Source organism: Plectrocnemia conspersa, unplaced genomic scaffold (genome assembly GCF_051122295.1).
Source record: "Plectrocnemia conspersa isolate PC_06_02 unplaced genomic scaffold, ASM5112229v1 ptg000005l, whole genome shotgun sequence".
In the NCBI taxonomy this organism is placed as follows: Eukaryota; Metazoa; Arthropoda; class Insecta; order Trichoptera; family Polycentropodidae; genus Plectrocnemia; species Plectrocnemia conspersa.
In genome coordinates, this window is record NW_028277169.1 from 9,633,103 (window position 1) to 9,705,191 (window position 72,089).

The window sequence follows — 72,089 nt, forward strand, 5'->3', positions numbered from 1 at the left end:
TAAATTGTTTACTCTCAACCCATTATCATTTATTACACTTTATCGGCACTATTAAACGATTATTTTATTATACGAAGCCAGGCAATAGGGTCGAATGTCTCAATTACATAATGCTCATAGTTATTACGCGAAATGTATGCCCATAATCCTACGAAAGTTGCACACAAATGGGTCACATTCACCTCTCAACCGAACGTTTGTATTTGCTGAATAATATATAAGATACCGAACCCTAACCGGAACAATAAATTACTGTAAACCGCTCAAACAACGGCGAGACTCTTTTTTTTTAACTGAGAGACAATATTGTTATGACACTTTTCACAATAGGTGCCATATCAGGTTCGATACAATGACCTACATACTGAATAACACTTTCGAAATGTTCAAATAGAGATACGGCTCTTTGGACATATGCATTTTTTTAATTTTATGATATTGATAATAAAATTAAGAAGAAGAATAAATATTGATTTTCAGTTAAAAAAAATTACTTTTATAAATAAAAAAATAATAATATTCATTAAAATCATACTAAGCGCTTTAAAGAAATAAAAAAATAATTTAGCGCAATTAAACATGAAATTTAAATTTTTGCCTTTTTTTCAAAATGTGAAAGGAGGAAAATATATTGGGAAATTTCATGGCAGTTAGTCGAATGTATTGTTTTTTATTAATTGCTAATACTATGTTAATTTTTAATGATATATAGCAAATATAAGTTTATTTTTAATAGCCGAATCAAGCACAGTATCAATTATTCTAATTTTGACTTTTATCTTTGAAAATTGCCTTTTGTGGTAATAAATATAAATTTAAATAATTTTATTCTAAATATTTATAAATTGGTATATTATTTAAAGCAATAAAGTATGTTATTATAGATGTAGTATTAAAAGCTTAGCTATTATTTTAATTGTATATATGGTGGTTAAGGCCACGAAAACAGAGCTAACGGGCCAAAAGCGCGCGGTCCGAAACAACAATATCATTTTCCAACCGCCTTATAATTATAAACAACGCTTTCAACTTATATTTTGCTACCCTCAGTAAATAATACTATTAACATTATTTAAATTTATTTTACAATATTTAAATATGTATATTAAAATTTATGAATACAAAAATAATAAAAAATTAAGCTCTCATCAAGTAAATAAAATATTATTTTATTATCTGTTAGTATTTTTGAGCATAAAAATAATCAAATATTATGCTTTAAAATTGCTTATAAATATAAAAAATAAATTTCACAAAGTGCATATATTTTATATTAAATTATTTTTATTTTTGATATATTATTAGTGAATCCATTGTTAAATTTAAAAAAAATTATTAAGAATATTTATTAAATTTATGGTAAAAACAAAAATGAATAATAATTAATATTGTTGTAGTATTAATAACAATACGTTATGTTTTTTTAGTATACTACTAAAAATATAAAATTTATTTATTTTATTTTGCGCGAACATAACCGTCTAGCCATTTATTAATACAAAATTATTAAAATATTAAGATTTAAGAGCATTCATGATATAAATAATATTTTAAATATAAATCGAAACAAAATTCCTAAATACATATTTTTCTATTCCTTGATTTTTTGCTATGGTAAATATTTTTTATTGATTTATTTTTATTCAATGCATTAGTATTAATGTATTACTATTGTATTAGTGAAACCACTGGAAAACTTTGCATATTTTAAGAAATCAGATATATTTATCAATATAAAATAATTGATTTATATTAGAATTTAAAAGAACTCATAAGATAAATAATTTATTAAATTGGTGCACATATTTTTTATAAATTTATTTCCACTATTTTAAAATTATTTTCATTTACAGCTCATATTATAGGAAAAGTCATTGTCAAACTTTAGTTAGTTTAATAAGGCAAAAATATTTTTCAGAATTATTAAAAGAAAATAAAAATTAATATTTTTTTTGTTAATTGAGAATCATAATGTTGTATTTTAAACAACAGTATGTTTTTAAATGTACATTTGTGCTACGCACATACAATGTCTCACTTTTATATAAGAAAAATATTACACAAAATAAATTCCTTTTTAATAGCTTTAATAGTATAACTCAAGATCATTATTAAATCAAATAATGAAAAAAACTTATTATTTTATTTGTGACTAACTTCTTACGATCATGTAATCCTTTCACCTCAGAGTAGTAAAACATTGAGTTTTGGAACACGTTATTTCATACCAAAAGAGACTTTCTATATAACATCAGATCAGTTTTTGTTTTGTCTTCGTTTATGCATAAGCCCCAAATTAAAAATATCAGTGTTAATAATTATATTAGGAAGTAGTGCAACTATAGCTGCTAAAATATGAGAAATATAAAGCTGTATAATATGTTTCTTTTTATTTTAAAAGAGACACTCTTAACCTAACATCAGATCAGTTTCGTATTATTTTTGGTCGTGTAACAATACCAAATTAAAAATTATCTATAGAAGTAGTGCAAATACAGCTAATAATGCGGCGAATATAAGCAATGTCACGTATGTGTGCTCTGATATTAAAGTATAAACTTTTAGTCTGACATGTGTTTTTTTACCTACCAGTAAATCTAGATTTAATGTTGATTTAATCCCTTTGTTTTTTATCATTGATAAGGATTTATTATTTATTAGCGCATCTTTAATTAACCAACACTAGAGAGATTTCAGTGTTTCTGTTAGTTAAAGAGAAGTTTTTTCATTTATCTATTTTTCTCTAAACGCACATATTATTTATATTTTTTAAAGAACTATAAAAGCAAGAATTTAATTAGTAGTAGTCTGATTTTCACAATACATTTTTAGAAGTGTATTTTATTGTACCATTGCCATAAATATATGTTTTTTAATGTGTTAATATATCGTTATTATGCCACAATATACAGTTCATTATTGTACATTTGTTAATCATTTTTGCAGCGTTTTAAATGTTTTTTCTTTCTGTATGAATATATGAATGAGCGTCAAATAAAATAGATAAAAATTCGAACAGTGTCTTTAGCACCAATCAGTATCTACCTGCACTGAATAAATTTAACTAATTCCCCGTTTGACTTGCAATCGCTACGTTGCGACACTAGTTTTACTTTCTTTCCAATTCTGAAAAGAAATCCATCGGATCTTGCCATTTGCGAAACGTTTCCGAGGGAAATTGAGTTCGATACGGATCGAGAATATTAAACGCGACGAATCTTGTACGAATTCGATTGCAAACGTCACGATCATCGATCTGTTAAATAATAGCTTAGGTTTAACTCACTTATTTATAGCATTTACATAATAATAAGATATTAAAATAATTGTATTACCAATCGCATACAAAACAATAAACTGATTAGGCCGGTTCAATCATCATCGCCATTCGAAGCTTTGAGCTTTTATGTGTACTCGTTTAATATTAGTGCTCGTTCAATGTGTTAACGTTGCAAAATGACGGTCTATAGTTAATGAGTAGGCGTTGAACTTATTTAGTTAACACATATATGTATACTAATGTCCATTAAGTCGTTCATAGTTCAATTGAAAAGAGCAAATTATCGCCTGTATTGGCTTAATTGTATTATAATGTATTTTTTGCTTGAAATAATTATTGTCCACATTGTTGGGGCATTAATTATATTTTTTATGCATGTCCAAAACGCTTTGTCCGACCGCTCGTTGAATGGGCCATTTGCGAAACCGTTGCAAATGGTATTTTGACAATTCGAAACAGCGCAATTATCGCTGTGCTTCCCAATTTACGGTTTCGTCAGTCGTTCAATATTCTAGAAAAAAATCACAATCGTGTTTAGGATCAAATCGGATTTCTCACCGACTCATTGTTTAAGGCGTATGCTAATTTTTCAGTTGAGAAACGGATCTGTCTATCAGGTGGAGTGATTTTTTGCATTTAATTTGTGTAATTTATGGCTGTGTGTAATTCTGTTCGAAGCTTAAATTTACGTGTACGCTTCGATGCTATCATAGCATTAAGTAAATGGACGTGATTCACGAAATACGATGAAAATCAAACTCATAACTCTTGAACTCATTTTGAAACATAAGATACAAAGTATGATTCACTTCTCTGTTAAAATGCTTTTTACCGCATTCTCTATAAGTAATTACTTATATTTTTAGAAATTGTGTGAAATGAGTTTTTTCTGACATTCTTAGTATCCATTGTATACCGCATTACTTGAAATAAAAATATTTAATCTTGCGAATTGAGCAGTAATATTATTTCCTTTATGATATGTGGTTATCTGAGAATATATTCTAAAATTCCAAGTTTTTATCTTATATTGCAAAAAAATTATGCAATCAAAAATGAAAAATTTATATATGTATTTAATATATTTATTTAATTTATATATAAAATTACTGTATGGATAATATTTGATTAGCAAATAGTAAGATATAATATGTGTATTTACAATATTTATTCAATATATAAATTGAGAAAATTACAATAAAACAAAATTATCCTATGTGATTCATAGATGAAACCACATTATAAGCCATAAAAAGAACTTTGCCTTAACCTTTTGCGTATTGAGTTAATTTATACACATTTGTTTATTTATTATTATACACCTATGAGTAAATTTTAATTATTTTTGTATTATTATTTTATATAGTAAATAAAAGAAAAAAATGTTTTATTGCTTTGATTTATATATTATGTATGTTTTAATAATTTATTTTAAAACTTTTCGATTATTAAATTATGCTATTTATTTTAAATATTTAATATTTGGCTTTTGTGGATTTTTTTTATTCCAATACAGAGGCTTTCAATATTTTTATAAAATTAATATATTTTTTTTGTTATGTTAATATCAGGCGCGTATGGTGAGATACATTCCCTTTCTTTCAGTCGCATGTTAAGAGACGAAAGCGAGTGAGAAGTGGGCGTGCGGAGCGCATGAGACGCACGCCCTTATCTCTCACTCACTTGTCACTCAGCACGCGAGCGAGCGAAAGAGAATGCATCTCACCGTACGCGTCTGGTTAATATATGTGTGTATATCATACTCTTTAATTTATTTACATTTATTAAAATTAAAAAATAATATAAGCATTGTAAACGCAAATTTCACCATAAAAATATAATGTTATGTAGATGGTTTGATGTTAAAGTTGTAGTGTTATCAAGACAGTAATGCAACGATAAGTTAACTTTGGCATTGATTAAAAAACAGCTGTATTTTTTACTTATAAACTAGAAAATAAAATTTATTCTGCTCCCTAAATCTTATTTATAAAAACTGTATTTCTTTGTTAAGTTAAAATGTTCCTAAATGAGCTTTTTCTTCTTATTTTATTTCCAAGTTTATTAATAATTTTAAGACTTAATTTAACTAATCGCTAATGTGTCGTAAAATGGAGATTGCAAAGGTTAATCCGAAGGCGGATTAGAATAGACATCTGCAATGACTCGGGAAAATTGTTCAATAGCAATAAAAACAAAAATCTTGTAAGCTCCTTGGACTCCTTCTTCATAGCACTTTATTGAGTGGAATATATGATCATAAACAGATCATTTGTGTTTAAAAATTTCGACAACTTCTTACAAAAAAGCTCTTGCAATTTAAGATTTTTTACACAACCGAAATAAGCAGTTGGTAAAATGTGTCGTTTATAATGATACTTATTTCAATCAATCAATTTTAATATTGACTAAAAAAGTGTATTTTAATGATATTATATCAGTAGCTTAATGTAATAACTCAATAATAAACAACCATATTTTCAGGAAGTTTGGCAATATTTTAAAAATACTAAAGTTTGTCATAAAATCTGTTGATCCATTATTAGATTTTGGAAACAATTATTTGCGCATTGTTATTTATGGTTTTCAATCTAAAAAGTATGGTTTTCAATATAAATATTTCCAATAGTGAAAGTGATAATACATATGAATTTAAATCGTAAACATTTATTCATCTGAAAAAAATGCTCATGGATTATTTTAATGCAATTGGATAAATGTAAATAGATTCAATGATATTCTAAGACGACTATTTTTCTTAAGCAATGAGTCAGACCAAAAATTTCAGGAGGTTTTCAGGAGTCTATCGACACGCAAATTCTGGTTTTATTGGTGGTAAAAATCGGTGATTAACGTCTTGGAATGTATTATGCTAATAAGTGGTCCATGCAATATTTTTCAATTTTGTTTCACTTTTTTGTAGTAACGAGATCTCGAGATCACGAGTGTGGTTTAACTTTTGAAAGATTTTTCTTTTCGCTGTTCAAGTGTTTGTTATAGTGACATTTAATTGTGACTAGCTTCGTAGGTGGTTGAAACCCCTACATTATCAATTACATAATCATAATTATTTTGCTTAGCTTGGCGACATTTCACAACACTTTTATTTGTATAGACTCTGACTTTCTTTTGTTAAGGTCAATTTGAAAGGTGTATTTGCATGTGGCTCATATCAGTCTAAATCTCCGATCGTCACGTGCGTTTGTTTGTACGGAGTGAATAATAAATGTTTTAAGCAAGTCGCATGTACATACTTATAACAATGTTTTATTACTCTTTTAACAAGTAATTGGGACTAATTTTAGTCTCACTCTAACGAGTTCAACCCGGTCTTTGAGATGACTTGGAAATTACGTGACTATATAATATGGCAAAAACAGACACGTATATATATTCATTATTGTACAAATTGTACGGCTAATTAAAAAACTTTATACTTTGTATGGTTTAATAGTACATAAAGACATGAAAGATAAATATTCCTATCGATATTAGATGTTGTATGTTTTTGATAAAATAAGATTCTATAAAATATTTTGTGTAATTTATTTTATGCAATTACATTTAAAAAATCTTATTACTACAGGAAATATACCAAAATGTTTTTTTTATACAAAATAAAATATATTATTGTGTAATAAAATATAAATAAAATAAATAGTTTTTGAGATGAAACAATAATTATATTTATATAAATATTATAAAGTCATTTTCTCACCGAAACAATAATTTTCTAAAAAAAACCTATCAATTATTTTATCTTCTTAATGTAGATATTATTTACATTAAAATAAATCAATCGTAAAAAGCAACTTACAGCCATTAAATTTTCACTTTTAAAAAATCTCGTAATGCACAAAGAAAATTCATCACTGATTGGTACAATTATAATATATTTTATATGCAAATTTAATATACTTCGATTTTCTCATCAAAATATTAACTAATAATAATAAATTATTAATTACCGTACAATATGACAGATGAAATTGTTAAAAATTTATTACAGAATATAATTGGGGTTAACGATAACTTTGTGTGAAAGAGTTCAATTATATACATTTTCTATGATTCATAGCAAAAAATAGTATTGTCTTACAGTTTTTAATAGCGCTTCAAGTTGAATGGCAGATAAGAAAGGGTAACTAGCGGAATGAGTGTGACTCTAGAAGCACTGTCACTTTCAGTGGGGATAACTTCTTGCAGAACTCTTCCTATGGAGGTTTAAAATCTCGTACGGCCAGTCGCACACCGGTAACCGGCAAAAGCGGACACTCCTATTGCGATTTAATTTTGCCAAAAAAATTACAGTGCTTTCATTCATTAAAATAATCAAAATGTTAACCTACAGACTATTTAAACTCAGTCGTTCGTATTACGCAATGGATGTTTAATTAAAACTATAAACGATATTTCAGTGTGTGCCAAAATAGTGTTTCAGTTTTACAATAACTGTATTATAATTAATTTATATATAAATATATTAAAGTGTAGCAAGATGATTACCAGGTGAGACTCTTATTTATGTGTATGTTGCATTAGGATGAAAGGAAAAGTGAATCGCTTTTTGCTCTTCTGTTGCTCATTGTTGTTAGAGAACGGGTTTACTGACTTCCGATAGTTTTTCTTCAATCTTCCTCTCTGTATCCGGATTGTTAAACATAAATAATATTCAACAAGTTAATAGACTGACTTGCTTGTTCTATATTAATCGGAACATATTTGAGTATTCAAAATGTGAGTCAGTGAAAATGCGGTGTCATTGAATGTTAATATGCCTTATTTTTATTTCTTAACAACCATTTTTTTTATATATATATATATACACATAGCATTTTTGTATATGATAAATAATTTAAGAACATAATTGCGGATCCGGAAAATACTTTTGCACAACTTAATTGAATATTTTATAATAGAATATGACTATATATTTCCCTTCAAAATATTTTTATAATTAATTTTATATTTTTTATTTGCATTTTTTTGCATCGTAAGTTATAATGACTTGATTATGTGTAACAGTGCGGTTTGTTCCGTTTACGAAATTGTGTAATTATTCTAATATAATAGATCAAAATTTATTAAATAGTTTTATCTTTGAACTTGATACATATTTAATTCAATTCACTGAACCATTGATAAAGAAAGTAAACCTTTTAGCTAAAGTTATAGTACTTAAATATTTTTATAACATTCGACTTTTTTATGAAATGGCCAAGAGATGTTTTTTATACTGTGAATTTATTTTAGTCGTTTATCTGTTATTCGTGTTTTAGTACTATTTATAAAACAAATTGTTACGATGCTTATTTATAACTATCCAATTATACGAGAAGTACAGTATTGTTCAAATTAAATTTACCGATAAAACTATTCATATGAAACGCTTGACGAGAAGCAATATAATACATTTTATGTACACAATTATGTCATTCCCTTCAAATGCAGACAGGCGAATAAAACAATGCTATGTCTTCGTACAATTATTTATCAACATTGTAATACAAAAATGATGCTGGTATTGAGTCATGCTTAGGCGATTCATCACATCTTACGACAACCGTTCCAAATACCCATTTTTCGACACGACGTTTTCGGTTGTATACGATGTGGAAATGATTGTTTGTCATGCAGTAAATATAACCATAATATACCATTATAGCAAATTATAAAATTTAATACATCAATAACTCATCGAACACCTTAATTTTTTTAGACAATATTTATAGGAAAAACATGTAAAATATGATCATTAATTTATTTTTATTTTACAGACAGTCACTTTGGATTATTGGATTGTTGGCCGTAGTCAGTGGCCAATATGTGCCTTATTCGAGCGTGGGAGACGAAAATGATTGTGCCCTTTATCTCAGCGGGCCAGGCCGTACTAGTGCTTTCGATTACAACCTCAACCTTCTCCGAGGATCCTTGTAAGTACCTGAAATAAAATACATTGCGAAATTTTATGGTTGATATAATAATTTCAATGGCGACAAATCACTGCGGTTGTTAAATTATAGCCGTCATTAAGTGTTGTAAAAAAATATTTATTTTATAAACTTGTATCATGTATATCTTCAACCATTAGAAAGCCAAACACTGACAGCTTTACGTAACGCTCATTACATTCCGCGAGTTAAGAGCAGAATCTGCCGCAAAGTAATTTATTTTAACGGAAAAATTATCTAGCAAAACTGGCTCCACTTTATGGTGGAAATGTATGTGAAGCGAAGCAAAACTCGTTTGATAATTAAAAACATTTTTTTTCTAAATCTTCTCTTATTTTCAAGGATAGTTGCGCAAAAATAATATTTAAAATATATTTTTTTAAGAATGAATTAAAGTAATATGTTTTTCAGACATGATTATAAAACTACTTAGATATGGTTATACTAATACAATGTTGAAATAAATTAGTATCAAGGTCATTTCCTGGCAAAATGCTTATTAAATAAATTCGCGGTCAGGTTTCGTACTTTTCCGAGCGTTGATATCACTTGAGCTTAATCGTCGATATCACGAATTTTATTATTGAAAATATTATATATAGAAGCTAAATTAAATTGGTATGATATATAAATATTAATAATATTATAAATTTTTATTTATTTAGCATTCAATTTATAATTTATTAATAACTTTATTTATAGATCTTATCATACATATTAATAATTAAATTTAATATATTTTTTTTATTTATCTGTAGATTATCCGTAGAAAACTTAATAGGTTTTTTATTGTTATTGTATTGTTTATATGATATAATACATAGTAAATTTATTTACATGTAATTTCTGAGCCTAAAATTTTCCTTCTATAACTTATATACTTATACTTAATATTAATTATTAAATTTAAATACCAAGTAACACTATTTAATAGTTAATAACCAGCATGATTGACGAGTGGTATAAGTCGCTGAATATTAACTTGAAAGACTTAGATTCAAATCCCATATGGATCTTAGTGTTTTTCAATTTTTATTGTGTCATATCTATCGTATATCATAATTTAGATCGCCCATAACATATTTGGTTTATCTAGATTTTCCTAATCTCACGGAATATTATCGTTATGATTAATTCAAATCGGGCTAGGTCGTATCCAGGGCCACCGAGAGTGAGCCCTGGTATATATATATATATATATATATATATATATATATATATATATATATATATATATATATATATATATATATATATATATATATATATATATATATATATATATATATATATATATATATATATATATATATATATATATATATATATATATATATATATATATATATATATATATATATATATATATATATATATATATATATATATATATATATATATATATTAACATCGTAATATAATTTGTTCAATAAAAAATAATAGGTACGAGTTAATCTATGCTAAAAATAAATATAAAAATTAGCCAAGTTTTTTGAAATCATATTTTATGCGAAATATTTTAATTAGGCATTAAAAAAATGCACTCATTGCTGCTCAGTGTTGCCATTTAGTGAATTTCCAGTCCAGGCCAAAATCAATACGTTTATATTAAGACTTTTTATAACAATATTACGAGTGAGGGTCGAATAAAGCACATCTAAACCGAATTTTGGTCAATAGGAGAGCGCAAAAACAATTATCACTTCTCAGAAGGCAAAAATTCACGTCAAAAGCAATAAAATCGTGCCGTCACCATCGCAGTGGGAACGCTCGGTAACGAGCGTTCCCACTGCGATAAAATTCGTTTTGAATATACTTTGATCAGTCCTTTTATATTAGAAGTCCATAGTAATATCGGCAAGGATATTTATCATATTTTTAAAGCATAGTTTAATATCGAAATTACATAGTTTAATATAGTTTTAGATTTCATTAGGTTAGGTTTGGGTTTGAACAGCAAATGGACGTTTCGCAACTGTCAAATTGAGCTTCATAGACATATTAGAGCTGCATATTAGCACTTATTAATTAAATTTAATTTTCGCTTTTAGAAATATATATCTACTGGTGCAAATATATTTGGATTTTACTGGTAAAAATTTAACTTATAAAAAAATACACATTCAGTGTAAAATTTATACATCGGATGTAAATAAATAATGATAAGTATGAAAATATATATATTGCTAAATATATAAAAGTTGAAATCATATAATTTTACAAGCACCTTCTAGATAATTTATATTTTCACTAGTAAAAATATATATCTACTTGCGAAAATATATGTTAATAAAATGAGATATTTTAAAAAATATTTTAGGGAAATATTCGAGAACGTTTTTACTAGATTTTTCTTAGGAATAACCACATGACAGTGAATGTATTATTTATTTATTTATTTTGCTGCATTAATATCAGTTCTTAAATTATGAAGTAAGTTTTTACTGTTTTTATAAATATATTCTTGTTCAAAAAAGATATTTTTTAGCTTATAAAGAATACTTTATATATATAAAAAATAATAGTTTTACTACAATAAAATATTCATATTCACGTATTTTACTTAATTTTTTTCAATATTTCAGCTAAAGTAGTTTCACAATAGAATCAGATTTATGTCAATAAGATAGAACCTGATTTGTTTGTCAAATGTATTTCTTTGCATAATATTTTATTATCACATTATTATTAATTACAATACATAGTAAATATCATGTTGATTTAATGATAAATTATCAGATATAAATTAAAATATATATGTTTTATAGCAAATAAAATGGTAGCAATTAGTTTAACAATTATTAAACTAAAATTCAGTATTTAAATAATTTGATATTATGAGTATTTTAAAAAGTGTGCAATATTTACCTTTTAAACTAAGCATAAGCAAAAAAATAATAAATTTTATACAGCACTACAATATCAAAATTGATACTAAGTTGTTTTAATACCGTAGATTATTTTGCTTCACTAAAGAAAAACGTAATTAAAACATAATAATACACAATAGATTTCCTTCAACTATGATGATATGGAATACGATTCATAATATAGTATTTTTAATAATCATAAAAGCAACATTTTTTTATTATATTATTATATTATATTAAATCCATAATACAAATCTTAGGTCCACAATATTATTTTAAATTATTATATTGCGTGATATATCATATTATAATGAATAGTCAATGAATAATAAACTCTATATAATTGCTTTTAAAATAAATATAATATACAATTTTTATAATATACCCATTGATTAAAAAGCAATAAACTTTATATATGTAAATGCTTGAAAGTGTTATTATTTCTATCATAGTATTTCAGAATTATAGTATTGCTTTAACTGTATTAAAACTAATGAACTAAAATATGCTCTAATCTACCAATAACCAAATATATCAATATATCAATAACAAAAAAAAATATATTGCAAAATTACTTTTTTATATTTTGAAAATCGACAATTAAACCTAATGTAATAAAATATCATATTTTTTTATAGCAATAAGCAATATTTAATCAATTCTATACATAACTATAATAGCAAAAAATATATGAAATGAATTATAAGCAATTTTTTACTGTAAATTACATTTTTATATTTAGTACACAATTATAACATGAGGCCAAACTTGCTTTAAATTAATATGAATATAATTTTTAATATCTATCACATTATATATTAATCAATAAACAATATAATATCAAAAAATATTTTAAAAGCAATTTATTAACGTAAATTTATAAAAATCTAATTTATAAAAATCTAATTTTATATATTGCTTTAAATTATTATAATATGTATCATAATACATCTTTATCAAAAATAAAAACCTAAAAATAAAAACCTAAAAATAAATTATCCTTTGAAACTATAATAAAACAAAAAAATTATTAACGTTAAAATCAGCATGAAATTTTAAATACTAATATAATTACCCTATATTTGTTGCAAAAACGTGTTTTTACATGTGTGATATTCTCTGAGTTACATTTAGCTATTTTATTAATTTTTACGGTATTTATCCGTGAGATTAAATCTGTGATGATCTGTCCAAATTATGATTATAATAATCATCTAGATCTCCTTGTTCTTTTATAAGTGTATTTCAAGTTTATTTAATATTTATACAAAACTTTTGTGCATAGATTTCTTACATACATTTATTTTTTATAAATAATGTAGATGTTCATCTGACTGTTTCTTGAATTCTAAGATTACTTACAATGTTATGATTTACAAATTTGAGTAATTTAAAAATTTATGAAAAATATATTTAAATTTCATTTCAGTAAAAACAACTTATTTATTTTACTAATAAATTACTTAAGAACCAAGTAGTTTTATCCGATGACTATTTTGCCCCCAAGCATTAATTCAATATTTTTTTAATAGCAATTTCTCCGCAGACTCTCTCGGAATGTATCTTGCGACAAATGCAAGTAAAAACGCTTAAACTTGAAACTTGCGTCCATAATAAATAATCCACTTAACAACCTTGTCTACTTACTACACATACTCACATACTGGTTGGTCAGCATGTCTACAATTTAGTGTTAACACTTGAGATGCCTTAGAATCGCGTCGTTTAACTACGATTCGCACTTCCTCTTTAATGCGAATGCACGATGCCGGCATTTTCTACATGTACTTAGTATATATTACGTAAAAGGAAACAAAAAGCATCTGCGTGCATCTTCATAAGTTATGTAATTACAAATAATCGCCGTTGTTTATGTTTATATTTTGTCACAATATAAGTATCACGTGTATTACCAAAACACGATATTCGTTACGCTTTACGCATGCGAGAGTAAAAGTGACACACGAGACCAATGATAACGAAGAGGCGATTTGTACCAGTTTTTTTTTCGGAGCGGCCTTGAAACGGTTCTTGTACGTTTTTTTCAAGATCTTAGTCGTAACGATTCGTCATTGACAGTTATAATTCGCTTTACGTAATGAGACGGCTTTACCGCTCGAACGTAGCAGAGGTGAAAAACCTTTTGATTGAGAAGAAATTTCGATTTAAGTAAAAAATAATTTATCAAATATATAATACAGAAAATTTCATTGATATTTTAACGCTGTTTTTGCCAACATATTTTAAAATAATTGTTAATTTCTATTTTTATCGTTCATTGTAGATTAAGATGAATACACATAATGTTAAATTTATATATTTTTATGGTATGAAGAATTTTTTTAGTATTAGTAGACAGCAAATCAATAAGAAGCTAAAAAATAAATAAAAAATTAATAGAAACATAATTTTATGTATAATAATTTAGTTTACTATTTTTTAAGTAGAAATATACTTTCTATAACAACAATATTAAAATGATATATAAAACACAGGAGATTTTTTTATATTTAAGAGATTTTTTAAGGCTATAAATATCAGTTTTAATTTATTATATACTTTGTAGCATAATTTATTTTTAGCAAAAATTAAAATTAAAATAAAACTTCTAACTTCTAATATTATATACCTAAATATATTATGTTTAATATTTTATTTGTTGCAAAATTGTGCGTAATACTTTATTTTTTTATTTATAAAATAATTTATTGTTTTAAAAATAATAATGTATTACTGCATAAATTATTTTTTTTAAATTATATTATTTTTTGGTATGAGCTTAAAATTTATTAATAATATTTACAATATATGTAGTGATTAAAAATTATATTATATTTACTTTTACTTTGATTTAAATTTGACAAAAGTATAATAAAATTGTATTTTACAGCCCATATGACGGACAGCACACGTGTATAACATACGATGCTGTAAACCAGGCTTACATCGATGCCAGAAAGAGAATAAGTACGTATAATTATATTAAAATAATAAAGATTAGAATGTTAACCTTTTAAGTGACTGCTAATTAAATGCCAGTTAAAGATCGACTGAAATTCAATTAAATAGACTAATCGACATCTTGGCATTTTGGATATTATATATAATATATGATTAGTTAGTATTATATATATATGATAATTAACATTTTAACTGTATGTTATTTTAAGTAAATAGTTTGTTCAAATTTAAACTATATTTAATATTAAAATATAATTAAGCATATATAGAAGTGATTAAATTTAATTCATCTTATTGCAAAAAAACTAATTAACATCCTTTCATAACATCTCTTTGGTATGTGAATATTTTATCGTTCCATAAATTAAGAAATCGTCTATAGTCACGTACCATCCTGATCAATCACGTCCGAGCAATCCTATTCAATGCTATTATAAACATTGCATAATATGCATATTATAAATATAAAGCCTAGTTTATGCAAATTGCTTTTCAAGTTTATATTTTTATTTTTTATTTCTCAGACGTTGCATCGCCTAAAGGAGATTGGAAAACGGAAGATATTGCTAGTGTCGGAGAGCTAATGCTGGACATATCCATCAACTTGGCGAGAACGTAAGTTTTTCAAATAATTTCTTCCTACACTCACATGTGACAATCATAACTCGTTTATATATGAGGTGTTAGATTGTTATGTGAGGAACGCTTAATAAGTTTAATAACGCTATATTATATGTACTTATAATAAAATAAAAAGCAAATATGTTCCCATATAACGTTCCCAAATATGTTCCCATGTAACGCTATATTATATGTACTTATAATAAAATAAAAAGCAAATATTGGGGTAAAAACATAACAAATGATTTTTTAAATCATTACATTCCTACATATATGTGTTAACCATCTCATATCCTTGACATGAGAGATGATAATATTGGATCAACCTAAGTGTTTTCAACAGCATAATATTGCTTACTTCTAACTGGCCTTGTAATTATATATGAAGAGAACTTTCTTATCGACGAATTTCTAATTATTTCGTAGCTTGACATTCAATCCTTTATTTTTTTTAAATTACTCGATGACTTGATCTTCATAGACTGCTTTTGCTACTGTTCTGATTTAGTGTGCGTACAAACTTTTTTATCATCAGCAAATTCGTTATTTGTACACATACAACTCAAAATAATACTACATATTTTGACCGATCTAAATATAGTTTTAATAGTTTTAGAACTTTGTCTCCCTACCTTCATCCGAGAAATAAATATATAGCGCATTAAAAATAATTTTACAGTGCTGCTAACTCACCGTTCGTAGATACTAAATATTTATTGTCGACCATATAAGATACCGTCTACCTTTTATTTTGAACACACCTTATATTCAATTAATGTACAGTCTTTATATTATATTCTGTAGTAGTCTTGATGTTCATATTGAGCTATTAAGTATGTTCGTTTGGTAAATCATATATAGCATGATAAATAATCAACAAAATACTACTAGGAACACCCTCGATCAATCTTCGTGGGCGTTCAAGTGAAAGAAAGTATCAGATCTGATCTCTCTGTCAGCGACCTTGCACACCTTACTGACTTGCCGTTTAAAGAGGTGTATGTGGTAACAGTTTTACTGTTCACTGACGAAATTATTGTCAATTAATATAATGACACACGTGGACACTGTGCGTATTGATTTCGATCATTTTAGTCGACGATCTAGGACGTTTGCACTTAACCAAGGCCCTTGCGTTCACTTTACAATATATCATCGCACTCTTTGCCCTAGTTTGTGTTAGATAAGGGTAAATAATAAATTACATATGTTTATATAAACGCGAAGAGCATGTTAATTAATTATTCATTGTGAGATGTTCAACCAATTAAATTGAATTTATTGATTCGTGTCGTGTAGCGGTGCATCTCAAGGATGCGATCAGGAAAATTAACATTTTATGCTTTCTTATCGAATTAATTTTTCAATATTATGATGGCAATTTATTACGATTTTAAGTATCATATTTCTCACGGTTTCTTATACATAAAATCAAGTTTAATTATGCTAATGTGTGAAATAGCAAACACATATAATCTACGGCTGTCCATTGTCATCTCACACTCGTGATGTTTTTTTAATATATTGTTTAGCAATAAACATCTCAACAGCCTCGCGCTAAGGACTGGTCATTTCCATTCTCATTTACGTTACATGTTCGTGAGAATTCTTCTTTTGGCACAAATAACTGTCTTATCACATCTCCCAGATGAGTCTCGGTGGACCCGTTCATCAGTTCTTCTCTTGCATCATCTTCAGGCCTTGACATGGTTAACCCGATTGAAAAGCACCACTCGTGTGATCACGTGTGGGTAAGCAAAATCTGTATAAGTGTATTTTCATGCCGAAGAAACAGTATTTATACATAGCTTATAATATGAAACGTGTACTTAAATTTAAAGTGAGTCTTTGAATTGTATTTCCTTATTTGTTCCTATTAAAAATATTTGATTAAAAATATTTTTTTGAGCCACTCTGTATAAAAATCGCCAATGTGCAAATCGATCGTTAGCACAGCGATTTGCGCGTTGGTAAATCGAATCAAATTGTTCAATAATTGGCATTCGATTGAGAAATTTTCATGGACTTTTTTTCAATTCTTTACATTGCCTATGACGCAATTCATAATTATTCACAGATTTTTAATCGATCCTGATGGCATAACCCATCCATCTTAATTAATTACCGATAGTAAACAAATTCACACCATCATGGATAAAAAAAACACCTTACAATATTTTTTCAATAAATATTGGGTCACACTATACATCATTACTAAAATATAACAAAATAATTTCGTAAAAATATAAATATAATTTAGCTACACAAAAAATCATTTTTATTTTAATGATATCTTTTTTAAGATGACACCTTCTCCCACTTCTTTTAAGGTAACACCTTCTCAGTATTTTGGTGGTTTTTAAGCATTAAAAAAAATATATTTTAAAAATTCATTATTGCTATCTTACGAATAAAACTAAACTTTAAATTATTATTATAATTATTAATACAATATAATTAAAAATGATTTTAAAATAATTTGAAAAAACATAAAATTTCATCTAAAAAAATCAATATATTATTATAAATCAATGATGAATCATCGTTTGTATAATTTAAAAAATATATTCAGTAAAATTATAAAAAAATATTTTCATTAAAAAAAATAATACAAAAAAGTTGTTTTTGGAATATATTATTTTTATTGGAAATTATTCGGTTCAAGGTTTAAGATGAAATAGATTACTGTATATGTTTTTATTATCAAGATATTATGCTTGACAGCTTGAAGAATTACCAAATCATTGGGTAATTAAGCTATGCCTTACAAAAAAATGTTAATCTAAAACTTAATAGCTCTAAATGAGTAACATACATTAATAACATTTTTTTACCATTGAATTAATTAAAAATTTAAATAAAAACACTACTACAATAAACCAATTATGAAATTTACTCGATTATCTTCACTTTTTAAGATTAACCGGAAATTATAGAACAATAATAAACACGCACAAAAAACATCCATTATCTTGATTATATTTATTAAAATCTATCCATATTTTAAATATTATGTAATACATATTTTTTGTAGTACACCTATATTTTATGGTATTTTCATAATATGTTTGATTTATATCTTTAGAAAATAATAATTAAAACGTTAAACGTTTTTGGTATAATACAAAGTGAGTTTCATAAATTTCGGTCTGCAAAAATTGATTAGTGTCGATAAATCAGCGAGAAGCAAAGCAAAGTTACAACACTGATCCATCCAGTATTATATTACAGTTGATTTTTTAGACAAGCACGGTCGATTAATATAAGTAAAGCATTTTAGTAACACATAAAATATGACCGAGGTGAGTGAACAGGTGTATAACCACTTGCTCCACAAGTGTGTCAGTTTAATTAATTTCGTGGTAAAAAGGTTAAGGTGAACGGTCAAACCAGAAGAAAACGAAACCAAGTGCAGTCATCTTAAATTATGTAACTTTTTTGTGTTATGTAATTGTATGTATATTTATTTTAAGTGTCTATGAAAAAGATTCACACATTACACAAATGTTTCATAAAAAGGGAAACTACTGTGGGAACACAAATAGTTAAATTTTCACTCTGCTTAAAATGATTTTTACACACTTAATTAATATTATCCGTTCTTATTCGAAACCGTAGCTAATCAATAGATTTTCCGCAACGATGCCATTTATTTACGACTTTCAAACTTTCTTTACAGCATCACTATCGAATTATATAACGGATATAATTGCCCTTTCGCCATATTGATTGATTGTGTATGTATTTAATGATATACCTTGATCATTCATCATTTAAAAATATTTGCATTCTATTCAACTATAAACCAATGAATGGACGTTGAGATCATTATGTCAATTTTAAGATGTATGATCTTTAATAATATTGGAGCATATGTTAGATTACTTATATATTTTCTATAAATGTATCTTAGTCCGTGATTTTTAAAATAAAAAAATACATTTCTTTTAAGCATATACACATTATAAAATCATAAAAAGTCAATTTCTAATATAATATAATTAAAATTATATGAAGTTAGTAGGAAATTGTATAAAACACGTTTATTAAATAAATTATATCAATATATTTAATAAACGTGTTTTATGCATTTTTTATTTAACAAAATACTAAAAAAAGACACTTTGATTGATTTTTATGATTATTTATAATATAATATCATAAATTTATTTATAGATAGTTTCTGAGCTATGCATTAAAATATTATTATTATATTTTCGACTACTCATATATTTTTTAAATAGAAGTTCAAATCAATTTGACTCATGAAAACCTTGAAAAAATTAATTCATGCAGATATTAAAAAGTATAGAGAAAAATTAGTCACTCTTTAATATAATATAAATTAACAATAGTTCAATTCATAAATTTATATAGTTATACAAATTTTAGATTTAATTGCTGAAAATATTTGACAAATCATTACTTTTGCTTTGATAAAATACTAAAGAATAGCTTTGTGAAATAATTAATGCTTTATAAATATTTATTAAAAAATAGGTTACATATCTATTTTTATAGTTAGTTTTTGGGTTATGAATTGAAATTATTGGTTTTGATTTTAATTTGTAATTTTATAATAAGTTTCTTAACGATATATATCTAAATTAAATTTATAAAATTATTTAAAAAATATTTTAACCATATTTAGTTACTTAATATAAATTGTTTATAATTTTAATAAGTTTTATAAGTAATAGGGTCAGATAAATAAATTAAATTATAAATAAATTGCTGTAGCACATTTATATAATATTATTATTTTGCTATCTTAAATTTTTTACTAGCTTTAATTTAGATAGTTTTTGAGATCTAATTTATTAATTTTGTTTCTATATTATTGAAATTATATGTTTATTTACATATTTATGCTTTAAAATTCATACTTATCGTCAATTTTCAATACATATTTTTTAATTTTAATAAATTTAAGCAAAAATACATAAAATACAATTATGTACAAAATAAATTAATGTAGTTGATTTCAGTTATATTAATTATTGCTTTTTTTATTGATTTTATTGCTAAACTATTTTGGAAAAATTCATCGTTTTTCAATACTTTTGCTTCGGCTAAATAATAAAAATAGCCTTCAATAGTCAGTTTTGACGAAATACTAAAAAATTTTTAAATTTATTTTACATGATTATTTGCTACAAAATATATTAAATTTATTTATAGATAGTTTTTGAGCTATACATTAAAATGATTTTTTTATTATATCAGTATTATTTTATTTGACTATTTATTTATTTTGCTGGCAAGCGCTTGAAAATAAATAGCATTGGTTTCGTCTGCGTCGTTTCATGGTCACTAACCCTTTCCCCCTTTTGAAAGCGTTAAATCCCTCGATTTAAAAATCCAGCTCGACTTTAAAAAATCATTCTATGAGCTATGGTGATCACCGCTCTGAAAAATATTTTATTCATTTTGGAGTACCACAGAGATTCAATCAAGTCTCTTTGTTGTTGGAGAGGTTCCAAAGAAAATTTCTATGATATCTCTACAAGAGGGAGTACGGGTCGCATCCGTATTTTTATCCTAGTGCCTTTTTACTAGGAGTGTAGGACACAATTTACTGCATTTTTGGCATAGCATCTACTCAATGAAACACTTTTTTAAATTCCTAAGGGGGTGTCGACAACCTGAAAATGCTCTGCTTTTTTCGGCTTCGAGCTTTAGAGTGCTCTAAAGAGTTGAGATCGCGCTCCTTATTCTTGCTCGTAACGAGCAATATATCAGCACTTAACTTAACGAGCTTGCCAGACACAAAGATGTTTTCAGTGATAGCTATGAGGAGCTGGAAAATTTTATGTGGAATGTTGCTTATCTTTTTAGTTATTTTTAATGTTTATTATTGTTTATATAATGGGCATCATGACGCATTGGGGATAATATTTTATTTATAAAGAATAATTAGTAAAATATTATTTATAATTTAATCCTAATGCGACGAGTTACTTATAATTTTAAAAGTTCTCGTTTTTGATGAATTCAAAATAATTTATATATTTATGTTCTATATTTTAATTAAAATATATATATATAGATATATACTATGTATAATATTAAATAAATATAAAAGTAATATATGTTAGATAGTATGTAAAGTTTTATTCTCGCTTCGTCAAAAGGCCTTGCAATTATTTCACTAGTTTCTCTTAAACTTTGTGACTACAGTACAAGGATAAAAATGTCGTTACAATTTTGTTAAAGAGGCACTTTAAATTCAGTCTGGCATCTTCCTGCTTCATGCCACATATACACTAATGTAATTCATTGAGCTACCGCATTGCTTTGATGTTTCTACTTCGCGAATTTGACTCTATGTTGCAGGAATTACCTTTCAGGTCTTTGACTGCTGCATTTTTATCTCTCTAACATTCTCAGTGCAATACACCTCTTAGGCGAAGCAAAGATGATGGTCAGTAGATCGCCATTCTCCAAGTGAAAGTGGCACAGGTGAAGCGCCGATGACTTTGGCACGATACATAGGCAATAGTAAAGATCTACGTGATCCGAAGCCCAAGTGTCCACTTTATTTATTTATTACACCCGTCACTCCCTTGTTTGTATTGACAAGTGATATTGCATTGGAATTTCACACAGGCGAGTAAAAGGCATGTCCTCGGCAATTATCAATAAATAATGCCCTTAAACAAGTTTATTGATTTTGATCATATTTTATCGAGTTGCTCTTAATCAGCTGTGTGTTATGGTCTAATTTCATGCAATCGATGCAAATATTGCATTGCAAAATCACGCACGCGACATATCTGGGACACGCGCGATTTTTGCCCACATTCAGCAGAAATTCGTTTTTTGCCCATGTGTATAATATGTGTAGCGAGTGAATGTTGAATGACTATAAATATAATGTATAGGGTGAATAAGGTCGGCGATGGACCTTGGGAAGTGGTTCATTATTGCAACTTTCTTATTCGTATTGTATTATTATATACATGTTGATTCACCAGGATTAATTAATTAAAAATATTATTTTTGTGACAAAAACATTTTATGTAATTTTTTTATATTTTTGCTATATTTGATTATTTAATAAATAATTAATGTATGTATATATGTATATAAAATATCAATTAAGCTACTAATTAATAATTAATTCGAATAAAATTTGCATCAAAATTAATTTATAAATAAACATACGCCATTTAGATTGACAATCAATGATATTGATAACATGGTATCGCTGTATGAATTTTGGTAAAAGGGCAAACCGTATAATAACCATATAATAATACACAATTTCCGTCTAAAAGTAAACACGTTCTTGTTAACCTTTCATTGCGTAATTGATTGATGTGATATTTAATGCTTACAATTCCAATAGCTTACTCTTAATGACATATAATAATCGATAATTACATCACAAGTGTTTCGATACACTGCGTTTCTCAAGATCAACTGGTAGAAAAAATCACATGAAAAGCGCAATTTTCAATTAAGTTTAACGAACGTTAATGATCCGAATTCAGTTCTGTTTTTCTCACGTTAATTGTGTCTGACACTTATAATTGCTGCGCTAATGAGTGTCATCGTTAAACGGAGAAAGTGTTTTAAAAATCATAGTTCAATGCAAAATTAAGTTAGAATGCGGAAAGTCTGTTTTGACCCTGGGTCATATTGACCCCAAAAGGCTTTAATTATATATTATACAAGCGAAATGGCGATAGTTGTCCGACCACACGCTCGCTAACAATAATAAACCGTTGTATATTATCTAATAAATAACGACAAGTTTTCATAACGTTATTGTTGGTAAAAATTTGATTACTGGTAAACGTATGTGTATTTATGTTGCATAAACTAAAAACGTTGATAATGACAGGGCAATTTGTCAGATTGTTAAGTTAAATTTACGTAAGTAATAACGCATGACAGTAAATTAGAAAGACTAACTAAAATATCTCTTTATTATAAATACATTATAAATAATAACGCTGTCTGTCTTAATAATTGCTTTATTGTGAATATGTTTTTTTATAGATATGGATTGACTTATGAAGACGTCGAGAAAGGTCTTCCATTGATTGATACATCAAAGACGTTAATCAGAGAAGTATGTCCTCCATTCTTATCAAACGTAGAATGCAGAGCTGGAAAATACAGAAGATTCGACGGACTTTGCACAAATTTGCAACATCCAACATGGGGCGCCACAATGACACCTTTCCAAAGGTAAGCTCTTACTTTATTTATTTTTTATGATCGGAGTGGAAAGCTGCTGCTTTCTCAGTGTCTCAATAGTTCTCAAACATTTATATTTATGATTTAGTTATTAAACAATTATATTTTTCAAAGGTTAATCGCTCCTTTGTATTCGGACGGAATCAACGCTCCAAGAATGTCGGTCACGGGCAATGAACTTCCATTGTCTAGGGTCGTCTCCAGAACCATGCACCCTGACGAAGGCTTCCATGATCACGCCGGCACCGTTATGGTGATCGCTTGGGGACAATTCATGGACCACGACTACACTTTGACGGCTACACCGTTGGGTAAGCAAGCGCATATGTATCAAAAAAATATATATTCCATTCTCTAAATATATTATAATCATTTTTAGATCCATTGAATCGCAACGATCCTGAGGAATGCTGCAATAGACCACCGAATCAAAAACATCCTTACTGTAACGAATTGAGGATACCTGACGATGATTACTTCTTCAGGCTCTTTAACATCAAATGTATAGATTTCGTCAGAGGTTTTCCATCGCCTAGAGAGGGCTGCAGACTCGGTGAGTTAAATCTATAATATAACCACACGACATCCGGAATAAGTTAATTTATGTGACGTGTATGTTTCACGAAATTAAATAGTGAACATATCAAGGTTCAGCGTAATTGAAAGTTTCGGACATTCGAATTGTTTGTTATATAACTTCACAAAGGACGCGAACGTCACGTTTCTCTTAAACGCAAATTATTGTGCGCAAGATGAACCAAGAGAGTTTCAAAACGCGTGGGAATTAATACTTTATTACATTTATTAATCTGATAATTATAATCTACTTAGTGAAAGGGGCTGATTTTAATTTTATTTTTATTGTGGTAGCTAAATGGGCGAAAGTCCATATTAAATTTATAAAGCTTTGTGAACGTACCGCTTTAGTGTAATCGAGTTATAAGGAAAGCGGTCCACGCTATATAATTAAGATCACGATGGTGTGCTACTTCTGAGCTGAATTGTTCTTTGTGATATAATTTGTGTAATCGCTCAAATAGCTGATGATATCACTTGCATCACATGTAAACATTCACATGCAAGTGTATTCTTGGTGGATCTATTATTATAAAAAATAGGAAATATTTAATGAATCGTATTAAATTTTTATATCATTTTAGAAGCTCTACAAATATTTTCGTTCATTAATCCAATATATCGGTCTTTGCTACTTTGGTGAAAATTGCTAAATCCGACAGCATTACATAAAAAAATCGGAATGTATGTATTAGAGCAAGTGAGAGATAAGAGCATGCGATCTGCATGCCCTTATCTCTCATTCACTCTCGTCACTTAACACGCGAGCGATCGAGAGGGAAGGTATTTCACCGCCTGCCTCTGATATATACTATTGTAAAAATCCAAACCATTGATTGTGATAAAGCAGGTAAATGTTTCTACGTTTCATAGCTCTTTATTGTAGTTGCTGTAAACACACAATATTGTTTTGAATAAGTACTATTTTTTAGTACTTTTTCCAATATTTTTTTCTAATTTTGAGTTCATTAGTTATATTTCCCACCACTTTTTAATGTAGATTTTATATACAATATAAAGCTTAGGTCTTTCTCTTTATGATACATGTAAAATTGGCTGCGGATTTTTGCGGTTTTTAACACATTGCATACCATTATTCTTAAAAATGGGACGGGGCTTTATCGCGAAAGTTAGGACCTAAACGTTTTAAACTATTATAACTTTTTAATTAGACAACGTGCTAACGTCAAATTTAAAATACAGTTTTATAATGATTGTTATTTTTTAATAATATGATCATCATGGTAAAATCAGTAAACCTCAAATTGTGGATCGTGGACTAATAAAATAAAATAAAAATTTGTTTAGAATCACCAAATACCGATACCGAGTATGATAAAATACTAGTCAAATACTTTTTCTTATTAAAAGAACAGCAAATATCAAACTTTGTGACATATACAATTTATTTTTTATTTTTAACACTTGACGCTGCGAAATTCGCACGACCGTTCAACACGTAAATCCTCTTCCTCGGGCCTACAAATTAAGAAATACTTGAAATACTTATTAAAATAAAATTGCATGAATTAATTCATGAAAAATAAAAAAAATAAAATTTTCTATAATGTATTTTTTAACACTTATAATATTATATATTTGACTAAGAGCTCTTATGGAATCAACTAAAGTGGAGAAATAATTTTGGCCGCCCAGATATGCCAAATACCCCACAGTGCGACGTGCGAGTAACACTTTTACAATATTTGTATTATTATTTTTTTGTCTAGAAGAACTATACTCTATTTGCGTTAACATAGACAGTTCGAGAGCTATCTATTTCATAATTATTCATAATTGAGAAAGAAATGGCAAGTTTAGGTTTACGCTGTTACTTTTAGCTCTAAATCGCACGATACGGATATACGTTCGATTGATTGATAAATAAAAAATATAGTAATGATTTAAATTTCTATAAATTTGTTTAAAATATAATCAAGATATAATATAATATAATAGGCACGTAAACACAAGCTATGATAAAATGGATTGCTCTCGAACTGACTGGGTTAACGCAAATACCTTATAGTAAAAAATGATTCAAATTGTATTTTTATTAGTGCATAAACATAATATAATTATGTATATTACAATTTATTTCAGGTAAAGTAAGATTTTAGACTGTATTTTAAATTGTGTATTTTCTATTAAAAAATTATCGTTTTGACAAAAATACTCAAAAAACTTAACTTATATTTAATGATAAACATAACATATTAAAGGCATAACATATAGGTTTTAATCTAGATTACAATCAAGTGTAAAAATATATTTTTTTTAATGACAATCTCTAAAAAATTACTTTCTTTTATTTTTTACTAGCTTTTCATTTTTGTTATTGTAATATTAATAGTATAGATATTGTTATAGAAAAAAATAAGACATGCTACACGGTTGCGTGCAATTGAAATATACTTTTCCCCAAAAATTTTCAATAGTTTGATTTAGATATTTAACATTATGCTCTAATTTCAAATACGATTTAAATATATAAAAAAATAAAAGTAAAACTTTAATTAATATTAATAGTATTTTTTAGTATATATTTTAGTTAGAGAAAATATAAAAATTATTAAAATTGCATTTTTATTTATGTGATCCAGCGAATGTGTATTTTTCAGTTAAGTTATACTTCTACTGGTCTTAATATAATCTAACTACAATTCATAGTTTTTAACAACTTTTGGTTTGGCAAAAATACTCAAAAAACTTCAATTATATATGTTATACGTTTGCATGTGATTAAAATAGATTTTTTGACCAAAAAGTTTCGATAGTTTAACGTAGATATTTAACATTATAATCTAATTTAAAATACGATTTATATTAAAAGATATACGTAAAATTCTATTAAATTATTATTAGTATTTTTTTTTAAATATATCTTTTGGTTAGAAAAAATAGTAATACGTTTTAAAAGTTGTATTTACATTAGTTTTATTATAATTTCACTAACTATTTCTGTTAAACCATATTCGAATGTATTTTAACAGGTAGATATATATTTCTGCTAGCAAAAAACAATGTAACTGATATATGCTATTCTAAAATGTTTATGAAACTCAATTTGACAGTTGCGAATTGCCCATTTGTTGTTCAAATGCATACCTAACCCTTATGAATAAACCTAATGAAAGATGATTTACTTTTAAGGCTTCGATTAGGTCAAGATGCGTTTGGTTAATTCGCTAAAAATATATTTTTACGAGTAATACACATTCACTGTAACATATTTACTATAATGTTAAACATTATTGAAGCATAAAAAATGTTTTAAAATGTAAAATATTTTGTATAATTTTTTTTACAAAATATTGCCATTTCATAGAATAAAATCATCGTTCTTAACATTTTATTATAAATATAAATAGCACACAGCTTAAAATATTTTTTTAAGGAAAAACATATTTTTTATGTGGGAAAATCGCAACAAAAAAATGATTAATTTTTACAAAGCTCTCATTTTTTTATTGTAACTTTGATATTACTAAAATTTTTTTGTAATTATTAGTTTAAAATTAAATCATAACAATGCTCTGTGTATTTAATGTTATTAATAATTACTTCAAGTAATTTATTATTAACATTAAATACACAGATCCGGCTTTGGTATAAAATCTAGTTATCTAGATTTCTAACGCATCCACAAAAAAATCGTCATCGTCAATACAACTTTCTATCGTATATAAAGTAATACAAACTGCATGCATGTTAAACATACTAACATATAATCTTTAAACAGAACGCAAAAACAATATTTCCACACATGTCACATAAACATTTTTTTTTTTAATATTTTGACAAACATGTGATGCAATAAGCCGGTCAATTAATTACGTTTTATTGATTAATGATAACGCTAGATATACATAATTGATTCGTTACGCGTTACAAAACCGGCGTTTGGTTATAATAGGCGGTTGTTAAATTTTACCTCAAAAAAGGCAATTAAAAAAATCAGCATTAACCTACTGCCCGAGGTGCGAACGTGCCGTGTTTACCTGTCGTGGTCGATTAACATCATCCAAACTATTTGTTGTATAACATTAACTAATGTTTTATTTGTTATGTTTTAGGATCTCGCACACAGTTCAACACTCTCACAGGTGTGATCGATGCCAACACGATATATGGTGTTACAGAGAAATTTTCAAGGTGTGTAAAATACGGAATTTATTCATTCATTTATGGAAGGTTCTTGAAATCATCTTTTAATTTGTAATAAGTAGAAGTCTCTAAAGAAACATTTGTATTTTATTGATACTGAAAAACATTGTAAAATATCGTCGATCAATTAGAATCAAAATCAAAATATTTTCAATAGCTTAATAAAAAAAGTCTTTTGTAATAATTTTAGTCCTAAGTTTTAAAAATATTGTTCTTAATATCATCCACAAATCCGACAAATTGTTTTTTAGTAACTGCATTACGATTCTAAGGTATAATTTTAACGCCGTTAAAATAATCACCCGTCGGAAAACTCTTCTTAGATTTGCTCTCACGGAAGAAGATGCGATGAAACAAAGTGCCACTCTGAGCTATAGCCCTCTTACATGTGAAAACTGTTGCAGACACGTAATTAAAAAAAGATGTACGAGATATAATAGAGATGCTCTTCTTTGTAAAAATTTTCACCGCTTCCGCGTTGCAAATCTCGTGATCGATTTAATTTTCATCATTGAATTAAATCCGGTAGCCATATTGTATAATTCTGACATTTTTTATACGGCTAGACAGTTTGATTGGATTTTTTTGATCAGATATATTGCCAAACATGACCGTGCTCGCATTAATAACTGATCATATCGTCTCAAAGTGGGACACAGAATCGTTGCGACACGATTATTGACATTGGTTGAAAGTCTTAATTTTTTAATTACGGTTAAAAAAATCTGAGAAGCAGACATAATTCATCAACAACTCATTATCTATTTTGGCATAGTATAATTAGGATGTAAGCTCTGAAATATAATATTTTTAACGTTATAAATCAGATTTAATAATGTTGGGAAATTGTTTCAAAATACATGAATACAAATCGTGCATATTAGGAATAAAATAAAATATTTCTTATATTTTAATACATCAATTTCACACATTTTTGCCATAAATAGATGATAACTCAATTTATTAACCATTATTTTTTATTTATATATTTTCTTTAAATATTATCAAAACTGTCGAAATAAATAATTTGAATTGCCTTTTTATTATATTATGGTACAGTTATATTGTATATATATAAATAATACATTTTGAGAATTAATTTCTATAAGCTCTATTTGTATTTAAATATAGTAATAATAATCGTGAAATTCTATTTATATATAATTTTTAAAAGACTTTTTGTCAAATTAAAAGACTTTTTGGTCGAAATAAAAAAAATATTTTCAGTATATATATATTTTTTTTGAATAAGGTTTATAGGTTTATAATAAAAAAAATTCGAGAATATATGCTATATATTTGTTTCAAATTAATAAAAATAATATATGTGTTAGGGCTTATTCAATTAAATTAAATTTAGGTAAGACTTTCAAAAAATGACAAAACAAGACATTATCTGTTTTTATTTTTTTTTATAAAAAAATTATGATTTTACTTAAAAAAATATATTTCAATATGATTTTGAATAAAAAAATCATAATCATTATCTAAAGCATGAAAATCACTTTAAATTGATTGAATATGCTTAATGTATTGCCACCAATTATCAAATGTATAAATAAACAAATTTTAAGTGATTTGGCAAAGCAAAAGACTTAAAAGACGATATATTTTGCCGAAATTGATTTTAAAAAAATATTATAAATAAAAAAAATTACTTATAATTTGTATTTGCTGTTTTATAGTGAAACATACAAAGTAATGTTTTAGTATTATTTTATACATCTAAAAAAATTGTTTCTATTTTAAAAAATAATAATTGTTTTATAAATAATAAAACTCAACTTTAAATTAATAATATATGCTATAGTATATGTTATAGTTTATTATAATCAAAAACACAACATAATTAAAAATAATTTGGTAGAGCAAAAGCTGAAATAACAATAAATTTTGTCGAAAATTAAAGTACCTTTTGTTAAATAATTAAAAGTACTAAAAATAAACGCATAAAAAATATTAGTTTCTAACATTAATGGTTTTATAAGCAAAATGCTAAGAGGCTTTTTAGAGAATTTGTTACATATACTATATTAATTCATAAAATAAAAAAATATTATTATCTAAAGCACAACACTTAACTTCAAACAACAATATGTTTTATGTATTATAATTAAACATAAAGTGTAATTATAATCAATTTGTAAATAAGGTCTTGAAAAATTTAACTTATTTACTGTTGTTATTAGATATTTTTATGATTTCATTAAAATCGATTTGTAATTAAAAACAATTTTTAAATAATATGTCAAAAAAAATCAATGAATTCTGCTGAAAAATATGAAAATAAAATCTCTTATAAATAATATAATATTAAATAACTTTAACTTTATTTTTTTATAGCTTGAATTATATTTAAAATAATTTCATGGTTTTGTTCTACAAAATACCTAACGCTTTTTTATAGATTTTTATATTTAATCAATTTTTTAAAATTTGAAATTTTATGTTCATCATATTATAGAACAATACATAACTTTTATAATCAATCAAAAATAGTATATAGATACAATTTTAAAAAAAGTACTAAAGGTCAAAAGGCTCAAAAAATGATAAATTTTGTCAAAAATCATAAAAAAAATAATAAAAGTCCTACTTTTGGTTACGTAACTGATGTTGATAGTTTTTTCTCAGAATATATTAATTGTTTTTAATTTAAAAAAATACTTTGCAATGTTTTAAGATTTCTATTCACATAATAAATTTGTTTACAATTTAAAAATATTTATATGAGGCATAATACACTACTTTAATTTGATTCAATATGTTTTAAGTATTATAAGTATATTATAATCAATTATAAAAATTAGGCGTGTATTTAAATCTCTTTTTTTTAAATCATAAACACTTTTTTTAATCATTTTCACTGATAAAAAATATACTGCACAAAAAATAAATTATTCAATATTCAATAAATATATTGAACTTAAAACAAATTGTCACTTTGAATAAATAGTTTCCACTTAAAATTATTATTTTGCACTAATAATTAATACATTACAAGTGCATACTATAAAATTTTTAGTGCAATTATATATACCCCTAAAATTTAATCATAATTGATTTTTAAATAATTTAGTAAACCAAAATTCTGAAAAAAACGTATAACTTATATTAAACCATATAAAAATCAATTTGCACAATATTATAGTATTCATTTTTGACTATTGAAACTTTTCTTTTTTTATTTATTGTCAAGAAAATAAATATCAACATAACGCAGCCAAAAACATTTTTATTTAAGTATTTCTTAACACGATAATAATTATATAACATATTTTAACTTGCAGAAAATTGAGATCAGGATATGGAGGCTTACTCAGAATGAATCCAGTTTTCGAAGAATACGGACTAAAGGATTTATTACCTCTGAAACTCGACTATCCAGATGAAGGATGCACAAGACCTAATAAATCGATGTTCTGCTTTGAAGCAGGTATTTATACAATCGTAAATGGATGATCAAGTATTTTTAGACGCAGAAAGTTATCTTAAATTATATTTTAGGTGAAATTCGTGTAAATGAACAGCTCGTTTTGACTTGCATGCACACTTTAATGGCAAGAGAGCATAATAGAGCAGCAAGAGCATTATCCGAAGTAAACCCACATTGGGACGACGAAACACTCTTCCAGGAAGCTAGAAGGATAGTAATCGCTACAATTCAACACATCACCTATAATGAATTCTTACCCATTCTGCTCGGCAAGGAAGTCATGGAGAAATTCGGACTGTTACTGCAAAAAGACGTACGTTCATAGATCGACGATAAAGATACAATAAACAATAAATCTCTCGGAGCAAAATCGTTTTCGACTTCCGAAACATTAAAATTGTTTTATTGCCAGTCATGGAAAACGCCCAAAGGCGCTGCTGACTCAATTATTATGAAACGATTTAGTTTAGATGTTTTTATTATTGCATGATTATAATTTATTTATTATAATTTTAGGGTCATTGGGATGGATACGACGAGCACATAAATCCAAACGTGATTGACGCGTTCTCCGCCGCTGCCTTCAGATTCGGACATTCTCTTTTGCCGACCGCCATTGAGAGATGGTCCAAGGCTCACAAATTCATCTGTGAGTTGTTTGTTGCAATATGTTTACAGCGAAATTTAATTGAATCATTAAGTCAATTAACTAGATTTTCGATACTCTTTACACCTAGATACCTAGATTTTTTATCTCAGTATTATACACATGCATATTTTCATAGAATGCTATTTTTTTGAGGCGCTGGGAAATTTCTTAAGAATTAAAGTGCAGTTATTAACAAAATAGCAGTAACTGCAATATATATATATATATATATATGATTTTTAAGAAATATTCTCTGATTATCAGAAAGAGAAACCGTACATATATTATATATAATTATAAAAGTTTATATTATTTTATGTAGCCTACAGCATATAGTCTTACAACAGTTTTCAGCCATTATTTATTTTGAATGAATTTAATGTATATACAATGTGTATATAACAAAAAAGCAGAGAGTAATAAGTTAATATTTTCTTGGAAATCTCGGGAATCGAGATAGCAAAAAGCATTAAATTCTCGAGTTGTCTTAATATAGAATCTCTAAGTACATAGGTATTTTTTATCACTTATTTGTATGATTCTTCTTAATCTTTCTTATTTTTATTATTTACGGCTAGCTATTTATATTGACGCTTTTGTATATTTATATCAGTTGTTCATGGATATTATATTCTCGAGTCATTAAATCTCTTTTCTTTTCGAGGGACATCAATCATATTTATATTGTATTTATAATACTTGGCTTAAATGGATCGATTCTTTGTCTCTCTATAGCTCTTAAAACTCTGAACTCTAAACCATTTATAAATACTGAAAAACTCGAGATTTAATTAGCCACATTTGTGATCAAATGATAACAACAATTTTATTTTTTTATTGAAAAGCCTTTCGTTTTATTCTGATTTATATATAAGTATGATACATACAAATATCTGTAGAATTGGAGAAGAATCGTGAATATATGTATCAATAAAAACAAAAATTAATTAATAAGACATTAGAAAACACCAAAGTGTGATTTAAGACAGCTTTTTTAAGAGAGATGCAAAAGTTGGACAGTCAGACATTTCATTTTCATTATATGATTCGTATTATTTCATTAAATGACATGCATTTTTCTGGGCACATTCAAGGATGGAGTGGTAGAGAGAACTGCCCCTACATAAACCCTCCTCCTTCCAAATAGTCCTGTTTAAAATCTACGTCAAAAGCAATAAATTCGTGCCTTCGCAGTTTAAACGCTCGATTATCTAGCGTTTCTATTAAGACTTTTTATAATCGAAATCTTTTTAGAATCCAATAAAGCATATCTAAACCAAATTTTGATTAATAGAGCGAAAAAAAACAATTCTACCTTCTTAGAAGTCAAAAAATCACGTCAAAAGCAATAAAATCGTGCCGTCGCTGTCGTATTAGAAGCACGCGTTTATCTAGCATTTATTTTAACAAGATTTTTATGTAAATATTACGACTTTAAATAAGTAAGAATCAAATAAAGCATATCTAAACCAAATTTTGACCAATAGGAGAGCGCAAAAAACAATTATTACTTCTCAGAAGTCAAAAATCCACGTCAAAAGCAATAAAATCGTGCCGTCGCCGTCGCAGTGGGAACGCTCGTTACCGAGCGTTCCCACTGCGACGGCGCCGACACGATTTTATTGCTTTTGACGTGAATTTTTGTCTTCTGAGAAGTAATAATTGTTTTTGCGCCCTCTTATTGACCAAAATTCGGTTTGAATACAATTTAACCAATACTTTAATATCAAAAGTTCATAGTTATATCAGTAAAGATGTCATATTTTTAAAACTGGATAATATCAACGTTCTATGCTGCTTTTTCTGCCTATTTTCTCCTAAGAGTGTTTTCGCTACGACAGCGACGGCACGATATTATTGCTTTTGGCGCGGATCAAAGATCAAAAAAATCATTAAAATTTTTTTAATTTTAATTTATAAAACACAAAAAAAATCAATGTAGGTTTCTAAAATATGTTTTTTATTCACAAAGAATTAGGTTACAATATTCAAATTAGCTCTTCATATATCATGTTAAAGGTTTTTATTTTATTTATAATAAAATTTAATATCAACAGCTTCCAAGCGTCTCTCCGATTTGATCCGTCGTCCACACGATTTGTACAGAGCCGGTATCTTCGACGAATACCTCATGGGTCTGATGAACCAAGTAGCCCAAGCTATGGACGATTCAATCACCCAAGAAGTCACCAATCACTTATTCAAGAAACCTGGTGCCAGGTTCGGCATGGATCTTGTATCCTTCAATATGCAGAGAGGCAGAGAATTCGGACTGCCCGGCTACATGGAGTTCAGGAAGTTTTGCGGACTTCCAGAAGTAAATAACTTCCATGAACTTTCCGGGTCCATGACCAACGAGACCATTCACAAGTACGAATCGCTGTTTGAACACCCTAGTGATGTGGATCTTTGGTCTGCTGGCGTTTCTGAAAGACCACTGCCAGGATCTATGCTTGGGCCGACGTTCGCATGCATCATCGCTACACAATTCTCGTACTCGAGACGTGGAGACAGATTCTGGTAATTATTAGTATTTAGGAATGAATAATTTGATACAAACTAATATTGACAGAAATGAAATAAATATGAGCCGATGGGGCGTAAATAAAATTTGTACAAAACCTTTTGTAACAAAAATATTGATTATTTATTATTTAGGTATGAATTACCCAACCAACCATCTTCGTTTACACCCGAACAATTGAATGAATTGAGGAAGGTTCGCTTGTCTCGTGTGATTTGCGACAACACGGACATCATCGATACCGTTCAAGTTTATCCTATGGTTCTTCCAGATCATGAGATGTAAATCGTATAATAATTAATTTAATATTTTAATATTTTAATGTGCTAACTGTATCATTGAATGTAGTAATCCAAGAGTGCCATGCCGCAGCGGAATCATTCCATCGATAGACTTCTCCAAGTGGGCAGACTACAGCGCTCATCACAATCCTTATGTGAGTAATTTTAACTACAACAACTATCGTCATGGAAAGAAATGATCAACGAGAGAGCAACATTATTTATTTAAATTACGAAAAGTCAACATATGTGAAACGTTATATTTCAATATGTCCGTATATGTCCAATCTTTCTTCAACAACTTTTCTTCGATGTGACTAATGACTTCTTGTTGCTGTTCTTCGATTCTTTCTTGTGTGTAAATATTTTATTTTAACAAACTTTCTTGAACTGCATGCTCTTTTTACTAACACTGTACAACAATTTTGCACTAGATTTATAAATAAAATTGCAACTTATTTTTAAGATATTGTCGATTATGTAGATATTTTTTTTATTTTTATTTCTATAAAACACTAAGATCAATCATTGGGTATAATAAATTTATGATATATAGTATTATATATAACATGTATTTTAAGCTTATCTATTCCTGTATATATTGACTTTTATCTTTAGTTTTCTTTTATATTATTTTTTTTCTTGATTTTCGGCAAAAATAATCGTTTTTCAACATAAGTATTTTGAAAAAATACCCAAAATAATTTAAAAAAATAGTATTGCGTTTTGTTAGATAAAATAGTTCATATTTTTTATGTAGAAAAAAATATGATTTATCAAAGATTTTATTTTTTATAAGAAAAATATGAATGTAGAGAATCTATTTATGGGATTATTTTTTGGTAGTACGTATCTTTCATTGGATTGTTTTATTTATTTAGATGAACGGCTTAGTAAATTTTATACGCACGATTCGTGCATTTTCAACACTAACATTGACAAAAAACTCAAACATATTTTTGAATAGGATTTTTTTATTGAATATAATAAAATAAAACATACATACAATTATAAAAAAAGCTGTGCTTTGTACCTAATACTATGATTGAGTATTTAAAAAAAAATTAAAATCAGAATTTTCGGTAGAAAACCCCACTATAAAAAATGTTATAAGCAACATTTTAATAAATTATCGTTTTTGAACACTAGATTTGACAAAGTACTCATACATAATTTTAAATAAAGTTTTTGCGATTGAATACAATGCACTTACACATACATATGATTATTATAAAGCTGTGCTTTAAGCTTTATAATTAATTAATAGATTTTTAAAGCATAAACAGTAAAAATGTCGATAGAAAAATCAGTTGAAAAAAATTCAAAACCATAATTTTCCCTATCTATAGATTATATATGTTATTAGTTTTTCTTTTTATTTTAGATCTCATCATTCTACAGTTAATTTCTGACAAAATAAATATTTTTAATTGCATTTTCATAACTTATTACAATAAACTATTATACATAGTATATAATACTTTCATATGAAGCTGAGCTCTATTGTTCTCAAAAATATGATTTTTTAATAAACAGAAAACCTGATTATTTTATAAATTAAAATCACTACAAAATAATTTAATATATTATGTTTACATAATGGATGCGTAAATATTATATTTCGCCAAGAATACGCTAAAATCAGTTTGCAATTTTACAAATAAATCTTTGTGGCAAACATCTTGTTGTACAGTGTATGTAACATACACTGCTTTTTTCTTCACAAATATTATTTCTTTGCAGCAAGTCGTTGAGGACGAACCCGAAATTGTAGAATACAAGTAGAAAGCTTGCAGCAGACATTCTTCATATATCTTGCATGTTATGCGTTTCTATCTATGTTTATAAACACTTTTTAATCTATTACACGCACATTGTTTTCTATATCACTTTATTTGTGTTCATTATTTAATTTATATCATTCTCTCATCTCTATTTATTCCTTAATATTTCATCTCTTAATTATTATATCATAATACTCATTGATTTTTCAAAAATCATTTAATGGTAAATATGTACAAATTTTTCTTCAATAATATTAATGTGTATCTATTTTTTATAATATTATATGAAATGTGCATTTTTACCATACAACGATGTCATATAATTTGTTATTATATACAAATTGCCATTATATTTAAACGTAAGGGAACGAGATTGCACAATCGGACAAAATAAAGATTGACAAATTTTTCATATACATATATGATATAAAAGGAAATTTATAAAAATCATATACCCAGTAACTACATTCATATTCCTGAGTCACGAATATGAATATATTATACTTGAATTTAATAATAACTTATTGTCATTCATAATAAACATATATATAGAAAATTTGCCAGTCTTTATTTTTGGGTAGAATATTGTAAGATAAACTTTATAAGATGCATTGTAGATTATTTTTATACTGAATGTAAATATGTTTTTTATATATATAAATATATTTTTTAGATATTAATATGTTGTTTTCATTGCACCTTTGAGTAGCGTCGTGAAGTATGTATTTGATGGTTTAATTTATGTCTGTAAATATATAAAGAACGCAAATATATAAATTTCTATGTATATCCATATTCTAGGTTCAAATTAATGAAACTGTTGAAAATTCAACGACAAAGCAAAAGAATATAAAGGATACGACAGAGAATCCGAAGAATTTTGGACATTATAAAAACTCATTGAGGCGTAGAAGAAGTATCAGTAATGATACAGTAGCGAATAATACAGAAACTAAGGCAAACGATTCACAAACAGCTGCTGTTATAGTCAATCAAGTCACTGGAATTGATTCTAACGAAAAAGATATTGCAACAACTGAAAACATCGTACCAAAAGATCAAAGAAATCACAGAACACCGCAAAGATTTGATCTGCAATCGAAACAAGAACGACGTTTTTATAACAATCCAAATTATGATTACGAAGAAGAACAGGTAATCGACGGAGAAGAAGAAAATGTGGAAAACGAAGACGAATATTCAGATGAGAATAATGAAGAAAAGTTTGTTCCAGATGATTCAAAGAATCAAGAGATCGAACCAGAAGAACACAAACGGTTGGATCACGGAGACGAAGAAGATATTGATAACGAAGGATTCATTAGAAACGCAGACTTGGAACAGCAAAACGTTGGTGAGAGTGACACAGAAACCGATAATGATAGCAACGACGGTAAAGAGCAGCAAGTCAAATGCTCTGGAACTGACGGAGCCAACAATTCTGATAAACGTGATCAATACAATGATGAATCTGTTAGGAGGGATTGTGAAGAGGGTGATTCAAATTTGGAACAATTAGATGAAACCGAAGAGGATGCAAATGCTACCCACGACGACGATGGCACGTCTGAAAACTTGAAAGAACAATTTGAATTCATACCACTTACTTATTTACACTATAATGCTACTAATGTCCAACCGAAAGATGTGTTAAAACCTAGTAAATTGTTTGATTTTGATATCAATATTGAAGACTCTACGTTGGAAATTGAAAATATTACTCTTCCTGATACAATATTTGGGTTATATAAAAACGGATTCGATGATAATGCGAATAATAAAAGTGAAAGTGAAGAAAATGAACATGATACAAATGATGATGAAGACGAGGAGGAGGAGGGTGAATCGTCAGATGAAGAAGATGAATCAAACGATGAAGAAGATAAATCAAACGATGAAGAAGATACATCAAATGATGAAGAGGAAGAATTTGTTCCAGGCTATGCACAATTTGATTCTTTATTACTGAAAAAAGATAATTTAAAAGAAGCTGAACAAGACGATAGTAAAAACAAATTCGATTATTACATTGAAGATCCTGAATTGAAGGGTAATATTGCTGAAATCATAGATAAATCTAAAAAGACTGAAGATGAATCCGGATCTATCGAAGACCCAAGATATAATTATTTCTGGAGTTTAGAATATGGTCAACCTAAAAACTAGTATTATAGTTTAAGTAAGTAGTGTGATTTTTGAACATTAGTATTTAATTTATTTGTTATTGTTATTTGTTTATGTTATTTATGTATATCAAAATCAGAATAAATATATGTACTGAACCAAATATATTTTATTTATAAATTAAGGAGCATATAGAAGTGGAAAAACAATTTTATATGGCAGCCGACATGTGTCACACAGACGAGAAAATATAATGGAATTTTATTGGCCCTGGTGGCGAATCATTCAAACGGTCGAATTTAATTTTTCATTGATTTTTCTTAAGCAATGTACAAATCTTTCTTCAATAATATTAATGTGTATCTATTTTTTATAATATTGTATGAAATTTGCATTTTTATCATACAATGGTGTCATATAATTTGTTATTATATACAAATTGCAATTTTATTTAAACATAAATGAAAGATATCTCGCAATTTGACAAATTTTTCATATTCATAAAAGGAATTCGCAGCGAATGCAAGAGCAATAAATCCATCCATCAGCTTAGCAACACACTGACAAATCAAGATTTCTTTATTATACCGCACGACTACGATTTGGTCATAAATCTCAAAGAGATTTGCATCACTTCAATTTTAACGGCCGTTTGAGAACATTCTAAGCGACTCAGGTGGAGACTTACAAACGTAATGGTCATATAAAGTTTTAACTAGAAAACGGACGGATAAACAAAATAATCAAATTATGCACGGAAGGGTTTGGCTTTCTCCTTTCAGGGTTTATAAATACGAATGCATAGGGCCCGAATAACAACTTCCGTTTCAGACTTTAATCCTGATAGCACGTCTATTTTCTGAGTATATACAAACTCGGTAACAAGAGGAAGCAGACACAAAGACAGACTTAAAAGATCGAAGAAGCCGCCGCTTCTCTCTCTACGTCGCCTTGGTCCAACCGACGTCCTAAATTCAGAAAGCAATAACGACGATATGATACTTTTACAATAACGCAAATATACAAATTGTTACACAATATTACTTAATTATAAAATACTTTGCACTGAATCAAAACAAACATACCTAATTATTGTGGCTTTTGTAGGACGGTATTTTTATAAACATCTGCTGACACAAAATCTTACTAAAATCATTTTATTTTTTTAATTTATTTCTTGCCCAAAAATATTAAATACATTTATTTAATTAATTAAGAGTAACATATACATTTTAAAACAAATTAAGTAATCTCTTAGCATATTTTTGCACTAATTAAATTATATATGTTGAACTCTTATTATATTATATAAAAGTAACATAGACAGATAATACACAATTTTTTAAGATTAACTTATATTATGGAGTTAAAATTACATCTCTGCCTCATTAGCAAATACATAAACCATTTTAAGTTATATTAATCGGTTTTTTAATCCAATTGGAACCGATTTAATTGAATAGCACCAATAGATGTCTCTATTATACATAATTTATTAAATTTATTTTGCTGCACACAAAGGTTTAATAATATCAGTAAAATAATCAATAATTTTAAATACAATTATTTGATATGTATAACTAATAAAACATCGTTATTTTAATATTATAAATAAATTAATAATATGCGACGCGAATAATATTTTTCACACTGGCAGCACTGGTTTGACACATGTTGAACGTATATCAACACCGGTTGGTCCACTTGTAAACAGACCGAGTTAATGGTCCGAATGACGATGTTTACTGTTTTTAACCGAGTTTAATTCGGTCCAGTGATCGATCGTAAAATTCGCAGACGCCTCGTTCTAACGGTTGCGCAATTCTGCGCATATTTTTCCCAACTAGTTTACTTTCAAAAGTCATCCTGACTGGTAGCTCGTTTTTCGACTCATGTAAGTGAATTATTAACATATGTTATGATTTTATAGACAATGAATAACCAGAATTCGGTAAGTAATCAGCTATATAAGCTTTTCGAAATTAGTAGCTAACTTAACCAACTTCACGATATAAAGAATTGCTACTTAACTAATAATGTAATTATTTAATATTTCAATATTTTTTTTATTAATACTTTTAATAATTAAAATATATGAATAATTGATTGGATATGTGTATTTTTGTAGTAAATGAACTAGAAGAGTGGAACATTAGCCTATAATAAGAATGACTGCTCGCATTGTGGAAGTGGAATCTTGTTGCAAGACATTAATGCTTCAACAACAACTCATTGGAGATGTTTCTTGTGTTGTTTGGGATGCCGCTATTGTCTTATCAAAGTATTTGCAAAGATTAACGAAAGAAAATGGAGAAAACTTACTTGCAGGATGTCATGTTTTGGAGCTAGGATCTGGCGTTGGATGCGTAGGACTCACAGCAGCTACTCTTGGGTTTGTGTTTTAAATGTTTCTATCTATAAAATCGACGAAGCAGATATGTTACAAAAAATAAAGGTATTAGGTATATTTCATATTCGATTGCCAGGCCACTTCAATACTTCCAAAATATATCCAGTTATGGACTTGGTCTCATGGCATAGAGCCAAATCAAGTCTAATAATACATTTTTTATTATCTGAGAACCATTTATTTAGTTGTGGAAGCAACTTTTCCAGAAAGTTTTTACGATACAAATCATCCTTTTTTAATTTGGTATCTAACATTTAGTATGTCTGACATACTTTTAAGACATCTAAAAAGCATACTTCAAATTACGTTATTAAAATAGAGGACAATTTAAATAAGCACTTTGTTCCATAAAACGAATTATTTGTGCATTACAATTATAAAAATGAGCATTTAATATTTGTTTATTATCAATGTTCAATAAAAATATTAGCTTGAGCAACATTTTGTTTGTATAATGCACTATAACGATTTATTTGTGCATTAAAATATTAACAAATGAGCCTTAAAATAATATTTGTTATCATTTTTAAATCATCGACTTTCATTAGTTTAAGTTTAGGTTTTAATAGTAAATGGTCGTTTCGCAACTGTTAAGAGTGATGTTGTATTTTCAATAGTATGAATATTTTACTAACTAATGCCCATTTTTTTGATATTAGAATCCACAAATCATAGTTAGTAAAATATTCATACTATTGAAAATATAACATCACTGTAACAGTTGCGAAACGTCCATTTGCTGTTCAAACCCAAACCTAATCTATTGAAAGTAAAAAATTTAATATTTTTTTTAATGTTCATTTTTAATATGCACAAATAACTCGTTTTAGTGCACACTATAAATAAAATGTTGCTCGATCTAATATTTTTTATTGAACATAGATACATTTATTTAATGCTCATTTTTTATTATTGTAATGCACAAACAATTCGTTTTATGGACAAAAATATTTATTTAAATGCACAAATCTCTTAAAATAATGCTATGTTAAATCGCAAACATTAAAATATGACTATATACTCAAGACAGTTATTTTTAAAAATAAATTTTTAGCCAAATTTTTATCAAACGATTAGTGAAACTTTCAATGTGTATTAATCCCTTATAGCGGGCTTTTAGACTGAGAGACTTTGCCGACCAATGAGTGCTTGATGAATCTATTTGGTATATATATTTATATATTATTGCACAATTAATTTATGTGTATATTGATAACAAATCAGGTATTAGTATCAAAGTCGTCGAATTCAGAATATAACTATTCGAATTCTTGCGAACCCTTTTATATGCTCATTGCGAGTAGCTTGGATGAATAGAGAAAATACATAATTTAAGCAATTAGTGTATTTCTCTAGTGTGGCTATTCATAAATTTATTTTGTAGTATGACAATGCCATAGAGTTACTTAACCACGGAGTACAAGTATAATGTTCAGTGGTGACAAATTGCTATAGAAATTTTGACCATAGTAATTAACGTTTATTGGTAATTTTCATTGTTTACGTTTTTGAAACTTAGATGTTAGTTCTCATTAGACGATTTCATTCAGGGTTTGCTTTAAAAAACATTTTCTATGACAATAATAAAACACCTCACAAATCCTGAATTTTTAATAGAACTCTTTGGTTATTTTGTGGGATAAGTAGATATAAATTTAATAAATGAGTTAATCAGTGTTAAAAAAGTAGTAAAATTAACTAGCATTTATATATATTTTAAAATTACGTTTATGATTCATATTTTTGGATCCTTGAATTATATATCTGTCACAATTTTTTATATAACCATTTAAAAAAAGCATTTTTTTATTTTAATTTCTATTAATAAACATTTTTAACCTTTTTACTTTATTCTCTAGAATTTTTTTAACGGTGCTATGATTTTTTTGTTTTGTCGCCATTTTTAAACAAAATTGTGAATCAGGCTAACTAACAAATTCAGCTGAGATATTTACAAGATTTATTCTAAGAATATGTCTACGGCAGTCATTGTGTCCTTAAAAACTCTCATTAATGTAAAAGAAATGTGAAAAAATAAGCATGTTTTTTAATTTCTTTATAAATGCCATTTAATTTTTTACTGAAATTTACCGTGTGGCCCTTTATATTTACACCATCGTTGTCGCTTTCCGATATTGACAAAATATACAAGTAACGATCGTTGAGCTAGAAATGAGTATTGTTCAATGCGTGTTCAGTAATGGTAGCTATTGCTGTTAAGTAGTTTTGATTATGGTGATTAATGCTAAAGGTTTCCCAAAGTTTGATTACATTTAAAATACTTGGGTGTTACAAGTATGACGATTTCTTTAGCCAATTATATAGGGTGTCCTACAATACCTTTAGCTATTTTTCATGAAATATGGTATTTTTAATTTAAGAAATTGTTTAAATGCCTTTATTTATTATTAAATATAAGATGAAAATACGTCAAATACCTTAAGCTTGTATTTAACTTTTTAGTCTATTATTTACTTACGATTTATTTTATTCTTCTGATAGTTTGTTTTATTTTACTGTTAATTTTTATTATTTAATACTGATCACTTTTTTATTTTTAACTGGTCATTTATGTAATTATTTACTTATCAAATAATTAGTTGCCATTAACTAATCCATCTGTTTTTATAACGTAAAATCATCATCTTCATATAAATTATGATAATATGTCTAAATATCTCGAAACTGCGTTTATCAATTAACAATTATTAATTTCTTACTTTTAGGTATTTGCTTATAATACGTATATTCATAAAGGGGACAAGAAAAAAACAAAAAATAAAGTGTAAAACTGATTTTCTAGATAGGTTTTATTTATAAAGCTCTTATGTTTTCTTAAATAATATATACAAAGGGCCATCTGGAGAGTTGAGATGATCTTCAGCCATTAAAATATAGCAGTCCATTTGTATAATATATTCTAATTTTTATATTGAGTTTAACACGTCATATAATTACACTAAATATTCTAACTCTATGTTAAATTATTATTATAGCGCTGAAGCTGTTTTAACTGACTTGCCAGATGCCTTGACGCTGTTAAAACAGAACATCACTAATAACAAGGCCACGATCGTAAGTCAAGGTGGTTTTGCATCTGCTGAACTACTCACATGGGGAGACGTAGATTCAGACATCATAAAAAACTTGGTTTTCGATTACGTATTTCTTGCAGATTGCGTATATTATGAAGAAGTATAAATCATTCACATCTCAATTATTATTATATAATGTATAAAATATCACAAATATTTTATTTTTTAGTCTATAAATCCGCTCATCAAGACCCTTCAAGAAATAAATCAATCATCGGGGAAAAAGGCACAAATATTCATATGTCAAGAGTTGAGGGACACGGAAATACAGCAGAATTTCTGGAAAGTGTTTTACGAGAAGTTGATGCGTTGCTTCGACGTCACACAGATAGATAAGAACGAACAGCATCCTGAGTATTGCAGTGACGATATCATAATTTTAAAGTGTACCAAAAAAGCGTCGTCGCATGGTCACACCATATTATAATTTATCGATATAGAACCTCAAAACTGGGACCTTAAAAATGTGATTAGGCTGTGATACAAATCAATGTTCATCACAATGATAAACTTAAAGTCTTTAAAAAAAACATTTATTTAGATAAGTGATAATTTACAATTTAATTGTAACATTTTGTTATAAAATAAAACAATAGTTGTAATTAAAAAATCACAGATACTTATTATAATTTGTTCTAGACAATCACTTTTTATGGTAACATTTTTTAATTTCAATGTATTTATTATAATGATTAAAAAATTGGCTTTATCCTTAAATTAATAAGTACATTGTGCATTTATTTTTTCTGAATAGTGGATATAAAAATATCACTAGAACTTTGAAATTGATTAAATATAATCAAATTAATTGCTATTAATAATTGCTATTTATAATAAGATAAAACCAACGATTCTATGACACTTTATCATTTTCTAGCGTTTCACTGTATAATAAGAGTTTGCCATATTTTAATGTTATTTATTTATTTTAAATTTCTAATAATCTGCGAGATCTTCTTTCTTATTTTGATTTTATCAGCTTATTTTGACCAATATTTAAAAAAAATATTGATTATGATAGACTATAATAATAATACTGTATTATGTTTAAGTTAAAATAGACTTTGGATTATAATTATGGAATTTTAAACCAAAAAAAGTAAAATTAAAAATTATGAAACACAAAATTTCAGCGAGAGACACAAAAACTATAACAAAAAAAATATTTTCTTTACTTTAAAAATCCATAGATATAATCTATATATAACCCAAAACAGTTTTAAATTAGTCAATATGTATTACATAGCATAATCAATAATTTTCTCAATATGCATTTAAAATGATTTTGTAGTAATTATTTTTAAAATAATAAGATTTATCTTTGTGGCAATTTTTTATATTTAAAAAAATGCAAATACAGTAGACCCCCCAACATTACATTAAATTAGTGACGTGCTATTAGGGTGCGTGTAGTTGGGGGACTAGAAGATACTCGTACAATTTTTTGCAATAAATACGTATCAGGTGCGTGTGGTGAGATATCCTCTCTTTGGCCTGCTCACACATAAAGTAACGGACATTCAAATAGCACGTCTCCAATTTACCGTGTTATTGGGGGGTCTACTGTATGGTAAATCTTGAATATTGCAACCTAACAAAATTCCGTGAAAATAAATTACACTATTTCAAATCAGCTGCTAATGACAATACTTGCATTATATTTATAAGTTATATGCTTGTAAAAATACAAAACTAAACTTTAAACTACTATTGTACTCTATCATAATCAACAATAAAAATGCAATTAAAATTTTTTTAAATTTTTGTCAAAACAAGCTTAAAAAATTTATGATTTTACAAAATAAGAATCTTATTTACACATGATCTTTATGGCTCAAATCTTATTCTACAGCATTATTAACACTTTACTCACACGCAATTAAAATTACCAACGATACTTACTCATTCATAGATTTGTGATATTTTTTCAATTGTCAATGATCATCGTTGACAATTTTCCCAAAAATTATAATATATATTTATATACATATTGATCATGCCAGTTAAATTTACAAATACACACTTTACCTTTAGACAATACTAACAATTAGTGAGAAATTTTATTTCATGCACTGTGACAACATTGAAACAACAGATGAGATCTATTATTATATAATAACAACTTTTCACTGAAAAGCTTGTTTAATTACTAATTGTACATTTGTGATTATTAAATTACTTTCAATCATTGATATTACATCGTAGATTGCGTGCTTGGAATGTTAATCCTCTGTCTGGGAACTCTCGTATGAATTATCCGTCTAGGATCCGACTGATGTACGAGATCGTTTTTGTTCATCCACTCGTAATACTTTTCATCCTTTCTCATTTTCCTTCTATCTATATAACTAATCAAACAGCTGACCGGTATCCAAATAATAGCCGTGACGAGAATAACAGTGCCGACGATATTATCTCTCAAGAATAACAGCACTTTATTTATATTGATATCTTCGATAATATCCCAAAAGCGCTCGACGACATCTTGAATGGTCTTCTCACATAAACCCTATAAAATAAATATATTAATACAAATTACAAATAAGATATATAATAAAATAATACTTTATTGCAAAATCCTTGGATACAAGGTGTTCCATCTGGAAGAATATCCTGCTGATCGACCGGGAAACAAGTCTCGTTCATGCTCATACGACAGCATCGCTTACAAGCATCGGCAACTAAAATTATTTATAATTAGTAAATGTTTGTTGATAATCCGATGATTTGGATTTTGGATGCTTACCAACATCGCACATGCAACTTTGCATTCCTTGCGTTTCACAGTAAGGTACACATCTTCCTCGGCGACATCGACCTCTTTCGGCGCAAGCGGCTCCATCGGCCACTGGCGGAGGTCGAGGACATGCTGCAGCGGCACCGGAACAACGAGCTTCCCGTTCACACGCAGCGTAAGCTGCTTCTCGGCAAACTGCACCTGCAGCGACGTACGTGCATCCCAAACAACACGGCGAATTTTTATCACTAACATATAAAAAAATCTAGGGTTAAATCAAATGTATTTGAAAGTGTATGAAATACGACTTATTATCGTATTAAAAACAGATCATAATAATAAAAATCAATAACCTGCAAACAGCTCCTTGATTTCTTCTTAATTTACAATTCTTATCGCAGCATGCGTCATTATCTTCAGTGCCTAGAATAATCAAAGTATGATATATTTTAAAATGTACGAAACATTATGCCTTGAATATTTTAATTCGGCTCTTGATCATTGGCAAAAGAACGCTAAGATTTCGAATCGGGATAACAGAAGTGTCTCACACAGTTTTGGGACAAATTCCACAGCTGGACTACTAGGAACACACAATACGTAGAAAGTATTTTTTTAAGAGAGGAGCTAATGCAATGCTAGCTCACATAGCTGAGGTCGTACGTTAATAAAATGGCGAATGTATTTAAGCAATTTATAAGATTTAATTATTTGTCTTATTTAGTTTTTTGGTCTAATATTTTTTTTTAATATAATATAAATATTTACTACAAGATTAGGGATATGAGAAAATATATTATATATACATATATTAAAATCAAATTTATAACTATAGATTTAATGGATAAAATAATAGTTGTAAGGTAAATTAAGGAAAAAAATACATAAATTAATTTATATCTTACGATTATTTATAACTGTTTACTTAAATTTAATTTATGCCTCTAAAGTAATATATGTACAGGAATTTTTCGTTTATATCTATATTTAAGTTTGGTCTTATCGGAGTCGCCTATTTTTAAAAGATTAGCGGGTTAATATGATCTTGCAAAATATTTTTCGGTATGTTTAAAGCAATGTTGCCATTAACTCTATGAAGGTTTTAAGGTTATTAAAGAAAGGTGTGTTATATATTATTTTTAATGAGAAGTTTAAAAAAAATTGAATTACCAGTGTTACTCCACACCCAGCAAGCATATTTTATCACTGGTCTATTTAGTTGTTTTTATAGTAACATTTTATTTTTTCTTGTTACTGCGCTTTTTCTGATAAATATCGGTTTTAGGAGCGCAATAGCAGCAAGTCTTTGAGATCTAAATTCTGCGAGATTAAAGTCCAGATGATAAGATAAGACTCAGGTGTTTGATGCTCGCCCTTTATTTAATGGAATTTTCGGCAAGTTTTGTTAGACCAACAGCACGGGTTTCGTCCTGCCCGTTCCACTGTTACTAACCTTCTGTCGTTCACCAAAACGGTGACAACTTCTCTCGATGTGGAAATTCAAGTAGACGTCGTGTATACAAATTTTGAGAAAGCCTTTGACAAAGTTTGTCATAGGTTATTATTAAGAAAATTATCGAACCTCGGTTGCTCGGATAATTTAGCTCAGTTATTCTCGAGTTATTTAAGCAATCGTACATAGTTTGTAACCTATGGTGGCCGATTGTCAAAAGAATATTTTACCCCTTCGGGGGTTCCTCAAGGATCCAATCTGGGACCTCTGCTTTTTGTGTTATTTATTAATGACATAAATACAGCAATTACAAATTCAAGTTTTCTTCTGTACGAAGATGATTTAAAATTATATAAATGCATTCGATCTGTTGTGGACTCCTCTCTACAAAGTGATTTAGACTCTCTATGGAGATGGGCTTCCGTTAACCGTCTGCCCTTTAGTGTAGGAAAGTGCCATACTGTATCATTTTCTCGATTCCATTCGCCATCAGCTTATTTCTACCATCTCGGTGGTAACATTTTGACTAGAGAAACTTCCACTAAAGATCTCGGAATCACTTTCGAGAGCAAATGGAGGTTCTATCTACACATACACGACGTCTGTGATAAATCTTCCAAGATGCTCGGCTTTGTTATGAGGAATGCCTTTCACTTTGACGATCCGTCAGTTATTCGCATCCTCTATGACACCTTAGTTCGTAGCATTCTTGAATCGGGATCTATAATTTGGAATCCCCGAATAGCCAAATATTCCCTTTTAGTGGAAAAAATTCAAAAAAGGTATTTAAGATACCTTTACAAAAGGACATTTGGTTATTATCCGTACATATATCCCAGCGCCTTTCTTTTAGGAGCGTCGGGGTACGATTCGCTGAGCTCTCGCAGATAGTTGTATGTCGCTAAGCATTTTTTCAAATTATTAAAAGGTGCTGTCGACAATCCAGCTATTCTCGAGGAATTCCAGTTTTGGGTTCCGGAACATTTTCGAGAATCACGATCGCGTCCTATTTTGATAGCCGTTAGGGCTATGACGTCCGCACTTGCTGACTCGCCTATAGCTGCGGCCATTCGGCTCCTTAATACGCTGGCATTACATATTGACCTGTTTAATGTTAGCTACGAGGAGCTGATCCAGTTTGTATCATTTAATTTTGATATTTTATAAATTTTTGTTATGCTTATTATTTTTAAGTATTGTTCTATTTATGTATATATACGTTTTTTTTTTATAAATTTAAAATTTGTTTTCGACTATCGTGGCGCATTGGGGTAACCTGTTAGGCCACGATGGTCTTAATTTAATCTAAAAAATAAAAAAAATATGTATAACACAATCAAGGGATTTATTTTTAGATCATTTATTGGTTAAGTCCTCATGCTAAATGGTGTCAAATGCTTTTTCTGTCTCTAGCATTAATAATCCTGTACTTTTTTCATGTAGAAATTAAAGGAATTGTGTATTTTTTATATTCTGTTAATGTTTATATTATGTTTTATGTGCAGGTTTTGCGTATATTTGCTTAGTGAATAAATAATTAGCTATATTAGATAAAAATATTTATAAAATAAATAAAAATAATAATAATCATTATTCTCAAATTTAAAATATTCAATAATTGATAGAGTTAGTTCAATTTATTTAGAGTATCAGAAGATTTTAATTATTTGTATATTTATGTGTACTTCTGTAAAAATACGTGCATTTTGGAACATCTCTTAAAATTTTATTTACAGTGTTATTTACTAATTTATCTAATAATTATTGAGCTCAAAAACGCAATTCCCGAGATTAGGAACAAGAGATTATGAATTTATAAAGTTGGCAGGCCTATTATAGCTAATCAATATTAATTAATCTGTGGGAATCAACGATTGACATCCATTGTCCTAAAAATATCATATCGGTGATAGTATTAAGACATTTTTTCATAATAAATCGACCCTTCGTTCACTTAAATTGACGAGTCCCTGGGAAAAGGCTAATCAAAAATTAATGTTTTTTTGAGTTTATTTAAATTAAATAAGCTAGTCATTGACAAAATATATTAGAACCAAGATTCTCACGCCAAAATGAGGATAAAATCCCATTATCAGTAAATCAACATGATAGACGTAATTAAAGGAGTCAACACAATCAATGACCTCTAAATATTTAAGACACTAATATATTTTTATTAATTATAAACTATTTTTACAGTTTAATACTAATTACGAGCTAGCTCAATTTATTTAATTATTTATCTGTGAGATTAGGAAAATCTAGGAAAACATAATCTATGATGATCGATCGGAATAATAATCACTCATTCCTATCTCACAGACATGATATATGTATGTATATTAAAAAAAACACTTCCAAGACTTCTAAACTGATTTATACCAATGGTATATTGTTGGCTTTTAAAATCTTTTACATACAGAGGATCTGAAATAGTGAGAAGACTATAAAATTATGGATGTAAAATCTTACATCTTAAAGCGAGAAAAATGTTGAAATTGTGCAATTATATTGATAAAACTTAACTATATATTCAACTTTGAGCTACATTTGCAATGGATCTAGACTTATACCAAAAACTATAGCTGGTCGGTCGACGAGAATTATCCTCTTATTGACCATATTAAATTAGCTAATCACTCTTAATAAATTTGGCATTGAGCAAATGTTAAAGTATATAATATAATTGAGAGTAAAACATGTGCAAAGCTTAATTTTATTACCTAATAAACCAGCATCGCATTCTTCATCGCCTTCAACACGAAGATTACCACAAAAGCTCTCTTCCGGTTCAGAGAAACATCTTCCAGATTTAGCTTGCAGGACTTTTCTTATAGATCGAAGACTGCACGGAGAGAATCGCTGTAAAGATATTGATCGTAAATATTTTACTTATATACAATATATTTAAAGCAATGAGATAATGAATACTTTATTATTGACGTCATAACCGCTGACGCTATACGTGTACATTAAATAACTTCCACCTTGACTAGCAGACGGCGAACACTCTGGAATATCAGGATCGTGTTCCGATCCCCAATTGTGCCCGAATTCGTGAGCAGTGACAAGATCTGCTTCACGAGTGATTACTCTCTGACCGTAGTGATTACGGCTAGAGCTCAAACCAGAATTTAAGTACAAAGTATAACCGTTTTTGAAGTATTCTGTAAATAAAGAGATCGATAAGAACCTTTTCTTTATTAATAAAAAATAATAGTAATAAAAATCCAACACCTACAAAAATAATACACCAACGAAACAAAACCATAAAGATAATCTTGATTATTGTTTTTAATCACCTGGCGTACATATACCACCGACGGAATTCCTCCTAGGAGAACCAACGTACGCTAAACCAAGTATACCACCCTCAAATTTAAGGTCAGTGAACAGATGTGCCAAACAGAAGTCTTTATGTGAGTATTCCCGACTAAATACCTTTGTTAGTAAAAAAAAAGAAGGTGTTAATCCAAACCGTTATAGATAAATTTGTTAATCATCGTGTGTTCGTTAATACGAATTCTTTTTTTCAAGTTGAAAGTTGCAAACCGTATGTGTTTGAGCAGATGCCACCCTGCGAACTGAGACGGCTCGACGCTATATAGCCTAGACCTAAAATTGTACTTCGGCCTTTTCCGCTGAACGTTTGATGCGTTAACAAATGTGCCAGACAAAAATTTTTGTGATCGGCCTCGCGAGAAAATATCTGCCATATATTAAAAGTTCTTAAAATTAAATCTAAATATGAATAAAGTTAGTATATGAATATGTGACATTGTGTGTACAAATAAGTTTGTCTGCAAATTAACAGAATGATTAAAATTCATGAAATATTAAAGTCTAAGGTAATTGAAACGTATTTTCATTTCTGAAAATATAACAAAAAAACTTATTTGTATAATTATAGCAATGTACAAGATTTTTTGGCATAATATAAAGTAACTTAATATACAAATATGTAGAATTACATGTTGATTTTTAATCTGTCATATGTTTTGTAATGTCTTGTTATAAGATATCGTCAATTTTTTGCAAATCTCTTTTGCTTTGGCATATTTATAAATATATTTATATAACTGATTAACCCATAACTGACGGAAAGCCAAATAATTGGCTTTAGATGACAGGAGGCAATGAAAGCTGGCTATCTTCTCATCTTATACATAAAACGTCTTTTTTTTTCTCCTCGTAGTTACTGTATATATGTCATTCGCCAAGCTTTTTTCTTAAAATTAAATTTTAATAGTGACTTTTCGTTATTTTTCTTGCTCGTTACATCACAATTTTATGCTAAGAATTATAAATTGCAAACTTACTTTCTTTAAAATAAAATTTTCACTCATTTACACAACAATTTATTTATGAATCTTTCGTCCTCAACAAGGACTTCCAAAAGGTTACTTAATTCGAAACCTTGCTAACTCGTTATTTACACTGTTATTTCCATTTGAAAGTTCAAAACACGACTGTCAATATAACATTCTATGTTGTACGCATAAACTAATAATTCACAGAAGATTTTACGAACGAATAAATAAGACTTTCTCGAGCAACATAAAACATCCTTATACTCAAACATATAAAATATTTCACCATGACAGAAATATTTGTTACGCTATCGAAATAATTGTATATAAAGGAAATTATTGAGCATTTGGTATCAGTCTAGTGTCTTAAATACTTAGAGGTCATTGATTGTATTGACTTTTAATTACACCTATCATGTTGATTTACTGATAAGATTTAATTTTCATTTTGGTGTGAGAATCTCGGTTCCAGTATTTTTTGTCAATTTAAAGCTTGTGCTATTTAATTAAACTCAGGAAGACATTCATTATTCGAAATTATTAATTAAGTTTTAGGCTTCAATTTAAAGATCAAAACTGTATCTTTCGAACGTGGTTCAAATACCTTATCGTCTGTCATCTGGTAAAGAAAGGGATTTTGTATAAAATAGTTCATATATTTGGCTGCCTCATTAAAATTTCCATCGATGAGTCACGCCTTATCTTTTTTCCTGGAAGTAATTTGGACTCGAAAAAATATTTTGTATCCTGATATATTCTTCTTTTCTTCTTAACGTCAAAATCTTATACAAAGTTTTAACCACAACAGTCAACTGAATTTTTATACTGAAGCAAAGTCAAAAAACACAATTTTCGAATTCAACCCTAATTTTTTTCTTTCAAAGCCAAGGTAAATATATATTAAAAAAAATATATCTATATGAAAACGGATGACAATGGAAAATTCCAACCATTATATTGATGAAATTATAGGTAATACAGAAAAATTATTTAATGAACAATATGTTTCTAGTTACGAATTTTTTGGACAATCAGTTATTTTATCAGTTACTTTTAAACAAATTTAGATTTAAAGCCAAAATATTGGCTTCCCGTTATCTGTATTAATCCAACCAATTATTTGGCTTCTTGCCATTAATGTGTTTAGTACATTAAATTCTTTTTAATGCGAGTTTTGGGCACTTTTATAAAATATAAAAATGTATTAAAACTCCAGATTAATTTCATTATAAAATGCTTCACAATTAGGTTTTTTATAGTCTATTATATATATATTTTTTATATCTGCATTTGACGCAATTTTTTAAATTACAAATTAATAATATTGCTCATCAGTCATATGCATAATAAAAAAACTATATATGCTATAAAACAACGTATAAGATTTGTTTTAAATAACAAACATAATAACAATTCAACATGTAATTTGACATAGTTTAAAATATAATTCAGAAAATTAACCCTTCGGTTGCCTAAATGCGATATATCGGATTTTGCTACTTTGGCGAGAATTACCAGATTCGACTTGATTGAAGAAGGGATTTGATATATATTTAATGGATTTTATATAGAAATATTTTTTCCTAAAATATTCTTATTTATTATTTCATATAGTAACCCCAAAAAAATTGGCAACCAAAGGGTTAATTGATAAAAACGACTATAGTACAAAATTTATTATGACCTAAAATTCATTACATCAATTATAGTAAACAAATTACTATCAAATTGCATCTACTATACCAGTAATATATTATACTAACACCAGCAGAATAGTTCAGTGGTATAAGTTGGACTGAAATACCAGGGTTTTTCGATTATTATCGTGTCTGTGAAATTAAAATTAATTATATTATTTAACCATAATTCTGATCGATTTTCAAAGATTAGGTTTTCTTAGATTTTCCAAATCTTACAGATGAATATCGCGATGAATAATTAAAATAAAATCGAGCTAGTTTATTTATTGTAAACTTTAATAACAGTTTTTATTAATAAAATATATGTGACTGATTCACAGACTTTCAATCTTGCGTCTCACTACTTATTCAGTAGTTGTGTTTACCCAGCTGTAACGCTTTGGACTAACGCCTGTCATGTTGCAAGGGAAGATTCACAATAAATAAATAAGTGTAATTATTAAGGTTTTCTTCGGGTATTACTCATTAACTTATAACACTGGTCTATTGCATTAATATTATATTGATCTTATAAAAGAATGGAACATACATATATTCTTCTATGAATGAGTAAATTATAGTGTGTATTATTAACTATATTATATGTATAAATACCTCAAGTAAATTTCGGACGTCCCATTTTTCTCTTATCATATTATAATGAGCTTCTCCCCCGCGAACTCTACTAGGCTCAGAGTGTACAACGATTTTCTTAATAACAAATCCCATTCCTTTGAAACCATCTTGTTCCTATTGCATTAAAAACGTTAATAAAAGCACCATTATATTATATATTAATCATATATTATATAATACCTGTCGATCTTGCCATATAGTATCATTATATATTTTATGAACTCGATCAATCAAGCTAATCTATGTACAAATAAATAAAAAAGATTAATTATATCATCGTTATATCGTAATAGTATAATTAATTACATACCAAATAATTTATGGTTGTTTTAGTATTGCTAGCGCCCATCTCTTGAAAGAATCTATAATCAGCGACTAATAATAAAGGACATCTTGTCTTTGTCGGAGTATATTCATATTGATCAATTTGTCTCTTCACCCTCTTCGGTTTTAATGCCAATAATTCTGGTCCTTCATCGTTACCATTTATATATTTATCTTTCTCCGATTCTTCGTGCTCGTGTTCCAATTCATCATTCTCGTCAGTTTCGAGTTCTAATAATAAATAATTATATTTAAATAGTAATTGTATCAATAAAACGTGATAAAAAATATACCTTTTCCTTCTTTAACATAGCCACATATCGTCGGTGTTGTTCCGTCTTTATTTTTACTTTCCCAACTAAATTTAATATCAGACGCTCTATATGCAATCATCGATCTGTTATCAATCTCTGGCATGTGACGCCAAGATGGCTACAAATATTTATTAATATTCCATTATATACTTAAATTTATTTTAATAAGAGAGACTATTACCTCTATGTGGTAAGTTTCTTCCGGTAAATGAATCGAAGCTGTCATTACTCCGTCTTCTAAGTGTACCCTAACATCAGAAGTCGTTTCTCCGAATACTCGTCCAGTATAAAAATTGTCACGATCTAAAAATACGCATTTAACGAACAATGTATACTGAAATGATCTGAAAGATAACTCACCGACGTGAACAGTCGTTTCTTGTCCATCAGCATCGACGGCGTAAGCTTTGAACTTGGAATGCAAAACTGTATGATGAGGATTCAATATCAATCTGAAATCCCTTCCTAAAGTCCTGAACTTAACTTCTTTTATAGTGTTATACGGATGATTTGAAGGTTTAGCTCCTCTTTTAACAATATTGTGCGATAAAGTTGTAGCGTGCAATGTCTCAAAATACCGCAAATTCTTATAAATTGAACCTGTATAGTAATATTGATGAGAAAAATACACAAGCTTCAAATATATAATACTATATTTACCTTCAGCATTTAGTGTTATTATTGTAAATAAAATAAACATGTAATTGAACATTTTTCTTAATATTTAATGTGTCCTTTGAACTAAATTAACGATTTTGAAAAACGTATTAAATATATCGATGTATCGGCATCATATATATTACACTACATTATTGATCTTATAACATTTTTCATGACACATACAATGTCGAATGACTAACCATCCCAATGAACTGTCAATATTTACCAATACTTTTTTAATTTGGTCATAATAAAAGTATTTTTTGCCATTGCGAATAATTTACATTTTTATATAAAAATTATATATTAGGTGGCTTCCATAAACGATGTTTTAGGAAGAGAGGTGTGTAGAATTGTGCCAGTCTGTCAGGGGGGTCTTTTAAAAAATGCGATATTAAACGCCTAATTTATTTTTATAATTTGCAATTTGAAATTTTCATGTTGCATTTGTAAATTAAAATAAGTTTGCTAGTAACCTACGGGAGAAGAAGGGAGAAGAAACTACGTGCAATCCTGCGCTAATGCAAGCCCTAACAATTACAATCAGGTTCCAGACTACTGCTGAGTGTCAGCTTAAATTCCAACACCATGCGACAGCTAGAGTGAAAATTAACGCTCGCACAAGTCCGTTAGTATTGTCGCCCTACGAGTCATATTTATTTTTAATAATTTACTTAGTATATTCTCCGAGTGTCTATGATTGGGGTCTCATTAGCTTGCATTATCTTCATCGTTATAGCACCCCTTCCCCTCGAAGGACTTAGTAACTTCGTGAAGGATGTCAACACTACCACTGCTGCTTACCCCCCGAGAGTCGGAAAAAACGGGAATGGAAAAATGGAAAAATTGAGAAAATTTGATGATTGAAAAAAAATATGAAATATTTTCCCGTCCCGTTAAAAATTCCCAAATTTTTTCATCACTGTGTGGGGCCCGGCCCTTGTGGCCACTAAAGACGAGCCGCATATGATTATAACGTGGATCACTGTTGGTTAGATTAATAAAGAAAATAATATTACAAATCATTCCTGTGTGAAGCAAAATATATGACAACAGCACTCAATAGTGAATTGATTTTCTGGCAAAATTTTTACTTTTTTCACCTTCAATAATTACATGTGTACTGTAAGGCTCGGCGCGCACTAGGTAACTTGGCTGCCCATATAACGCTTCGGTTAGAGCGTCTTGGTGACGTCACGCGTTTTCTGTATTAAAGCCAATTCGCAGGATTTTCCCATAGCCGTGACGTCATGGTCCAATGGTATAGATTCAACACCTTTCTGTCTAGGTGGTGTTGGTTTGACGCGCCGAGTATCCCTGCGCCCAATGACGTCACGCGCGCTGCTGTCCGGCCTTCTAGTTGGTGGTGTTGGTTTCTTTTTAGTGTGCAACATTATCAGACGTCACTACGACGCTCTAACAGTTTTTTTGTGAAATTGCCTACGGTTGCGGCAGCCGGAGCACCCAATACATTTCTATGCGCTGTCTCTGCCTTTTCTGGCTGCGGCAGCCAAGCTGCCTAGTGCACTCCCAGGTTAATTATTTAATTTATAGACAACTTTATTACAGATAAATATTAAAAATATAACATAAACGTTTTATTAGACATATTAATAGAGACGATATGTACACTCAATGTGCATCGCAGTACGGCAGAAATTCATAAAATTAGTTATTAAATATTTAAAAAATAAATATGCTTAAAATTGCAATATAAAAATATTTTTTAAAGTATTTAAAATATTTAATTAAACCGTTTTAAAATAAAATATTTTATTTTACAATTTTTAGCACATGGTCAAATATTTTAGTCTTAGGACTAGGTTGTTGTACGTCGGCGGTTGACAAGTACGGCGTTATTTAGGTTGGGTTTCTGATTTGATGTAAAAATGGTAATAATAATCATGTTTAATTTACAAATGCTTTATAATATCACCATATTGTATGTAATATACTTACTAAAACGTAATATCTAAATGGACAGTACTCTCTTCTGAGCAAGAAAGAAAATGCACACGAAAATTCTGTTTGGTGTTGCACATGGTCCAGAATCGGTGAAAAGGCTGTCGATAAAGATCAAGAAAACTCTAGGTAAGATCATCCGGAAATTTTATTAGCTTCACTTCATACAAATCATACAAATTTTGTTTGTATAGAGATTCCATATCGTCCAATGACGGTGTCCAAGATTATGTTATCACTGGGGGTGTAGACGACCTGATCAAAGTCTGGCAAGTGCGCAACGATAAACTAGAATGCAAGCACAAACTATCGGGACACTCTTTGGCAATTGTTTCTTTAGATGTTAGTTCTAATGGAAAAAGTAAGTATCAAATTTGTGTTAAAAGTACCTTTACAAAATGTTACAACTCATAATTTGAACGCAGCGCTCGCCAGCAGTTCCTTGGATTCATCTTTGAGATTATGGGACTTACAATCAGGCGAATTGATCAGATCAATGGAGACCGGAGCTGTTGATATTTGGACCGTAGTATTTTCACCCGATAATAAGTTTGTCATATCAGGAAGTAACGCCAAGATTACAATGTACGGAGTGGACAGCGGTAAAGAAGAACAGACGTTAGATACCAGAGGAAAATTTACAATTAGCATTGCTTATGTGCGTTAATTATTTTAAAACTATTTAAATCGAATTACACTGTTTCTTTTAATTTCTAATATAAACATCCCTTTAGAGTCCTGATGGAAAATATATTGCAAGTGGTGCAATCGACGGTATCATCAATATTTTCGATGTGGCGCAGGGGAAACTCGTTCGTACCTTAGAAGGACACGCTATGCCTATTAGGGGTATGTGTTTCTCGCCCGATTCACAACTATTACTGACTGCATCAGATGACAGTCACTTGAAAGTTTACGATATGTAAGTCTTTAGTATTATCATTCAATTAAGCATTTCAATCAATTAATTTAAAATTGCAGAAAAGACGTAGACGTAGTCGCTACGTTGTCCGGTCACGGAGCTTGGGCCCTCTCTGTGGTTTTTGCCCCTGACGGTAAACACTTTGCATCGTGTAGCTCGGATAAGACTGTAAAGATATGGGATTTTGCATCAAGAAATTGCATACACACGTTCCACGAACATACAGATCAGGTAAATTATAAAAATAATCATTAATTTATATTAAATTAAATTTATTTTATTTTTTTAGGTTTGGGGTATTAAATACAGTCCTGATAATAACAGACTAATTTCCGTGTCCGACGACAAGTCAATAAATATTTATAACTGTCCCGAAAGTAAAGTACTGTAAATGTATTCTTATTTGTACAAAAAGTCATTAGACATTCTTACAATTAGGTGTACAATTTATTTAAGATTAATTTAATGAAAATAGCATTTCTTTCATTACTGTTTTTCTTTTCACTTCAATTTTGGTACGAAATATATATAAAATCATTATTTATATACCAAAAGAACATTGTATGAAGCTACAATGAAAGTGAGTTTTTATTAATATTGATCTAAATACATAATTTCAAATTTCAAGTGTAATTTTTAAATAAATATTTTTAATACGATGATAATTGTTTTATTTTATTATAAAAGATTAAATATATATTGGCTGACTACCTTTTCTAAATAAATTAATTACATGTCACAAATAACTTTTAAATTTGGTCAGAAAAAAAGTCAAGGAACTAATTTTTTTGTGATAAAAATTATTCTAAAAGTAACTAAACAGCATTCTTATTTTTCAAGTTTTTTATTAAAGTTTTATGTTAAATTTTACGTTTTCTCGCAATTCTAAATCTAAACGTAATTACCTTGGTTTGGTACTCCGTTAACCAATAAAGGTCAGTTTTTGTTGCATGTGCGCTGTCTAACAAGGCAGTAATTATTCGATAATTAATTACATTTTTATTAACACATTGAATACCGTGCATTATTCCTAAAAATGCAGCCGCGCGGCTGGGTTTATCTGCGACAATTAGAATCTAAACTTATTTGTTTTAATCATTATAACATTTTAATTAACATCAAATTTAAAATACAGTTTCGTAAAGTATACATATTTATTTATATATGGATTTTTGACTTCTGAGAAAGGATAATATTGTTTTTGCGCCTTCCTATTGGTCAAAATTCGGTTTAGATATGCTTTATTCGATTTTCATTTATTGTAAGTCGTAATATTGTTATAAAATGTCCTAAAATGAATGTTTCCATTGTGACGGTGACGACACGATTTTATTGCTTTATTTAAAATAAATATTATTTTTTATTGAGCATAGGATAAATCATGAATTTTGCACTTAGGAGCCATACACGGTGATTCGGATTTATCCGCACCTAGCACATGAAGGGTTAAAACAACTAATCAAGTCGACGCCATGCGTGTAGCCAATATTGAGGTTTTTGGTTTAAAGTAATACCGTTTTAGGCAAGCTTCGGATATTTTAGTTATTTTTTGACCGCTACAAGAAAACATTTTTACTACAATTTTTTTTGACTTCATATTTTTGCGTTATATTATATTGTTTTTTAACCATTTTGTGATAGTACATAATCTGTATTGAGAGATTTTACGTCAACTTTAAAATTGTAATTATTTTATTTTGTGATATTTACTGTGATCGTTAAAAAAGGATGAATGAGAAGAAACTTTTGAAAATAATCTTTCCCAACTTTCTAGCGAAGATGAAGAAGATATCAATAATCAATGATTCATAGAAGTTTTTAGGCCAGAAGTCCACGTATGTGAAAGACCGCGTGTCATTGGTATATATATATTTAAATAATTTTGAAGGCGTGCTAGCTCATTGGTGATGATTCGTTCTAGACAATATCAGAGGAGGCAAACCGATATCGGGAGCAAAATCACCATAAATACGTAAATTTGGTTCACTCGGCACCAATTTGAGTTTCATCTTATAGCAGCATTATAGTTAAATTATATTTTAGCTAGTAGAAATATGTATCTAGAAATTAAAAATGTATTTGAACTTCACTAGTGAAAATATAACTTCACAGAAAAATACACATTCACTGTAACATTTATACATCGCATGTAAATAAATAATGATAAGTATGTAAATGTATATATTACTACGTATGAAAAAGTTGAAATCATATCATTTTACTAGCACTTGATAGATAAACTATATTTTTACTGGTAAAAATATATATCATTTGGTGAAAATGCATTCCAATAAGATTTTACTGAAATGGCATATTTAAAAAGATTCGAGAGCGTTTTCTTGAGATTTTCTTTGAGGGATAACTCGAGAATTTCTGATTTAGAATCAGGGACATCATTTCAGCGTTTATCAGGGTTGGGGGGGGGGGGAGTTGGCCAGTCAGTTTTTTTAATATTTTTATTTCATTAAGATTTATAGTATTTTATAAATGACATGCATTTTTTTGGCCAAATTCAAGGGGGGTCAAATGCTACTCTTGCCCTCCCCATATGACGTTCCTACATGCTATGTGAATCAGTCGTTAATATACCCTCCACCGTTGAACGTTAGTTTCATAATGACAATATAAAATTAATTTAATTAAATTTAAGAATAAAAACATGAAAAGTGTATATAACAAATCATGATTATAAAATAGTGAGGATTAGTATTTAACAAGTTATATTGCATGATGGTAACATAAAAAAGCAAGCTAAAAACTGATGGATGCTTATAAAACATCTGAACTATTTTTTTTAGAGATTCGAAGAACCAGAGTTGCTTTCCGGTATACTTTGATTTACTATGTGCATTAGGATGCAATTTTTTATTTGTTTAGCTCTCACCAGCATCTTGCATTCCAAACTGGCACACTTCAGCATTCCATATTACAAAAAAATTCTGAGATGACCTTTTTTTAGTTGTCCTGGTTTAGAGTTTCATAATTATGGTAAGCCTAAGTATATACATATATGTATGTTTTGTTTTCGTAGTTTTATCTGTGTTACGTAGTCTCTAAGGCATGTATAAGTTGTTTTGAACTGTTCTCGGCGTAGCTTCGTTTGGTGCATATTTGGGTGAACTCTCGTATGTCCTAAGTCGGAAGCGAAGTAGAAAAAAAGCTAAGTTCTGACAAGTGGTAATTCCAGGTGAATGGATGGTGTTGTAAGTAAGGTATATTATTCTTAAGTTTAGGAAAAGCGCTTTGCTATTTCACACTCTCGACCGAGACGATGTTTTGTCTGAAAACATACTATTTTATTGTTTGTTACTTATCTCACTATAATGCATGATTCAAAGGTTCATATTACCGATTTTGTTGGTATTTGTATTGTTTTGTGTTTGAATTGACACCAACTGTTCTTTGAAACATTCCATTCGAATGGTGAATTTGTAAGTGGCCCTAATACTCCCAATTAGGCGGCCGGCTTGCGCGTTTGTATAACGTCGACGAGAAAATTAATCTGTTTTTAGTTAGTGGTAATTAGCAATATATTTTATTGCCACTTGCAATTGGCAGTTTTTTCGCTTTTAAATAAGGTCAAACTACCACGTTAGTATTATCAGAGAGATATTATTTGTTCATTTAGGGATGCTGCGAAATAATAAAAGGTAGAACAGAGTTTCTGAAAGAAGAACATCTGGTCACTTTATTTTAAAGGGCAATTGCGACGAGATTAGACTCATGCTTAAAGAGTGACACAATGTTGTAAATGGCAAATGATATCGCTTTAATAAAACAAAAGAGAGGGAGTTAATGATAATTAAAAATGATTCATTATTTATTTATAATGATATTAAACGCATCGATTTAGAGATAATCGTATATAATTGTAATTATTTTTTTAAGTGACATTAATATTTTCCCCACTGGCAACACTTTAGTCTCCGCCTCCGCTCGAGTTAACCGGCAGCATGTCGTTGACTCTACTGTTGGGATTATGCGCAATAACCGGTACTTTAGCCGAATTTAAAGGCGATGGAACCCCCCTGGATTACTCCGCTGATGATCTTCGCCAAAAGTTGGACGACAACAACCATTTTATCATGTTCTTCGCTCCATGGTCAGCTGATTTATGTTCAATTTCATCACTCGTGACTTCATTCATTATTATAAATATAACTATAGCATTTAAATCTTGAAATGTTACACTAAATCGATTAATAGATCGTTGACTTTAGGTCTGTATGGTGACTTTTACTATACTAATCGTTTTTAATAGATGTTTTAACAAAAGTACTTCATTAAATTAATTTCATTTTATATCATTTTTATGAACTATCATCAGATATGTTTATCTTATTTTTAAGATATTTTTAAAGGTGCGGACATTGCAAGAGACTCGAACCAACTTGGGAACAGTTAGCTGAGCTATTAAACGTCGAAGGTTCGCGCGTTACGGTCGCTAAAGTCGATTGCACCGTTGAAAAAGAAGCTTGCCTAGAAAACGATATAACTGGTGCGTCTACTTAATAATTAATATCAATTTGTATGACACATTTTTGGCTTAACATCAACTTCTGCCTAAAAATAATAATTGACGTCCGTTAAAACATGTTTTGTGGCACATAAGTGGGCGTATTCCGATAGTGTTATCTGTATATATAATACATGACGTATATATTTTAGGATATCCGACGCTTAAGTTTTACAAAATGGGAGACACCGAAGGCGTCAGATTCAAAGGTATTCGCGATCTGCCAACTTTGAGTACTTTCATCAATGAACAACTCGGAGGCTCAACGGTAATATTTTTTATTTACTTTATTCTCAGAAGTGTTTTTTAATCGTCTTTTTTATATTTCTCAGATGGAAGACGAAGACGCAATTTCCGTTCAAGAAACCAGTTGTAAAGATCTTACCGAAGATGACTTTCATTCGCATGTGGCGACTGGTTATCATTTTGTTAAATTTTACGCTCCGTGGTGTGGACATTGTCAAGTATGCGTCTATGTTCTTATGAAGTATTATAAAAATAAATAATAACAATTTGATTATTTATAGAAACTCGCACCTACTTGGGAGAATCTTGCCCGAACGTTGAAGCAAAGTAAAGTTGTGTCAATCAGTAGAATAGACTGCACTGTGCACAGGAGTATTTGTAGCGAATATGACGTCAAAGGATATCCATCTTTGTTGTGGATCGAAGACGGGAAAAGAGTAAGCAGATTTATCAAGTTTTAGGATAAGTTTTTGTACTTTCAGTCAACCCCATGGTTGCTGAAATCCGATATATCGGCTTTCGTTACTAAGATATCATTGAAAGGAGAATCAGATTCGTAATCGATTGGTGAAATGTCACATCCTTAATACTGGTCCTTTGAGGAATCTTGGATAAATAGGAGAGAGGCTAATTTAGAAACCACGGAGTAATTATTTAGCCCCACCTCCAATCCATCCACTTGTGGGTAACTGTCCGATAATTACAAATAATATAATACAACGTTTTTTCGACGTAAGGCTATTAGTCGTGTCTACTGTCTGATCACCCATCTTGTTTTAAAATGGAAGTTATTTTAATAATTAAAAAAATGTACGGGGATGAAAATTGGTTTATAATATATTTATTAACTAAAATAATATGTTAGTTAGATTTTAATATTTAATAATTTTAATATCTTTACATATGATTATATGTATAAGTGTACCTAATTCTTGTAGTCTAGCTGGATTATTTCTATTTTAAAAATGCAATAATGTGCTATCTTTTACACAAAGAACATTGTGAGATTTTTGTTCTCAATCGAATATTCAAATATTCGATTATTTGCCTGATTTTCAACTACATAAATATTCGAACAATTGATTAAATTTTTGTAGAATATCCGTTTATACTATTTCAAATGAAATTTTTAAAAATCTTAGAATGAAACAATTTGTATACTTGAGCAACACAGGTAAATGTTTTTCCTTCCAATATACCAGAGTGACTGTGTCGCTCTAAAATCAACGATACTTTATCTGCCTTTTTTTTGTTTTGAAATGTATGACAATGGGACGTTCCTTCTCAACAAAAAAATGTTTTCGAAAAACATTTGTGAATAGAATGTTTTTGGTCGTCTTTACTATGACCGAATTCACAGAATTCGTTCGTTGAAAGAAACAAAATATTGGAAAGGCCCACCCTTTATTATCGTTTAACGCTTATCTCAAAAACAAGTGTGTCTCAAATTTTTATGAAGTTATAAGTTATTCGTATTTGTTGTTTCAACACGCAAAGATTTTATTTCAATCAGTTCAATAATTCGACCGTGATTAATTTATTTCAATTTATTTAATTTATATGCAAATCTGCACAAAACAAACCCCGATACGGATTCGATCTTTTATGTACATCAAATTATATCCAAACATTATTAGCTATTGTTTGTACAATAAATTTAATAAAATTATCTTTAAAATGTTCTATCAATTTTGCTTTTCGCTTGCAAAAGTTACTAAAGCCCTTACTATTATTTGTTACAAATTTAAATTAATAAACTTAAAGGTTTTGAATGTCCTTCTTCTTTTTATTATTAATTAATAAATCAGTCAATACCGGTATTGAAAATTTTATTAAAAATGTATACAACCTTCTTTCTATAATGATGCCAAAATGTCTGATTTTGGCAACCAAAGAATTGAAACTCTTGAATGCCCAGTATTTAATTTTTATTAATATTATGTTCAGATTGATAAATACAGCGGACCGAGAACATACGATGAGTTCAAAGCTTATATCCAGAAAATGTTATCGGTTAATAATGCTGACGATCAAGATTCAGAAGACGAATTAAACGATGGACTAGCTGTTATGACACTCACTACGCAGACATTCGAGCACGGAATTGAAGTTGGATATGTTTTCGTCAAGTTTTTCGCGCCTTGGTTGGTCTTCGATATTCAATGACGATAAAATAACACAATATGAAATTAATTTATTCGTAACATTCAGGTGCGGTCATTGCAAACGGCTTGCACCAACATGGGATGAGCTAGGACGTAAATTCATCGATCACAGTGTCGTCAAAATTGCTAAAGTAGATTGTTCCGTACACGACAACAAGAACCTTTGCTCCACGGAAAATGTACAGTTAATATTTTATTATTTTTTAGAGATTCTTTTATATATATATATAATTTTATCATTCCAGGTGGAAAGCTTCCCATCTTTGTATTTGTACAGAAACGGTAAGAAAATATCCGAATACGATGGTTCACGGTCTTTGGACGATCTCTACGAATTTGTCATGGGCCAAACCGGTGCTGCTCATGACGAACTGTAAAAAATCATATATAAAACAATCAATTCAGTCATCGGAATATCATTTAAAATAGATGACTTGCATTTATACGATTGTCACAAATGGAACGAGTAAAAAAATGTAACGGCAAGTCGACATAATAAAGACAAAGTCCGAATCGGAATTAAGACATACATTGATAAACGAATATTTTGAGTTCGCAAGGTCAAGGAGTCATTATTCATAATGTGATATGCTAAATAGTCTTTTAGGGTAAGTCGATAAATGTATTTCTTACATTTTTGTACACTGTGTTAAAAATTGTTTCAATTATCGATTTTTATTGTTTTTTAATTAAGATTGTTAAAATATCACCGTTTACATACTGTACTTATTAGCGAATTATTTTTATTATCATATTTATATTTGTGTGATTTTTTATTGTGTATTTTCTTGAATTTTTAAATATGTAATCGTTAACTCGAAAATAAATTATCTCAAAATTATTGACCAATATATTGTATTATTATTATTATTTTTGTTAAAATATATGATTCAATTAGATTTAGAATTTAAGTTCATTGCTGATTTTCATATTTTTATAATATGTATATGAATTGATAATTAAAATTATTAACTATGTAAAATAAATTAATTTTCTTAGACTGCAGTTATTGTTTGTAATATCTGGGATGTATATTTGTTGCCTAAGCTAATTTATTTAAATTAATTAAAACAATAAAATATATGTATTTCCAATGCAGAAGAACTGAAATCACCTAAGCCAAAACTATAGCATATAGTTGGACAAATATTATTACATCATCACTTTATTGAAAATTTTTATTTTTTTGAAACTAAGATAAGGCAATTTATTTGCTAAATTTCACACTATTTTCAAATCCGTGTATTTTCTTTCATATAGAATCTCATTCTTAATGTAAACGAAATTCTTATGAAAAATATTTAAAAACATACATTTTACACTTATTATTATTTTTTGTACTATTGCTCTACATTTCAGATAGAAAGGAACAAATTATTGCGCCGTATTTTATACTTTTCAAATAGTCCCAAAGATCGAGTTAAACTCTTGGAGGTTAATATGACCGCTTGGTTGAATGAAATCTAAAAAACGAAGTGAAAGTGACTGCTTTTCATTGGATTTTGATGTCGATACTTGATGCAAGTTCAGGGCTGAACTCTTGTGAAAGTCACCTTATACAAAACGTTCTGAAATCCTGGACTGGAACTTTTGTATTGTGTAATATTCCAGCTGTTTATTAGGTATCCTTGACGTAGCGTCTGGTATCCTTGCATAAATCCGGCAATAATTTAATTTGTAGATACTTGCTATTTGATCAGAGAACTATAGCTGGCCCTTATTATGTAGATTTAAATACTGTGAATGTAGTTTTTTGAGGACAAAAGAACTGCCATTATTTTAATCATATCGTCATGAAAAATATACTGAGTTCAGTCCGATTCACCATTTCTAACAAGCGATTATTAAAAACCATTTCAAACAAGCGACTATTAAAAAGTCACAACCACTTTAAAATAATCCTAGAGAAGAAAGTAAAAAGATCAAAAATATTTTATAGTTGATAACGTTTTTTAGATAACTTTATAAGAGGATCTGTTCTTGTATTCCAACTTTTCTAAAAGAAAGGCGTTAGAATACGATTCACTGAGTTCTTGCAGAAAGTCGACTCACCTATGGCTATCGCTATCCGGTTCCTTAAAACTCTGGCGTTGCATGTCGATTTGTTTAATGTCAGCTACGAGGAGCTGGACTGGTTTGTATTATTTCATTTTAATATTTTTTCTCTTTCTTACTATGTATTATTTTTTTTTGTGTATGTTTAAATGTTGACTAATCTGAAATATATTATATATACAAACGAACGTGTTTTAATTATTAAAATAATGAAATTACTAAAAAAATTATAAAAACAAATATTATTTTAATCATTTTAAAATATATATATTTTGAAAAAACATCTATATAATATCATTTGCATAATAAATAATTATGGAAGCTTTGGAAATATATGTATATGTACTTGAATTGAATTAATTACTGTTTTAAGATCAATCGCAGTTTGTAAATATGTATTGGAATAAGGAAACTAAACTTTTATTTTGTCGTTCTAATGTTCTATGAGTTAAGGCATTTTTCATTTCACAACTAATTGTATTTTCATAATTTTTTAACAGTTCAAATATAAAATGAATTACTCCTTCCGCCTGTAAAATTATACTTAATACTTTAACGTTAATTTTTAATGGTTTTAGAACGACTACCACGTAATCTAAAATTATAAAATTAATTACATTGTAAAAAAATTCTGACTAAGATCTAGCAGAGCAAGAAGGGTAACCGAATAAATAAGTCGGTTTCGGCTTTTAATATATATGCCAAGATTAAAGAGAAAAATATATGTCAAGATCAAAAAAATGTTTAATCGATTTGGAACCCATACCGAAGACATCATTTCTCCGCCAGATTCTCCACCAGTGCTCGGAACAAAGAATACACATATTTCACTTTTTTATATGCATTATAACTGAATAAATAATTACCAGCTTTCCGGCGTCTTAATTATGTTTTATTTATATTTTAAGATTGCTTTTATTAATTTTGTTATCGAAATATTATTAATTCCTAACTTTTTGGCAAATGTGTAGTGAGTGACAAGTTGGAAATGAGACACAGATTTATTAACAATTAAATGTTACATTATTGATCCGATCGTTACAAAGCCAATCAGTGAGCGCCGACCGGCAGTCATTTTAACAAGTTAATTTTCATCATTTCCGCAAACGCGGTGTTGCCAGCGTAGCTCCAGGTTGTCCAAATAAATCGGTCCCCACATTATTTTATATATTCCTGGATCGATTAATGACAAAGTATTCAAAAATTATTTTTCTTTTTTGGCTGATTGGTGAAGGTTAAATACACATTTTTATAATAAATATTAAATACATATAATATAATGAATATAGGTAATATATGTACATAAATAAAAAATATATGGAAAATAAATATCGTATACATTCATTCTTGTATACCAAATATTCTCTCCGTTAAATTAGATTGGACGACACTAAAAGGAATTTTACGAGATGGCGTTATATATCTCTTCCAATCACTTTTGCGTGCGTGAAGCTTTTTACAGAGGTGACGTTAAAATCGCAGTAGATGGTTTCACAAATATTTCAATTTTAATTAAATATTTTTTACTGAAGAAAAAAAACATATTCTTAACTCAAACATTATACGAAAGATTAAATTTTGTTTTACCAAAAGTAACATAAACCATATTTTAGGTTCATGCAGTATTTGAAACAAAACAAGGTTAATAATATACATATGTCAAGATAAAATCATTATTTTACCATTGTAGAAGTGTAATTTTTTTAAGGTTGTGGCTATTTGCACAACTGGCTTTGTTAATAAAATTATATACTAACTATTGAAAATATAACTTCACTGTAACAGTTGCGAAACATTCATTTGTTGTTCAAACCCAAACCTAAGCGAAAGAGTTCTAAAACTAATTATAGTATTTAAATTTTAATTAGATTAATTCATTTAGGTTTGGATTTGAATAGCAAATGAACGTTTCGCAACTGTCAAATTGAGTTTCATAGACATTATAAAACAGCATACAATTTAAAACACGTCATGATTACAAAATTATTTTTTAGACTTGCCACACCATCAATCGACCAATGAATAAGCGAGTTTGAGTATTACCTACATACAACAATATCACGTAATGGACAATTCTTATACCGAATACATATAGGTGGAAATAACCACATACTTTTTTACATGTTCGGCAATAAGTTATTTAGAGAATCTTTGTAATAATAATAATATATATTTCACACTAATCAAACTCCACTGCAAAAAATATTGCGCATCAGATTCATTTTATCAAAGGTAAGGTTAAAATAATTGCATCATATATTGTAATTTGATACACCTAATAGCTTAAATATAACTTTTATTTTTTTCAAACATATTATATTTAATGTTTCTGATCATTCTGCAGTTTTTTTATCGAGAAAATAAATTGTACGTTGTATTTCTAGCAAATTCTCGAGAAATACATTGCTAATATATAAATATATAGACTGCGGTCGACCAGTCGCCCATGAAGCTATTTACAATCGCCCACGTCTGTACAAAATAGTGGTATAAAACTGAAAAAATAATATAGACATTAATAAATCGCCCGCTTGTGTTTGAAATCCTACAAATAAATACAAATAATACTTATTTACATAATAAATTATATTTAATAACTGAATCAGCAAAATACATATTTATCCAATTAAAAAATGCAGAGTATACAATATGAGTAGGTTTTATAGTTATAAAATAATTTTCAACTAAATGTAGCTTTAATCGTAGACAATGTATCATATTTATTAGCTTGTGTAAATAAGTTGTTATTTTTCAAATCGTTTTTAATAATTGATAAATTAATAAATTAGAGTGCTGTCGATAATCAAACTATTCTCAAGAAATTCCAATATTGGGTTCCGGAACGTACGATTGCGTCCTCTTTTGAGCATTTTGGCTGTCGCCATCATGCTCCTTAATACGCTGGCATTGCACATTTATATTTTTGATGTCAACTATGAGGAGCTGGTCCAATTTGTATCACTTCATTTTATTATTTTATATTTGTTTTTTACTTTCTTACCATGTACTTTTTTGTGTATTATTTTTAATCTTTCTTGTATTATATTTTTTGTGTATTGACGCATTGGGATAACCTGTAAGATCACGATGGTCTTAATTTAGTTTAAATAAATAAATTATTACAGTTTTAAAATATTAAACGTGCACGATCTAGCTCGATTTTATTTTAATTA

The 72,089-nt window shown here is 28.3% G+C and overlaps 5 protein-coding genes across 13 annotated transcripts; 4 read left to right on the plus strand and 1 right to left on the minus strand.

Moving 5' to 3' along the window:
• Positions 1–7,535: 7,535 nt before the first annotated feature.
• On the plus strand, positions 7,536–39,587 carry cysu (peroxidase homolog). 3 transcript variants are annotated; one of them, XM_088186325.1, is made up of 15 exons: positions 7,536–7,789; positions 9,058–9,213; positions 14,992–15,068; positions 15,587–15,677; positions 23,691–23,882; positions 24,006–24,202; positions 24,271–24,444; positions 28,544–28,622; positions 31,925–32,070; positions 32,142–32,383; positions 32,587–32,719; positions 34,777–35,239; positions 35,378–35,524; positions 35,592–35,679; positions 38,110–39,587. In XM_088186325.1, the coding sequence occupies exons 1-15, from the start codon at positions 7,779–7,781 to the stop codon at positions 39,472–39,474; spliced, it is 3,561 nt and encodes a 1,186-aa protein (XP_088042451.1). In that variant the 5' UTR covers positions 7,536–7,778; the 3' UTR covers positions 39,475–39,587. The 3 variants fall into 3 exon arrangements, with proteins under 3 accessions (XP_088042451.1, XP_088042453.1, XP_088042452.1); XM_088186327.1 differs by lacking the exon at positions 38,110–39,587 and adding an exon at positions 37,268–37,416; XM_088186326.1 differs by lacking the exon at positions 38,110–39,587 and having other exon boundaries at positions 35,592–37,416.
• A 1,492-nt stretch (positions 39,588–41,079) lies between these two features.
• LOC148234823 (protein N-lysine methyltransferase METTL21D-like) lies at positions 41,080–45,664 on the plus strand. 2 transcript variants are annotated; one of them, XM_088187076.1, is made up of 4 exons: positions 41,080–41,326; positions 41,561–41,824; positions 44,839–45,037; positions 45,107–45,664. In XM_088187076.1, exons 2-4 carry the CDS (start codon positions 41,601–41,603, stop codon positions 45,362–45,364), a joined length of 681 nt encoding a protein of 226 aa, XP_088043202.1. In that variant the 5' UTR covers positions 41,080–41,326; positions 41,561–41,600; the 3' UTR covers positions 45,365–45,664. The 2 variants fall into 2 exon arrangements, with proteins under 2 accessions (XP_088043202.1, XP_088043203.1); XM_088187077.1 differs by having other exon boundaries at positions 41,082–41,470.
• On the minus strand, positions 45,455–57,293 carry Tace (ADAM 17-like protease Tace). 6 transcript variants are annotated; one of them, XM_088187070.1, is made up of 15 exons: positions 57,051–57,293; positions 56,751–56,990; positions 56,572–56,693; positions 56,370–56,508; positions 56,063–56,307; positions 55,933–55,992; positions 55,732–55,866; positions 52,913–52,927; positions 52,680–52,854; positions 52,059–52,294; positions 51,851–51,989; positions 48,028–48,097; positions 47,684–47,922; positions 47,503–47,618; positions 45,455–47,446 (listed from the first exon to the last, which is right to left on the minus strand). In XM_088187070.1, the coding sequence occupies exons 1-15, from the start codon at positions 57,100–57,102 to the stop codon at positions 47,132–47,134; spliced, it is 2,298 nt and encodes a 765-aa protein (XP_088043196.1). In that variant the 5' UTR covers positions 57,103–57,293; the 3' UTR covers positions 45,455–47,131. The 6 variants fall into 6 exon arrangements, 3 of the variants coding, with proteins under 3 accessions (XP_088043196.1, XP_088043198.1, XP_088043197.1); XR_015809749.1 differs by having other exon boundaries at positions 47,277–47,446; positions 52,430–52,854; XR_015809748.1 differs by having other exon boundaries at positions 47,277–47,446; positions 52,369–52,854.
• A 1,572-nt stretch (positions 57,294–58,865) lies between these two features.
• LOC148234825 (uncharacterized) lies at positions 58,866–60,593 on the plus strand. Its single transcript, XM_088187075.1, has 7 exons — positions 58,866–58,942; positions 59,035–59,141; positions 59,207–59,373; positions 59,438–59,670; positions 59,747–59,934; positions 59,994–60,165; positions 60,224–60,593. The coding sequence occupies exons 1-7, from the start codon at positions 58,940–58,942 to the stop codon at positions 60,323–60,325; spliced, it is 972 nt and encodes a 323-aa protein (XP_088043201.1). The 5' UTR covers positions 58,866–58,939; the 3' UTR covers positions 60,326–60,593.
• A 3,262-nt stretch (positions 60,594–63,855) lies between these two features.
• Positions 63,856–67,710, plus strand: prtp (thioredoxin domain-containing protein pretaporter). The gene is made up of 8 exons (XM_088187074.1): positions 63,856–64,036; positions 64,296–64,432; positions 64,603–64,718; positions 64,783–64,914; positions 64,978–65,133; positions 66,644–66,840; positions 66,908–67,040; positions 67,107–67,710. Exons 1-8 carry the CDS (start codon positions 63,888–63,890, stop codon positions 67,236–67,238), a joined length of 1,152 nt encoding a protein of 383 aa, XP_088043200.1. The 5' UTR covers positions 63,856–63,887; the 3' UTR covers positions 67,239–67,710.
• The last annotated feature ends 4,379 nt before the right edge of the window (positions 67,711–72,089 follow it).

Bases quoted from the DNA above. Each gene is read 5' to 3' on its own strand.
- Tace (XM_088187070.1), bottom strand. From the start codon at position 57,102: ATGTTCAATTACATGTTTATTTTATTTACAATAATAACACTAAATGCT. The intron at 56,308-56,369 runs GTATATTTTTTA...ATTTATTATTAG, and splicing joins CTATGTTAAAGAAGGAAAAG to AACTCGAAACTGACGAGAAT. The intron at 47,923-48,027 runs GTTATTGATTTT...TTTATATGTTAG, and splicing joins AATCAAGGAGCTGTTTGCAG to TGATAAAAATTCGCCGTGTT.
- cysu (XM_088186325.1), top strand. The intron at 28,623-31,924 runs GTGTGTAAAATA...TTTAACTTGCAG, and splicing joins GTTACAGAGAAATTTTCAAG to AAAATTGAGATCAGGATATG. The intron at 32,071-32,141 runs GTATTTATACAA...ATTATATTTTAG, and splicing joins GATGTTCTGCTTTGAAGCAG to GTGAAATTCGTGTAAATGAA.
- LOC148234825 (XM_088187075.1), top strand. The intron at 59,374-59,437 runs GTAAGTATCAAA...ATTTGAACGCAG, and splicing joins TGTTAGTTCTAATGGAAAAA to CGCTCGCCAGCAGTTCCTTG. The intron at 59,671-59,746 runs GTGCGTTAATTA...ACATCCCTTTAG, and splicing joins TTACAATTAGCATTGCTTAT to AGTCCTGATGGAAAATATAT.
- prtp (XM_088187074.1), top strand. From the start codon at position 63,888: ATGTCGTTGACTCTACTGTTGGGATTATGCGCAATAACCGGTACTTTA. The intron at 64,433-64,602 runs GTGCGTCTACTT...TATATATTTTAG, and splicing joins CCTAGAAAACGATATAACTG to GATATCCGACGCTTAAGTTT. The intron at 65,134-66,643 runs GTAAGCAGATTT...TATTATGTTCAG, and splicing joins GGATCGAAGACGGGAAAAGA to ATTGATAAATACAGCGGACC.
- LOC148234823 (XM_088187076.1), top strand. From the start codon at position 41,601: ATGACTGCTCGCATTGTGGAAGTGGAATCTTGTTGCAAGACATTAATG. The intron at 41,825-44,838 runs GTTTGTGTTTTA...TTATTATTATAG, and splicing joins CTCACAGCAGCTACTCTTGG to CGCTGAAGCTGTTTTAACTG. The intron at 45,038-45,106 runs GTATAAATCATT...TTTATTTTTTAG, and splicing joins ATTGCGTATATTATGAAGAA to TCTATAAATCCGCTCATCAA.